Below are 72,089 nucleotides of genomic sequence, written 5' to 3'. Positions count from 1 at the left end.
ATGTTGCATCAAAACACATACACCAAGCATTCAACAAATTAAAACTAAAGTTAATTCATATCCTCCTACTAGTTGTATACTGTTGGAACCAACACAACATGTACATTGAATAATTTATTTTAGCAATGATCAGAGCCTCCAAAATACCTTCCTAGTACCCATTCAAAATCAAAGAATGCATATCAACTAAAACACATATATTAGAAATTAGTTGTCAACTTGCTAGCTCTTGAAACGTATTTATAGCTACCTATAGCTATACTTATATTAGTTAGCATTTTAAAAATAGGAAAAAGAGAGTTGTCTATGTCTTGTTCCAATTTATTCATTAAGAGCTAAAATTGCAACTAATTTAGAATTTCAAGCCAAACATGTTAAACTTGAAAGAGGAAAATCATCAGTTAGGAATTTCTTTTCGGTAAGAAAAAAAAACTTCGTTGCAAGTATAGTTCCAAACTGACAAATAACACTCAATAAAAGTTTAATTTTATTTGTCACGAGTGCAAACTAATAATAATAACTGAGAGTATTAGATCTCGGGTCGTCTTTCAAAGGAATTGCAGTGAGGTATGCATGTTATTGGTTATGAGGTTCAAGGGGGTTTGCGGATAAAGAGACTAGAAATTAAATGGAAAGAAATTAAAGCAAACAACTAAAGATAACAAATGCCAAAAAGAGGCATTCATGGCAAGGATTGAGAATCAATGCTTTCTATCCTAGTCATTAATCGTAACACAATAGTTAACAAGAGCTAATCCTATTTCGTCATCTCCAACATCGGAAGAAGGTATAATGTTATCTTCACATTGAGAGAAAGTCAAATTGGACTAGTTAATCCCAATCCATAGGTAATGTTAATGGATACAAGACTAACTAATCACTCTAGATTACCAATCTAAATTGGGTATTAATGACTCAAGGTTGCCCAATTTCTCTTTCCAAGGTAAGAATGCTCAAAAACTACTCTAAAATTCAATCAAGCATTTCGTCAAATACTTGGAAGGCATAAAATAAAAACATGGTAAATTGCAAGAAATAGTAAATTCTATAACTACCCAATGCAAGAAAATAACACTAACAACTCAGTCAAGCAACAATAAACAAAGAAACATCAAATTACATTAAATAAAATAGAAATTAACAAGAATTCATCAACATAGAAGAGTAGCTCAAAAGAGAAATTAACAATGTAAACGAAGAAAATAAAGGTGTAGGGACAAGAAATTGCAAAGAAAACAAGAATTAAACCCTAGATCTAACAGAAATTAACCTAATTCTACCATAATTCTAGAGAGAAGAGGGAGTTTCTCTCTCTAGAAAACTACCTAAAGCATGATCCTAAGCTAATCTAATTGCTCCCCCTTGTTTTCTCTTGAATTCTGCATCAAATAGCCTCAGAAATCGCCCCCAGCATATTGCCTTTAATGAGGTCACGTGACCAACGTCACGCGTGCGCGTGGTCGACACGTGCGCGTCACCTTGCAAATTCCCTCCTCACGCGTACGCGTGGGTGACGCATGCATGTGGCCATGAGTCCTCCAAATGCTCATTTCTTCATGAATTCTTCACTTTGTATGCTTTTCTCTTAACTTCTTTCACCTAATCCTTGTCTTATGAACCTGAAATCACTGAACAAATATATCAAGGCATCGAATGGAATTAAAGTGAATTAAATTTAGCAATTTAAAGGCCCAAAATACATGTTTTTAACAATTAAGCACAATTAGGAGAAATTCATGAAACCATGCTATTTCATTGAATAAATGTGAGATAAATTGATAAAATCTCCTAAATTCAACACAAGATAAACCACAAAATTGAGGTTTATCAAACCTCCCCATACTTAAACTAAGCATGTCCTCTTTCTAAACCAAGAGAGAGACAAAGGGTATCAACATTTATTCAATGCTAATAAACTATCTAAATGCATTCTATCTAAATGCAACCTATCTACATGAATGCAATTACTTAGTCAAAATAAATCATTTCCCAAGAATACATATATGAATACAAGGGCTAAAGCAATCATATCAATCAAATCCACAATTGAATTGAGTTATTGAAAAGATTCTAAAACTTGCAAGAAAAGGGATGATAACCGGTGAAAATATGTAATTGAGCAATCGAACCTTCACCAGATGTGTATCCGCTCTAGTTGCTCAAGTGTATAGGGTTGATTCACTCAATTCTCCTCTAACCATGCTTTCTAAGATTTATTTTTCATCTAACAATCAACAATTATTCAATGCATGCATACTGATAAACCACTATTTTATGGTTTATCTTGTGCTCAATTGAGTGGATTTTATCAATCTTTCATACACTTGTTCATACAAAATGCATGTTTTACATTCTCCTTCCTGATTTTGTGCTATGATTGAAAACATACTTCTTTGGCCTTATATTTGCTAATATTAATCTTCTCTTATTACCATTCGATGCCTTGATATGTGTGTTAAGTGATTTCAGAGATTACAGGACAGGAATGACTCAGAGGATGGAAAGGAAGCATGCAAAAGTGGAAGGAATACAAGAAACTGAAGGAACTGCTAAAACTGTCCAGCCTGACCTCCTGGTACTAAATTGACCATAATTTGAGCTACAGAGGTCCAAATGACGCGGTTCTAGTTGCGTTGGAAAGCTAACATTCGGGGCTTCACAACGATATATAATTTGCCATATCTGCCCCAAAGACAGGCGATGCGAACGCGTGGGTCACGCAGACGCATGACCTGGCGAAAATGCAATCCGCGCGAACGCGTGGACGACGCTTCCGCGTCACTTTTCCGCGACCTGTACGTACCAGAAATCGCTGGGAGAGATTTCTGGGCTATTTTTGACCCAATTTTCGGCCCAAAAAACACAGATTAGAGGCTACAGAGTGGGGGAATGCATCAATTCAATCATCATACTTTACACATTCAAAAATTTTAGGATTAGATGTAGTTTTAGAGAGAGAGGCTCTCTCCTCTCTCTTAGGATTAGGATTTAGGATTTCTATTCGGATTAGGATTTCATTTTCTTCATTCCAGGTTTAATATTCCTTTACTTTACTTTATGTTTTCTTCTACTTCCATTTATTCTATTACTTTAGTTGATTACTTGATGTTGCCAATTTAGTTTATGGATTCCTATGTTCAATCTAACTTTTTATTTAATATAAATTGAGGTGTTTCAGATTTAATTTTGCTTTATTTTATTTATGAATGCTTTTAATTCAAATTATATTTATTTTTCCCTTTTTGCTTTGGTTAAGTAATTTATAACACTTGAGTTATCAACTCAGCTGTTGATTGAAATTATAATTCTTTGCTGGTTAATTTGCACTCCAATAACTCTAGTCTCTCCATAGGAGTTGACTAGGACATGAGGATCAAATTAATTTTTTCACTTGACTTTCTTTTATTTAGTAAGGGTTAATTAAAAGTGGGAGCAGAATTCAATTCTCATCACACCTGATAAGGATAACTAGGATAGGACTTCAATTTCCTATACCTTGCCAAGAGATTTTATTAATTATTAATTTATTTTTCTAGTTATTTAAATTACTTGTTTCTTATTTCAAAAACCCAAAAAATATTCTGTTTTATATAACCAATAATAAATCATACCTCCTTGCAATTCCTTGAGAAGACGACCCGAGGTTTCAATACTTCGGTTATCAATTTATTGGATTTTGTTACTTGTGACAACCAAACTTTTGTATGAAAGGTTGATTGCTTGGTTCAGAAACTATACTTGCAAGTTGCCGGGGAGTTGCAACTGTGTGCCTTATTATTGGTTATTGTAAATATTTTCTTTTGCTTGTTTATTTCTTTTTATTTTAGTTTTTAATTTTTTTTACTATTTACTATGAATTCTCTCCCCTATCGCTTTGAGTTTGGTTCTAATAATATTGAAAGGAATGGAAGCTATAACAGGAACATGCATCAAGGTCAAAACAATCAAAGATGGACGGAGCCACGAGGATCTGATCAACCCTTTAGGCAACAACACCTTCCAAACTACCATGGACGACGACCATTCAACAATGCATGTCAGAACAATAGTTATGATGGACCCTCTTGTAATTACCGACAAGCCCATCATACACCTATGAACCACCTTCTCAACACAACTATGAACCACCACACTCACAAGCCAACTACCACCATTCACCTCTATATAACCCTACCCCATATCCACCCTAATTCCAACCTAATTACTCCCGAGAACCACCACCTTCATATACACCACATCCATATCCATCAATCCAAGAGCCTTATGATCCTACTTATGATATCCGAGCAGAACAAGAGTCAAGGGATCATCTCAAGGAAACAATGGATCAATTTCAAGCAACCCTGCGTCAATTGGACTAAGCGATAAACCAAACAGCACCCGAAGCTTTCATGGCTAAGGAATCTCAATTTGAGAGCAAGGAATTGAAGTGTGCTGTGCAACAAGTGGAAAAGATGGAGAGTGATGAACCACCACATTCTTATGATGAACCACCCTCTTATCATGAACCTTTTCTCCCAAATAATGAGCCTTCACGTCCACCCCAACCTTCAATGCATGATACTATTGGTGTTCTTCTTCAAAGGCAAATAGAGATGAAATGGGAAGTACTAGAATTCACGACTGCCTTTACTGAGGTAATAAATCGATTAGCTTCCCAACATCTGAGCACTCAAAGTACTCCCATGGCTACATGTGGAGAATCAAAAGAAGAGTGTAGCATGAAAGAGACACTAGAAACTCCGGTGGACAATGAGAAACATGGCTTTGTATTGGAACAAGTGGAGGAAGCCATAATAATTGTAGAGGAAGAAGTGGTTGAAGATTTAAGAGATGCTGAACCTCCATGGGAATCTAGAATTGTAGAGTATCCCTCCAATAAGATTGAAATTGATGTCAAGAAGGCCAGTGCACAACCTCCATGGCATATTCCTTACGAAGACTTGGATGGGATAGATCAAGAAGTAAGTTCCCTTAGTGATGAGAATCATGCATCAAGTCCTCCTTGTGATAAATCTACATCCGCAAACGAACTCCTTGAGTATGAAGACTCTTCTCTGATTGAGTTAGCAAATGATGTGGAAGTAGAAGCCCTTCGAAAAGGATGGACGGGAGTTGAGTACGCTTTGTCAAGAACGTTGGAGACTTCTCCACCTAGGTTGTCGTCTACTCCTTCACTTGAGTGGGTAAAATTTATCTCTGTTCATCTTCCTATCCCACTTGAGTACGGTATTCTTGAAATGGACGGCCAACTTAGGAACCTTTGTGGCATTAAGCATAAGATAAGAATATTTAGTGGTTGGATTTGCAAATCAAGGCTTATCAAGGTTGATACTTCAAGAGAAAAATATAAGGACTCAACTGGTGATAATTTGGTTAGATCTAAAAGAAGAGTTTGGTACTCTGTAGAGAATTCAGAGTACTTGCCACCCAGATGGAACCATGATGATCAACTTGAAGACGGGTGCAGAAACAAGATTTGGGATCCAGGCATATCTGAGGATCAAATTTGGGAGCTCAAAACTTGTGACAAACTCCATCAAAGCTCGAGAAATTTACTTGGTATTGATAGAGCTTATTGGAAGTCCAAGCATTGGTGGAAGTTTCAGGATGAGTTTAAGCACAAGCCGCCATGACAAGGAGCTCACCAAATGTCCAACTTAAGGACTTTAACTAAAAGTGCTAGGTGGGAGACAACCCACATTGGTATGATCGTTCTTTTCTTTCAGTTTTAATTTTATTTTGTTTCGTTTGTTTTTAAGTTTTATTTTATTCTATTTTATTGAACCTGGAATTATTCATAACATCAACATCCTGCATACTGCATACTGCATAAAAAAAAGCACGCACGCAACGCGGCAGCGACGCTGACGCGTCCGCATCACCAGTGCATTTTGAAGAAAAGAGAATTGGACAGAAAGTCACGTGAAAAGCGTGGCTGGAGGCGTGCCTTAGGCACAACTATGATCACGTGACCGCGTCGCGGACGCGTTCGCGTTGTTTGCGAAATAGCCTCCCTACGCGTCCACGTCATCCACGCGAACGCGTGGCCCTGCATATTCGACGTAAATGGATATATGGCAGAGAGTTATGATGGAGCTGGGCTGGAATGGTGCTAGATGCACCAGCTTTACCACGCGACCGCGTGCCCCACGCGATCGCGTCACCCTAAATTTTGGCAAAATGAGTTTGAGACAGAGAGTCGCGCGAACGCGCGGCTGCTCTCGCGCCATTCGCACAATTCAAGTCACGCGACTCCGTGCTCCACGCGTCCGCGTCACTTGACACATTCACATGCCACGCGACCGCGCAACCCATGCATTCGCGTCGCATGCAGCGCACAGATTATCCCCATCAACCAAAATATCTTATCTTTTCTTCTCCAAATCCTTATTTTTTTCCCTTATTATTATTTCTTTCTTCTCTCTTCTTCCTTATCTACTCTTTCTCACTTCTTACTTTTCCCTTTTTCTTTTCTTTTTACATCCATTATCAAGGTTCTTTTTTTCTTCCCTCTTTACTTCTTCATTATTATTCCTTTTCTTTTGTTCATGTTTTCTTATTACTTTCATTATGCATATCATCTTTTTTCCTTCTTTTTATTCCTTTAATTGGTGTTGAAAATTTTTTTGGGTCATTATTTATTTCTATATTCTGCTTATGGATTTATATTTTGTTTGACAATTAATATTACTTCCTTAAAGGGTTGCTTGCATGTTCTATCTTATATTTTCCACAACATATTTACCATGCATGCTAAGTATTTGTGAAAAAGCCCATATGGTATTGTGCATTATTTTAAATTACTCAATTCTACTACGTTAATGCCTATTTTTCACAAAACCTATTTTATATTTTATTTATTTAATTTAATTATCAATACAAACAGATTATTAGTTTGAAATACTTGGTAATCTAACTTGGACATTGAATGCTTGATCTATGCTACTCATGCCTTTGCCAGCATGCCAATAAACATCTTGCATTTAATTGCCATCACATGCACTTGCTATATTACCTTTGATGAACTTTTCACATGCAGTCTAGACCATGTGTTAACGACATCTTCCTTACAGTGCATTGATTACCACCCATAATGTTCGCTCCTTTGCTCGAACCCTTAGCTTTACATGTTACTTTCTTTTTCCCTTTTTAGGATGGCCACCAAGAAAGGTAAAGAGAAAGCTACTCTCAAACCACCAGTAAGGAGAGGAACAAAAAGAGCACTAGCTGCGGAACCACCCGTCCACTTGTACATCTTAGCATGCCCCGAAGACGGTGCAATCTTTAAGTGTGGGGAGGTCGATACCGATCTTCGTGGGTTAGTACCTTCCTATCCCAACACCAATGTTTAAATTTTCTTTGTAGTTAGTTGTTGCATTCACATGTTTGTTTGATTTTGTGCATATTTTACCACCACTTGGTTAAAGAAATATTTTATTTTCCAAGAAATTATTTTATAATATTTCACTAATTTGAATTAAAATTTTTTGTTAAACTTGTTTGAAGAAATATTATACTGGAACATGGTTTAGAGCTCGAACACAAAACCAGTGAGATTTTGAGCCTATTTGGATTGGTTGCATTTTATCAACCAATATTTTATTTTTAGTGTCTTGATCTCTCTAAAATTGTGATCTTTATCTTGCTTAATTCTATATTTCCATGGTTTGATGTATACACGCACTTATATGATTGAGGCCTTTATTTCACTGAGCTTACATACCCATATGGCCTTACCCTTTCATTATCCTTTGCAAACCAATTTGAGCCTATTTTATCCCTTTGTTCTTTACTTTAGCACATCATTAACTCTAAGCGGAAAACAATAATATCCTTAATTTGAATCCTTGGTTAGTTTAGACTAGTGAGAGTGCTCACGAATTAAGTGTGGGAAAAAGTGAGTTTGGAAATGTTTGGTTAAAGAATTGGGTGTTATATATCTTTATTAAAATGTGAAAAAAATGTTTAGGACATGTTCATGCATTCAATAACTTAATCATATGCATTGAAAAAAAAAGAAAAATAAATAAAAAAAGAGAGAAAAAAAGAACAAAAGAGCAAATAATAAAAAGGAGACAAAATGCCCCAAAGTAAATGGTGAAAGCAATACATATGTACTGTACTCGAAATTAGGATGCATGAATATGTGGAAAACATGGTTAATGGATAGTTAGATGTGGTATTATGATTACATGGATTGTCTAAAGCTAGGTGGGAAAAGTTTAAGTTAATTAAGGATTCAGATTTTAGTCCACTTGACCAAATACAATCCTACCTTGACCCTAACCCCATTACAACCCTCAAAAAGACCTCTTGATTTGTGTATTTGTGCATTAATTTTTTGTTGATTGTTAGATGAAGAGCAAGCCTTAGAAAGCAAGGTTAGTAGAGAATTGAGAGAATCGAACCTTAAACACTTGAGCGATTAGAGTGCATACACTTCCAGTGAGGGTTCGATGCTCGATTCTTTGTTCCCGGCTTTCACGAGCTATTTTCTTTTGAAAGTTCACTTGTACTTTATTTTGTGATTTGAATTAGTGAAATCTAGTTCATATTTATTCTTGAAAGATTTGTTTACTTTTAACCAAGTAGGTAGAAACATTTTGCATGTAGTTGTATTCACATAGATAGGTTGCATTTCATACAATTTACCATTCCTCTTCACTCTTATAGTTTCTCTTGAGCTTAGCATGAGGACATGCTAATGTTTATGTGTGGGGAGGTTGATAAACTACTATTTTATGGTTTATCTTGTGCTCAATTGAGTGGATTTTATCAATCTTTCATACACTTGTTCATACAAAATGCATGTTTTATATTCTCCTTCCTGATTTTGTGCTATGATTGAAAACATGCTTCTTTGGCCTTATATTTGCTAATATTAATCTTCTCTTATTACCATTTGATGCCTTGATATGTGTGTTAAGTGATTTCAGAGATTACAGGGCAGGAATGACTCAGAGGATGGAAAGGAAGCATGCAAAAGTAGAAGGAATACAAGAACCTGAAGGAACTGCTAAATCTGTCCAGCCTGACCTACTGGTACTAAATCGACCATAACTTGAGCTACAAAGGTCCAAATGATGCAGTTCTAGTTGTGTTGAAAAGCTAATGTCTGGGGCTTCGCAATGATATATAATTTGCCATAGCTGCCCCTAAGCCAGGCAACGCAAACGCGTGGGTCACGCGGACGCGTGACCTGGCAAAAATGCAATCCGTGCGAATGCGTGGACGACGCTTCCGCATCACTTTTTCGCGACCTGTACAGAAATCATTGGAGGCGATTTTTGGGCTATTTTGACCCAATTTTTAGCCCAGAAAACACAGATTAGAGGCTACAAAGTTGGGGAATGCATCAATTCAATCATCATACTTTACACATTAAAAAAATTTAGGATTAGATGTAGTTTTAGAGAGAGAGGCTCTCTCCTCTCTCTTAGGATTAGGATTTAGGATTTCTATTAGGATTAGGATTTCATCTTCTTCATTCCAGGTTTAATATTCCTTTACTTTACTTTATGTTTTCTTCTACTTCCATTTATTCTATTACTTTAGTTGATTACTTGATGTTGCCAATTTGGTTTATGGATTCCTATGTTCAATCTAACTTTTTATTTAATATAAATTAAGGTATTTCAGATTTGATTTTGCTTTATTTTATTTATGAATGCCTTTAATTCAAATTAGATTTATTTTCCCCTTTTGGCTTTGGTTAAGTAATTTATAACACTTGAGTTATCAACTCAGCTGTTGATTTAAATTGAAATTCTTTGCTGGTTAATTTGCACTCCAATAAATCTAGTCTCTCCATAGGAGTTGACTAGGACATGAGGATCAAATTAATTTGTCCACTTGACTTTCCTTTATTTAGTAACGGTTAATTAAAAGTGGGAGTAGAATCCAATTCTCATCACACCTGATAAGGATAACTAGGATAGGACTTCAATTTCTTATACCTTGCCAAGAGATTTTATTAATTATTAATTTATTTTTCTAGTTATTTAAATTACTTGTTTGCTATTTCAAAAACCCAAAAAATATTCTGTTTTACATAACCAATAATAAATCATACCTCCCTGCAATTCCTTTAGAAGACGACCCGAGGTTTCAATACTTTGGTTATCAATTTATTGGGTTTTGTTACTTGTGACAACCAAACTTTTGTAAGAAAGGAATTCTTGTCGGTCTAGAAGCTATACTTACAACGCGAATTTATTTGTGAAAATTCTAGATCGCACGAGAGTTTCGTTCTTCACATACAAATATCATGAGGACTTTTCAAAGGTTGTAATGAGGCTAGCGTCAAGGTAGGATTGTATATGGTCAAGTGAGCTTGAAATTTGAATCTTTGATTAACTTGAGCTCTCATCTAACCTATAACAATCTATACAATTCTAATACAAACCTAACTACCCATTCTTCACTTTTACACACACTCATGTATTCTCTTTTTGATCACAACACATATGCATTGATTATTATTGAACTTTTCTTTGGGGCATTTTGTCCATTTTTTATTGGTTCCTTTTTCTTTTTTCTACATTTTTTTATTTTTTATTTTTCTTTTATTTTTTTATTTTTCTTTTGATGAATTATATACAAAGGTACCAATGCATGTGGTTTAAACATTTAATGCATGAGTATGTACCCAATTCCCAAGATTTTCACAAAACTATAAAGTACACTTTTATCTCACCCAATGTTCTCAATTTTCCTACAATTGAATGATAAACACTCTTACTAGCCTAAGCTAATCAAAGATCCAAACAAGGGACATTTATTATTTTTCGCTTTAAGGTATGTAACTCCCTACCACACAGAGCCTTATGCTTAAGTCGTAAAGCAGAGGTGGCAAGATATTACGACCTTTAAAAGAAAAGGATATGTACATAAATATAGTTGGATGAAATCATATATAGGAGCCTTGAAGGATAAGCTAAACAAAATGATAAACAGAAAATTGTGTCACACTCGCATGAATATTCGTAAAACGGATAGGTAAGATCAAAAGAAAGCTAAAAGAAAGGAAACATATATACATATCAGAGTTCTAAAACTCAGATAGCAAGCTCCAGACTCGACCTGCGAAGCTAAGGCCGACTAGAGTATATATATATATATATATACAACCCAAAATAAAACTCAAACTACAAAATAAACACCTGTATCTCCAAGTCAACCTCTAGGAGGGACAAAACAAAATGTACATACGGAGATTCTATAAACATATATACATAGCCCAAAATCAAAATATGACAGTCCAAAAGGTAGTTCTTCGCTTGTAAGGAGGGTCTCCAGACGCTCAACGAGGTGTCTCTCGACCTGCATCTGAAAAATAATAAAATATATATGGAATGAGAACCGGAGGTTCTCAGCATAGTAAAGGTGCCCGCATAGTTAATATAAAGGGTCCCGGGAGAGTCAGAGGCATTCCTAGAACTTCGACACTCAGATTTCAGCTTAAGGATTCAACTAAACCAGAAATTAGGTAAGTTATCTAAGGTATTAAAGTTCTAAAAATCTAACTTTAACTTAACACTTCACTTTCTGACTCCTCCAATCCTCCGAGACCCTGGTGGAACAACCCCCTTCATACCTCTGCCAAGAGGGGTTTCTCAGAAAACATACACATACAATTCAAGCAATGAAAATACAGATAGAGAAGCATTTACAGCAAGTAGAACAAGTAGCAGATAAGCAGAATTAAACAGTTAAGTAAACCAAAACAATGCACACTCAAGCAAACAAACAAGTGCATATGATGTATGCCTGTCCTATGGCTGATGAGTCTCATCTGTCGGTTATGCAGCCAACCCGACATGTCCTGGTAGTTAACCATCGGACAGTCCCTCTGTGCATACATCCCCAAGCTCAATAATATAGTATTCCATGGAGTCAAACTCTAAGATCAATAACATAGTATTCCATGGAGTCAAACTCCAAGCTCAATAATATTCCATGTATATATGCATACCCATGGGGAAATCCGGGAAGTTAAAGTGCCCGATCACATCTTGCAACAGAGGGTCAACAAATAGTCTCAAATACACAAGCCACATAATAATCTCTTTCCTTTCTAAAATAACACTTCAAATCAAAACTCCAATGCTTATAGAAAGTTTGGCAGTATCTCTTCTAAAACTCGAATTTCTGCCACCTTTCAAGGGTTCCAACTACCAAACCAAACACCTCTCAGTCATTCAAATCGTTTCCAATAACAAATTATTTCAAAATAAAACAAATACTAATATTAAATATTTTTCCAAAACCAACCAACTTCAACAGCAAATTATTAACAACAGCTAAACCACACATTTTATACCATATACACAATCCATCAATTATTCATTCAGTTCATTCCTATCTTAAGGTCTTCTAGCCTAAGTTTTCATGTGATATTAAACGTTAACTATGAGAAACCAAAACCATACCTTCATACGGAATCAAAATATTCAAAGCTCCGAAGAAGCTTTCTGACCGAGCTATCGAAGAAGAAAACGTCCAGAATCGTCTGTGCCTCCTAAAACTCCTGTTGGCCGAACTCAAAGGGTAGAGGAACTACGTTACCGTCAATTTTTACCGATCAAAAGCGGTGTCAACGTGTCGAGGAGGATGATACGAACACTTTTACCAGATTAGATTTTTGATTGAGGTTACGGATCACAAAAAATCGAAGTCGAAAGGTTGGAGGATGTTTACGTTCTCACGCTTCTCTCTCTCGGTCACTCTTCTCTCTCGCCACTCATTCTTTCGTATACTATATATATATATATGGATCCCGCTAGGAAGACAATGAAATATCTATACAATGCCTACAATGGGCTTTTTTATTAAGCCCAATTGAAATTAAAGCATGAAATTAGCCCTAATCCTATTATGGCTGTTTACTTTAACACACCACCATATTTTTGCTATTTCTACTTTTACCCCAAATCCACAATCCCTTTAGTTTCGCCGTTTCTCCTCCCCTACTCAAACCCTCTCAATTCGTTCCAGAGACCCGTGACGGCGCTAGAACCCTGAACCCCTGCAACCTGCAACACAGGAAGGTCACAGGTAAACGTAAGCGACCTGTTTGTTGCCCTCAAGCACGGCGCCGTCGCTGAACATCCGGCATTCGCTGCAACCCAGCCACCGATCAGAACTGCAGCCAGGGAGAACTCACCGCCGAACTGAACATCTTTCGAGTATTCTGAGATCGAGTCCCGTTGTCTAGGTTGTTCAGTTTTTGATTGGTAATCGCAGTTGCATGTTTGATTGTAGAAAGATCTTGTTGATGAAATGCATGATTAGCCATGGTGAAATAGCAGTAGGAGCCATCTTTGTAGTTAGTTTAGGTTGTTGAAGTTCTTCATGATTTTATTTTAGCGCGGGAAAGGTCGGAAATGTTTGGGATCGTGTTTATATATGAGTTAAGTTTGAAAATTTTTTTGTCTTTTTTGTGTGGACCATGTGCATGCAGCGTGACCGATAATGGCTGACCATGGTTGAAAATTGGGTGAAAATTTTTGGATGGTTACTTTAGTAGGATATTGGATGGTCAGTTTTGCGAATTTTCTCAATTCTGAACAATTTATAATTCCTTCTATGTTGCTCTTACCACTGCAGCCAAATAGTTACATGAACTAGTTGTTATTGGTTTGTAATAAATTAAAAATTATTTTTATCTCAGGGCTGGACCGTTATGATTTTTAAACCCGGACGGCAAAATTGCATTTGGAATAAAAAATATTTGTGATGAATGATACAAATTCTCTCTACTGATTAGATGGTAGTGGTGTTCATAGATTAGTTAGTTTTGTTTTAATTGATTTAATTGGGGGTGCTTTTCTTTTTATTTTTAATTTTGTGTTTCCTTGCAGATTAGTGAGTGTTCTTGTTTTTCAGATGGAGTGATTATTATGGTTACAAAGAGCAGTATTTTGGCTTTCAAAAATTGGATCCCAATTTGTTAGATGTAACCCAATTAGTGAGTGTTCTTGCTGTTACAAATTGTCTCTACTGATAGATGGTAGTGGTGTTCATGGATTAGTTAGTTTTGTTTTAAATGATTTAATTGGGGGTGTTTTTCTTTTTATTTTTAATTTTGTGTTTCCTTGCAGATTAGTGAGTGTTCTTATTTTTCAGATGGAGTGATTATTATGTTTACAAAGAGCAAAATTTTGGCTTTCAAAAATTGGATCCCAATTTGTTAGATGTAACTCAATTAGTGAGTGTTCTTGCTGTTATGTTTTAGCTTCATATCCAGGCTTTCAAAAATTGGATCCCAATTTGTTAGTTGTAACCCACTTTGATTATTTTGCCCCTTTTGTTCTTTATCTCGCTGATTTTTATCATTTTCTCTCTAGTTTCTAAATACATAAAATGGTGTGCCATATACTAGTCTTGTATATAGATAATCCAGCAATAGAGAATCATTCATTAGTGTTTAGGATTTTTTGCTTTTCTTTTTTAAGGTTTTATGAATTGTGAGTGCTTTGTGACGAAGATAGTCTTGTATCTACATAATTGTGTGTGTGTGTGTGTTCGGAGTTAGGGAATGATATATAAGGTCATTAATTTTTGGTTGCTCATGATTCATCACCAGCACTATATACCAGTACTGCCACTTCTTGAGAGTCATTATTTGATCCTATGACTGACTGTTGAGAAATCTGTGGTGTATATGTGACAAACCCCAATTTGAGGGTTTATCTTGTGCTGATTTCAGGGGTTTTATCAATGATTCCATACACTTTCTATATGAAAACACAAGATTTTGCATTCCTTTCCTAGTTTTGCCTCATGAATGAAAACATGCTTATTTCGCACTAAAATAGATACATTTCTAATCTTCTTTTGATGCCATTCGATGCCGTGACTTGTGTGTTACGAGGTTTCAGGATATAGAGTAGGAATGGACTGAAAGAGAGAAGGAAGACGGGTACAAAGGAAGGAAGCATGAGGATTAAGCTTTGGAAATTTCCGCATGGACGCGTGCGCGCACTTGGCGCGCCCGCGCGGATAGGGCAATGTGAAGCCAAAGCCAAGAGCCGGCTTGAGAAGCGGCTAAGCCAGGATCTTCATGGGTGCGCACGCGTACATCACGCCTCCGCGCACATTACAAGACGTCTCGACGGCGCGTGCGCGTTTGCTTTCATTTGACCTCCCTCTAGATAACTAAGATAACTAAATGAAGCAAGGCCTAATTGTTGTCAACATTGAATGGACTATAAGGATAGAATTTCTAATGCCAACCCTAAGCCAAGTCTTTTGATAATTGATTGTTTGTTTCTCATTACTTTGCTAAAACCTTCAAAGAATCCCAACAATGCTTACTAAATCAATAAGATGCACACTTTGGCAATTCCAAGGGAGAACGACTCGGGAGACTAGTACTCTCGGATATAGATTGTAGATTTGTTTGATGAAGGATTTTGCGTCGGTTTAGACTATACTACGATTGATCATTTGATAATTTCTATACCGGCAAAAATTCGTTTGTCAAAATGGCGCCGTTGCCGGGGATTTTGCTTAGTGTGCCATGTTGTTGTTTTAGATTAAGCGTGTATATATGTACATAGTTGCACTTCATTGTAAACTGCTCAATTGACTAACTCCTCATCGTTACAATGAATTCCATTCCCCCTTCATTGCATGACGCGTTCACAACCGAATCCAAGCTTAGCCCCTTTTGATCCGGAAATAGAACGAACTTTGTTTCATATTAGACAAGCTCGGAGGCGGCTAAGATTTGGAAAGGGTGAAGAGGTTTTCACCACCTCAACCACCTTACTAGAAGTGAACATTGAACCGTCACTCAAAGAAGGCATTAATCATACTCCCATCAATCTCACTAACAATTCTTCTTTTGTTTTAGGTACTAATACCATGGACGCTCCAAGGAGAGTTACCATCAAGGAAGCGGGTGCACCGGATTATGTCCTTCAACCCCTTCATGTAACTCACCCCAATTTGAATGCGAACTTTGAATTGAAGACCGCTTTGATCAACCTCCTACCCAAGTTTCACGGGCTTCCCGCACAAGACCCTATTCGACATCTCAAGGACTTCCATCGCATATGCTCGACTACTAGACAGGAAGGGTCCGATGAAGTTGCTATATGGTTGTTTGCTTTCCCTTTCTCTCTTGAGGACAAGGCCAAAGAATGGTTCTACACCCTCTCTAGTGAAGTTACCTCTGATTGGGACCTACTTAGAAGGGGGTTCTTGGATAAATTCTTGCCCCCGGAAAAGATGGATAGGCTAAGGAAGGAAATGTCTTGTATTGTGTAAGGTGAGACGGAACCACTCTATGAGTATTGGGAAGGGTTTCGCAAACTACTAGATGCATGCCCTAATCACATGATCGACACTCAAGTATTGCTTGGATACATATGTCAAGGGATGCGAGAGCAAGATAGAACCCTCTTGGACACTTCTAGCAATGGTTCTTTGTCCAAATATAAAACCGCGGAGGAGGCATGGCAACTTATTATTGAATTAGCCGAATCCAATCAACATATGAGGCGAAGAGTCAACCGTCCAAGGACCGTGAACGAGGTATCAACTAGTAGTGAAGCCACCGCTCTAACTCAATCCTTGAATGAGATGACATCCGTCTTGAGGCAACTCCAATTGAACCAACAACAACCACAACAACCTCAATCATATCAACAACACCCTCCACCACCTCAACAACACAACCAACAATTGGTCCCTCAAAGAGTATGTGGCATTTGCTCTTGCTACTCTCACCATACGGATGAGTGCCCAAGCCTTCAAGAAGACAACACCTTGGCGGCTACCCATAATTTCTATGACCGCCCTAATCAAGGGTACTACCAAGGAGGCAGAGGTAGTGGAAGAGGAGACACCACAAACCATAGTTGAGGATGAAGCCCAACCAACAAGGGAGACACCCAAGACCAAAAGAACCTTGGAAGAAGGAATTGCTCAACCACTTCCATTTCCAACACTTGCAAAGAAAGCCAAAAAGCGCATGGAACTCGACCCCAAAATGGTAGAAATGTTCAAGAAAGTTGAGGTAACCATCCCCCTCTTTGATGCCATCCATCAAGTTCCTAGATATGCCAAATTCCTCAAAGATTTATGCATACACAAGGATAGAATTCTTGAATTGGAAACCATCCCATTGGGGAGTTCTATTTCTTTGGCGGATCTAGTGGGAATAAGCCCCCAAGTATGTGAGCACCGCATATTTCTTGAAGAAGGAGCAAGACCGGTCCGACAACCTCAAAGGAGACTTAACCCAACCATTCTTGAGGTGGTGAAGAAAGAAGTCATTAAGCTACTTGAAGCGGACATCATCTATTCTATCTCGGATAGCGAATGGGTAAGCCCGGTCCAAGTAGTTTCAAAGAAGTCCGGAGTGACAACAATAAAAAATGAAAGTGGTGAACTTATAGCAACAAGAGTGCAGAATTCTTGGAGAGTATGCATAGACTACCGAAGATTGAATGCGGCCACAAGAAAATATCACTTTCCACTACCATTTATCGATCAAATGCTTGATCGGTTATTAGGTTTGGAGATATTTCCAAGAAGGACGAAATTCCCCAACAAAATATGCTTTTTTGCGAAATCTTTGACGTATAGGGAATCGACTTCATGGGACCATTTCCAAATTCCAATGGCTTTCTCTACATCTTGTTAGCCGTCGATTATGTGTCAAAATGGGTGGAGGCAATCCCCACCCGAACGGATGACGCTAATGTTGTGTATTCTTTTGTGAGGAACAATATCATTTGTTGCTTTGGCGCCCCAAGAGCAATCATAAGTGACCAAGGATCCCACTTTTGCAACAAAAGAATAGACGGCCTCATGAGAAAATATGGCATCATCCACAAAGTCGCCACGGCTTACCACCCTCAGGCAAACGGCCAAGCCGAAGTCTCTAACCGGGAAATCAAGCATGTGCTAGAAAGGATTGTAAAGCCGAATAGGAAAGATTGGAGCACTAAACTCTCCGATGCACTGTGGGCCTATCGAACGGCTTACAAGACACCCATCGGCATGAGCCCCTTCCGGCTTGTATACGGTAAAGCATGTCACTTACCGGTGGAGATTGAACACAAAGCTTATTGGGCCGTAAAGGAGTGTAATATGAGCTTGGGTGGAGCCGGAGTAGAGAGAAAGCTTCAATTGGCAGAACTAGAATGTTTGAGATTGGAAGCTTACGACAACTCTAGACTTTATAAGGAAAAGTTGAAAGCCATCCATGACAAGAACATTAGGAGAAGAGAATTCCGACCCGGTGACCTAGTCCTTCTCTACAATTCAAGGTTGAGATTACTACCCGGAAAGCTTAGATCAAGGTGGGATGGGCCCTACCAAGTGGAGAAAGTAGAACCTTATGGAGTCTACCACTTGCGCCACCCATCAAGCCCGGACATCTTCAAGGTAAACGAGCACCGTCTCAAATTGTATCATGGTGAGCAAAGAAAGAACGCCAAGGAATTTGAAGTGTTCCTCTTGAGGGATGCAACTCTTGAACAAACACTATAAGTTACTGAAAGTCCAACTTAAGGACGTTAAACAAAAGTGCTAGGTGGGAGACACCCCACCATGGTAAGATCTTCCTTTGAGATTTGTACATAGACACTTGACTTCATGTTTGTTAGCTAGATTTTAATGATAACTCCCCTTCATTTGTTGACTTCATTTGCTATAGTGCTTAAGTGGCTGTATGGGGGGGGGGGGTTTTGAAATGTCAAAATTTGTGTAAACACTTGCAAATTTAGAAAAACCACCCCTCTGCGCATGCGCGCACATGGCGCGTCCGCGCACATGGGCGAAATCTGCCAATCGACGCGCAAGCGCACTATGCGCGTCCGTGCCAATTGCCTTGCTGCCCTTCTAGTACATCCTACAGAGAGTTAAGCCACTCTCAAGCCTACACTAAGCCACCGGCCCAGCACCTTTGCCGCGTGCGCGCACCTGGCGCGCACGCGTCCATACAAGGCGAGCACGAAATGCGCGCGCGCGCCGCAGCCGCGCACGCGCCCTTTTATTCTGCACTCCTCTCTGGGCCACTTCACAGAGAGTTGAGCCCCCTCCAGGCCCTTCTCAGGCCTGGGGCACAACCACAAGGACGCGTGCGCGCACTGTGCGCGCGCGCGCCAAAAAGCGCTGAAGCAATCTCTGGTACTTCGTCCAGAGAGTTATGCCACCCCTGTGCCTCTCCTATGCCGCCAGCCCAAGCGCATGGACGCGCACGCGAAATGTGCGCGCGCGCGCCCCTAGTCTACCTCACTCCCTGCGCGAGCGCGCACCGCGCCGGTGATCGACGCCATCTTTAAAAAGGGCACACTTACCCCTTCATTCTCATTCCACTTCTCTTCTTCTTCCATATCCTTCTCCATCTCACAAGGTATTATACTAGGCCCCCCTCTTAGTCCAATAATCTCTTGTGGTTCTTATTCATTTAGTTGCACCATCTTTTAGGTAGCTTCTTTCTTCTTTTTTTTCACCTCATCTCACATCCATATTTGTGCGCCGAAAACAAGTGTCGGTCACAGTGGAAGCCATCCGAGAAGTCCTTGGGATTGCACCGTCAACGGATGCATATGACGCCTACCAAGAAGTCTTGGCTACATGCGTTGACCGCGCATTCGATTGGAGCGCGATCCTCCGCGTCATTGCTTTACTCGACGCATATTGGATTTGGGGGACCATAAAGCGAAGACCCAAGGGTTTAGATGTCTGCCACCTCACTCAAGAAGCCACGGCATGGGCCCAAATTCTAGCTCACTACGTGCTCCCAAGCACACATGGGTCATCCATCACCGCCGAGCTTGCCTTATTGATATGGTGCATCTTGACCGAGAAACCGGTCGACGTTCCGCATGCCATCCGCCAATCCATGGGGCGCATTCATGCCAAGGGAAATCTACCATTCCCCGCTTTAGTGACGGCATTAGTTGCGAAAGCCGGCGTCAACCGGGAGGCTAAAGATAGGCGAACTTCAATACCGGTCGATGGTGATATCATTCCGACCAAGAGATGCCTCAAGCCTCCGGAAGTCACCAAGGACATTGAACTGCCCACACCAACTGGCCACGCTACCACTTCATCTACATCACAAAAATCGGCTTTGGAAAGTATGATTAGGGGAGAATTGAGAGAATAGACCCCAAACACCGAGTGATTAGAGTGTAAACACCTCCGGTGAGGGTTCGAAGCTCAATCCTTTGATTCCCGGTTCTCGCGAGCATTCCTCATGCAAGGTGCACATATTGCATTTGATGCTTAGAAAGTGGCAAGTCCTATGCTTTGACCACCATCGTATCCCATGTGCTCGCATATGTCCAAAGAAGGCTAATTTGCTCCCAACCAAGTGGATAGTGGCAATAGTCATAGTTGCATGCATATAAGTAGGTTGCACTTCATGAGTCTTATACTTTTGCAATCCCTCGGTCTTCTGTGTTTCTTTGCATTTCTCTAAGCATGAGGACATGCTAGAATCTAAGTGTGGGGAGGTTGACAAACCCCAATTTGAGGGTTTATCTTGTGCTGATTTCAGGGGTTTTATCAATGATTCCACACACTTTCTATATGAAAACACAAGATTTTGCATTCCTTTCCTAGTTTTGCCTCATGAATGAAAACATGCTTATTTCGCACTAAAATAGATACATTTCTAATCTTCTTTTGATGCCATTCGATGCCGTGACTTGTGTGTTACGAGGTTTCAGGATATAGAGTAGGAATGGACCGAAAGAGAGAAGGAAGACGGGTACAAAGGAAGGAAGCATGAGGATTAAGCTTTTGAAATTTCCGCATGGGCGCGTGCGCGCACTTGGCGCGCCCGCGCGGATAGGGCAACGTGAAGCCAAAGCCAAGAGCCGGCTTGAGAAGCGGCTAAGCCAGGATCTTCATGGGTGCGCACGCGTACATCACGCCTCCGCGCACATTACAAGACGTCTCGACGGCGCGTGCGCGTACCTTGCGCGTGCGCGCCGATTTGCGAATATGATTTTTTTAAGAAGTCACGTGACTTAGGCGTGGAGGCAGCTAAGGATCCCACTTTTGGGGAAACACCTTGGCGGGAAAAGCTTAAGAAGACCAAAGGAGCAAGGGTTAAGGACAATTGTTAGTTCATTTTCTAGATCTAGATATTTTTGGGATAATAAGATGCACACTTTGGCAATTCCAAGGGAGAACGACTCGGGAGACTAGTACTCTCGGATATAGATTGTAGATTTGTTTGATGAAGGATTTTGCGTCGGTTTAGACTATACTACGATTGATCATTTGATAATTTCTATACCGGCAAAAATTCGTTTGTCAATATGTTCAGTGTATAGTTGCTCCTTCATATTAACTATTTTTATTCCTATGATCATTTTGTCTGCTGGAGCTCTTATTATTTATTTATTTATTTTTTCATCTTCATTGGTCCTGCTTATTAGAACAGTGTACGGAATATATGTATAAGGCCTCCACATCATTTTCAAGATTTGTTTCTGCTTGTCTTTTTTTAAGAAGAAACATTTATTTGTATCAGACCATTTTTTATTGTTATGTGCCCCTGGAATTAATTTTGAGACCATCTTGGACTGTTGCTGAGATTTTATTTAAGTAATTAGTACTTGCAATAATGCAGCTAGTTGAAAACAGCAACTACACCAGACTAAGTAAAAGACAAACCTATCTCTAAACCGGCCGAAGACAAAACCAGATGGGTAAAAAGGTATCCCATTGATTACATGAGTAAATGAACATATCTGGGTATTTTTTACCACCTTCTGCTGATCCATACTTGTTTTGCTCAACAGAAACTAGTCGAGACGCGTTGCTCACCTTGCTATATTAACAACTTATTTACCCACTTGGAACGACATAATAAGCAAGGTAAGTTGGCCGAGATTGAGGCCATTGGATTTGATTTCCTGCGCCGGGTACCTCAATGGCATGTGAAGCAGAGCATCATGCTCCAACTAGCAAGGGCCTATAATATGGAGACAAATACTCTCAGGGTCGACGCCGGGGACATTCGCATTACTGCAGAACTTATCGGCAATGTATTCGGCATACCTTCGCAAGGTAAGTGTAAATTATGTAAGATGTAAACATTTTGCTGTGTGGTAATGCTTATTCCAATGTTGACACGTACTGATAGTGGTAAATTGTTTTGTTTCGCGCAGGGGACCCAATTCCCGAACTGTAGAAAAAAATGAATCGCATTTGGCAATTAAGAGAGAATTTCAGAAGAAAACTACAACCCAACTACGAGACTTTGTATTTGCATGTCCAATGGAGACTGAGCAACAGAGGATGACCTTTAGAATGTATTTTATCATGGTTGTTTTGAAGATGTTTCTGAACCCTACAAGCCAGCAGACTATTTCTCCGTGGCACCTCCCTCCAATATTGGATGTCTCGAACCCTAGAAGGTTTCATTGGCCGTATCATATATTAAAGTGGCTGCGAGACGTGATAAGGAAATTCCAAGACGAGAACCGGGAAACATGCGGGGGGTGCCTGTTCGTGTTGCTGGTAATGGCAATAAATTACTTAAATTTAAAACCAATGTACGGCTATAGGTGTAATTCCTAAAATCTAACATATTTCTGTATAGGTTTTGTACTTTCACCGATTAAAGCATGGTCCGTTGGATGCATGTCGAGTACCCGAGTCTTGGATTATGGAATGGACCACTAATGAACTTGATAAGAAGGCCGACCATGTTATCTCACAGGTTCAAACTCTAATAATATATTTTTCATAATCTAGTTGAACAAAAATGCAATTGGCGGTTCACGTTGATTTTTTTCATCTCTATATTGCCCAATGTTGAACACACAGGGCTGCATAGTCAACAATGCAAGGAACCGGGAAAAAAAAGAAGAAACAGTCTTCGAGTGAAGCAGTTAACGAGAGAGGACGGTGTAAAAGGACTCGCAAGGACACTGACCAATCACCGTCTACCCAAGGGGCGACTACACCTCATCCAAGCTACAAGAAGGCGAAAAAGGTGATTTGCCTTACTTATAATAGCTCGTGAGCTCATTTAATTGGTTCCTTACTTGTGTGGTATGATGATTGATCCTTATCATAGAATTTGCGGTTACAAAATTCTAAAGTTACTTCCTTATGTGGCTGCATGGCTTGTTTTGATACATGGTGGTTGTAAATGAACGTTAGGCAGAGCTGAATTCAATGCCCGTGAATGATATTTACATGTTCTTATGTTGAAAGCTTGTTTGAATATAGTTGCTATGTCTTATTTTTAATAAGGGTTAATTTGAGTTGAGTTTGTTAATTAAATATATGGATTTAGGATTATCAAATTAGGTTATAATCTGAGCTTGATAGATAATTTATGATTGCTTTATTTGGCTGGCTTCTTATGTACAAAACAGTTGCTTTATGGGGCTGCCTAATTGGTTGATTGTAGTTGAGGATATTCACTCGAGTAGGGTTTTGGATGTTCACTATAGTATGGCTTTAGATGGTTAATTTTGATGAACGATTGTCTGTTTGTTCTGTTTCCTTAGCACTTTAAAGTTCACATTAGTTTTTTCCATCTATTTGTTGTCCCATATTGAACACACATGGTTGCCTAGTAAACAATGCAATGAAAGAGAAAAAACATAAGAAACAGTCTTCGAGTAAAGCAGTTAACGAGAAAGCAGGGTGTAAGAGGCCTTTCAAGGACACTGACCAATCTCCGTCTATCCAAGGCAAGACTACATCTCAACCGAGCTATAAGGAGGCAGATAAGGTGATATGCTTTCTTTATGATAGCTCATGTTATAAATTCACTTGGATGTTCACTTCCTAATTTCTTATTTACTTTTGATAATATTTTCATGCATCCTTCTTAGTCTTTGGACATTCCTTCATTGGCTGGTGTGCAACATGATGTGATGTGCATGTAGTTGTAAATTCGAATTACCTGCGTCATTATCATGTTTGTTTATTTTTGCATTCAAATGACAATATCTATGATGAAGAGTTTCATTGTTTTTGATGCAAATGACGATATACATGAATTTACCCCACAGGAATCCAAGACAGGCACGAGGAGAAAGTTGCCTGTCTGCAAAAGCCGTTCTAGACACGGCACCAAAAAAGCAGTTGCAAGAGAAAATTTAGCAGGAAGCAATGCTGCACTATTGGTTGTCCCAGATTATGATGATGATGACGACGTGTCGCTTGTTAGAAGGATACGGTTATTCCAACAGCAGCCTCCGCCACATGATTTGAAACAAGCAGATCCCGTGTTCAAGGGCAATCATAATAGTCATCAAGAAGCAAACACTGACCTAAAAAAAGGATCTCCACAAACACCGCCAGCAGCACTTGTATAGCTCAGTGACTATGATTTTGATCGGTTAGCGGTTTTTAGATTACCTTGTTGTATGCTTCTCTTCTTTATATTTCATACCCATGCCATGTGATTAACCATCTAGCTATGCATAAATTGTAATTTTAGCTAACTACATTTCGCATTCATTTGCAGTGAGTTCGACATCTTGATCGTTTAGTGTCCTGAATTTGAGCAAGTACTCAATAGTGTTGAACAGGGGTGCGAAACCAATGCCATCATCATGCATCCCCTGCAAACGGTCTTGCCAAACAAATCAAGCTACCATACACCGAGTCCAGGGAGACCGAGCTTTTCACTCAGTTTAACTCAATTTGAAAAGACTCCAACCCCTTCCCCGTTACATTCAATTCATCCAACCCTGAAAAAAATAAAGTTGGGGGAGAATAAGGAGGAACAAATCAGAACATGGATAGTTATCTCGTCCTTGGACAAAGATCAAGATTTAGCTAAGTATGAAGGGCGGGACTACATGGTATTACAAAGAAAGGACTTCTGGACCTTGAAACCCCGCAGTTGGGTCAATAGCTGCGTAAGTATAGGAACTTAATAATGTGTTTTTATTCACTATCTTTATATCGGGGTTTAGCTTTCACTTGTTAAGTAAACTGTGTAGGTAATTCAATGGATGTGCTACTCTTTAAACGACACCGACTCATCTAGATTCAAGCGAGACTTCTATTGCGTGTGTCTAGGCATATTGGTAATTACATTCTTCTCATTAAAATTTGGAGAAGATTTTATCGGGATTCTTACTATGTTTGTGGGTTTGCAGGAATCCGTCACATGAAATGATAGCCTTGCTTCATTTATTGACGGTGAGAGACCAATTTATGATGGTCTTAGTCCAAGCTTTGGTGAGGATACTAGGTTCTTTGACAAGGCAGTAGCAGCAAAGAGAAACAGGGTGAGTTGCTATTTTGTTTTGAACTGTTTATATCCACCTTGAACCCGTTATTGGTTTATGCGGCTTGTTTATTAGTTTACCGTGATTTTTTTCCAATCCCTAACCCGGGCTTCTGATTCAACTAATAATTACATGGTTAAATTTGGGACGGGGGGTTGATGAGAGGACTTTTGTGTGGCTTAGAAATTCACAAATGAAGTCTCGTTGCAAGTATAGTTTCTAAACTAACAATAATCCTTTCATATAAAAGATTGTTTGTCACAAGCAACAAACCCCTAAATTTATAAACCAAAATATTGAACCTCAAGTCTTTCTCCCTAGGAATTGCAATAAAGTGTCTTGTTATTGGTTATGAGTTATATTTGGGGTTTTAGAGCTTTTAGACAAGAAATATAAATGGCAATGAAAATAAACTAACTAACAAGCTCTTGACAAGGAATGAGAACTAGAAGTCCTATCCTAGTTATCCTGCTCAATTGTGACCACAAATTGTCCATTGCTATCACTTAGTTAACCTCTAACCATAGAGGAAAGTCAAGTGGATGAATCAACTTGATTCCACAAGTCCTAGCCAACTCCCAAGGGAAAGACTAGCGTTAGTGGTATCCAAATTAATTAGCAACTTCTAATTATCGATCAACAAAGGAATTAGATAACTCAAGCGTCACTAATTACTCTACCTAGGCCAAGAGGAATAAAAATATATACTAAAATCTAACCAAGCATTTCATCAAACACTTGGGAGGGACAAAAGAAAAGCATAGTAAATTGATAACAAGAATAGAATCTAGCAACAATTGAATGTAGGAAATTGACAACAACAATCAAAGAAAACAAGATCTACATGAATCACCTCAAATTGCATTAAAGGAGAATAGAATGAACAAGAGTGGATCTACAAACAAAATAGAAGAAATTAATAACAATAATGGAAGAATAATGAATGTAACAACAAGGAATTAAGAAGAAGAAGTAGAAGAGAGCATGAATTAAAACCTAGATCTAAGAACTAAACCTGATCCTAATCCTAATTCTAGAGAGAAGTGAGAGCTTCTCTCTCTAAAACTAAAACTAAAACTAGCCTAATGTGTGTTATGATAGACCATCCCCCTCCCCCTTCAATCCTTGGTCCTTTTGAGTGTTTTGGCGCCAAAGTTGGCTTGAATTGGGCCCTATAGGCCTTGAGAATTCGCTGGCCACGTTTTCATTAAAAAATCATAAATCAGCACCGACGCGTATGCGCACAGCACGGGTACGCGTCCATGGGTGAATGGCCTAATTAAAAGAGAAGTGCAGTCATTGATGATGAAATATGAAATTGCAAAAGAGGCAATTAAGTGAAAACGAGTCATCAGTCAATTCGTTGGCCATTGGGTTGGGAATAATTGATGTTGCAAGTTTGAATTGCATGTTGTGTAACACAAATCAAGAGAGAAACAAATTTGAGTGAAAATGAGTTACACAAGTAAAATTCACCAATTGTTGCCAATGCACGAATCATTTGCAACAAAATTGTAAGTTAGATCGAATGAGGAGTGAAGCACAAGATAAAGGCATTCGACTATCTTGAAAAGTGTAAACATAGAATGGTTCAAAGCAAGTCACAGGAAATGTAGGAAAACGAAAAAACCGACCCAAGGGTACCTAAGAATTGAACTTGGTGCAACTGGTGAAAACGCAATTCCAAAGCCAACAAGTTCAATTGTAGGTGATATGTTTAAAAGCAAAGCAATTTCTAGAAAATTGGACAGCATTCTGGCAGCAATTCAGACGTTCCTGGATAGGCAAAAACAACAAGATAGGCATATGAATCCAAAAAGCAAGAAGCATAGCCAAATAGTAGCAAAAAGTAATATTCATGATGATTAGTGGAATGCACAAAACCAGGCAGCAGCAACAGAATCACAGAATGAGAAATGCATCAGGCAACAAGGTATGAAGAATGCATCATAGCAGAATATGATCAATATCACTCAGCAATTAATCAACATGAGCTCAGTTAGGTAAACAAATACGGCGTAATTATCAGGCCTAGAATCCTCTATCCAGAACCTAACTACCTAACAGCAGATATCTCTATCTATCCTAACATGCAAAAATCAAATTCTAACTAACAAAGATTAAAAGACCAACAGTAAACTAGTGAAAGTAAAATAAAATGAAAGGAGCAGAACAGGGGAGTAACCTGGAAGCAGACCAGGGATGGAGTGGAGGGGGAATGAGAAAGGGACGGAGGAGGGTGCAGATAGTAGCACTCGCCGGCGGTGGAGGGTGGCGGCGCTTGGTTGAGGTCGTGGTGGTGAGGACAGAGAAGGCACGGGAGTGAGAGAGGAGGGAAGAGTGAGAAAGAAAGAGAGAGAAAACAGGGGTGAGAGAGGGAGAGAGAGGAGCGACGGCGGCGGCACGTCCGGCGTGGTGGTCGGAGGTGCGATGGGATGAAGAAGGGGGTAGGAGAGGCGTTAGAGAAGAGGGGGTGTGAAGGGGGTGCGTCTGCGCGAGTGTTCGTCACGCCCTAGGGTTATCCTAATTTTAGAACCGACACGGGCGCGCACAGCGCGCGTCCGCGTGCATTGATGAATTTAGGGATGGACACGGAAGCGTCTAATGCGCTTACGCGTGACTGAGAGAATTAGTAAGGACGCGCACGCGTACTGTACGTGTCCGCGTGCTACGAGTTGGGCTGAAGGCTTAGTGCTGGCCCAGCGCCAGCATAACTCTCTGAAAAAATATATGGGCTGGTGCCAGCCGCTCAGGGACGCGTACGCGTAAAGTGTGCGTCCGCGTGCATGGCCATCAAGTCTAGGGGCGCGCAAGCGCGATGTGCGCGCACGCGTGCCTCCCCTCAGCGCTGCATGGACGCGCACGCGTACTATGCGCGTCCACGTGGGACGAGTTGGACTAAAAGCTCAACGTTTGCACAAGAGAGGCCCAACTCTCTGGAAAATATATGGGGCTGCATCCGCTCATGAACGCGTGCGCGTACAGCGTGCGCGCGTGTCCTCCCCCTTTTTTTATATTTTTTTAGAAGCATAGAAATAGAATTTGACACTCTCCTAACCTATAAACACTCTAAAGCAACCAAAATTCAAATTTAACAAGAATCTTTAAGTTTTTGAAGAAATTTTCAAAGTCAAAATAAACACAACTTGCACTTCAAGTAACCTACTTTAACAATAATCTAAACTAATCGAAACACACTATAACAACCTATCAATCAAAACAAAATGTATAAGAGTATATAAAAGATAAAACTACCTACGATGGCAACTCAAATCATTTATTAAGTATACATACAAGAGAATGGAAAGAGTTTACCATGATGGGGTGTCTCCCACCTAGCACTTTTATTTATTGTCCTTAAGTTGGACTTATGGGGAGCTTCTTATCAAGGAGGCTTATGCTTGTACTCATCCTTGATTCTCCAAGGATTTATGCACCTCAAATGGTTGATAGAAATCCCAACCTTCTTCATCAAGTTTGGATGGAGTTCCACCCAAGATATGAGCTTCTTTAGTTGGTCTTCATACTTCGATTCGGGATCCCATATCTTATTTTTGCACCCATCTTCTAGTTGATTGTCAATTCTTCCATCTGCGTGGTTGACTAGTAGAACAAGCAGAATTCTCTCTAGCATACCAAGCCTTCCTCCTAGACCAACACAAAATAGCATGCTTCCAATCATAGTTCCCACATTTTGAAGCTTTGACCTCAATGAGCCTAATTCCAAACTTCCAACCACTACACAACTCCTTTCTACTCTTGCTCTCACAAAGAGCCCTAAGTTTTCCATCCATTTCAAGCAAGCCATATTCAAGTGAGAAAGTGAGGCCTAAGGGTAAGGGTGTTACCCACTTGAATGGTGTGTTGGATGGTGATTTAGGGAGGTAAGCCTCCCCACACTTAGACAATGCAAGGTCGACTTCCTTATGCTCTTCTTTGGATATTTCCACCTCTTGACAAATCCCTTCAATTTCTTCTTGTTTGTTGACCTCTTCCATTTCTTCCTCACCATCGATCAAGTCAAACTCGGGAGGTTGTGTGAGATCTTTTTTCGTATCAACTTCACACTCATTGAGAGAGTCTTCGACAAGGTTACTAATAGCACTTGGTGTGGAGTTGTCTTCAATAGCTACATTTTCATGTCCCAAAGGAGAGGATTCCACTTTGATAAAAATTTATTAATGATTGAATCCATCTCTTGATCAACCTTTTCATATTCTTCAATTTTGATATGCTCCGGAGGTTGTTGGGATTCACATGGTGGCTCCGCATCTCCTAAATCTTCAACCACTTCTCCCCTTTCTTCAATAACCATAGGTTTCTCCAATTGTTCTAACACAAAGTGGCTTCCCTCATCACCTACCGGGGTTTCCAATCTCTTCTTCATGCTATGCTCTTCAATTGATTCTTCACATGTGGCTATAGAAGCACCTTGAGTGTTCAAGCATTGGTAGGATAAAGTATGCACTACCTTGGTCAAGTTAGTCACAAATTCTGGGGTGTTCCTTTGCATGTCCGCTTGGCCTTGAAGTAGCAAGGTGAGAGAGTCATATATTGGGGCTTGGAGTGGATGGAGAGGTTCATCAATTTGGAGAGAGGGTTCATAGTAGGAAGGTGGTTCTTCTTGGTAAGGGTATGGAGATGGTGTGCATTGAGGTGGTTCTTGGTAATAATCATGATAAGGTTGTGGTGGTTCTTGAGGTTCTTGCTCATAATGGTCATAAGAATATGGTATGGGTGATTGGTCATATGGTGGATATGGGTCATAGGAAGGTGTTTGGTAATGAGAGGCTTGTGAGAATGGTTGAGGTTCATGTTGAGGATAAGAATCATAGGCATATGATGGTGGTAATTAATTGCCATAAAAAGATTCACCATAGCCATTGAATTGACATGCATTAGGATGTGAATTATACCTATAAGTATCCGGAGGTTGTTGCCAATAGGAGTGATCAATTCCTTGATGCTCCTCCCATCTTTGTTGGTTCCATCTATAATGAATGTCATCATTGAAGTTCACATTTCCTACAACACAATTAGGTCCACACTCATAGCCACAGTGAGAATTCATAGTGGAAAAGCAAAATAAATCTAACAAAAAAACTAGAAACAAGCAAAAGACAAACCTATTCACAATATTCACATATATACAATAACCAATAACATAACACCATTGCAAATTCTCCGGCAACGGTGCCATTTTGATGAGAGGACTTTTGTGTGGCTTAGAAATTCACAAATGAAGTCTCGTTGCAATTATAATTTCTAAACCAACAATAATCCTTTTATACAAAAGATTGTTTGTCACAAGTAACAAACCCCTAAATTTATAAACCGAAGTATTGAACCTCGAGTCTTTCTCCCTAGGAATTGCAATAAAGTGTCTTGTTATTCATTATGAGTTATATTTGGGGTTTTAGAGATTTTAGACAAGAAATATAAATGGCAATGAAAATAAACTAACAACTAACAAGCTCTTGACAAGGAATGAGAACTAGAAGTCCTATCCTAGTTATCCTCCTCAATTGTGACCACAAATTATCCATTGCTACCACTTAGTTAACCTCTAACCATGGATGAAAGTCAAGTGGGTGAATCAACTTGATTCCACAAGTCCTAGCCAACTCCCAAGGGAAAGACTAGCGTTAGTGGTATCCAAATTAATTAACAACTTCTAATTATCGATCAATAAAGGAATTAGATAACTCAAGCGTCACTAATTACTCCACCTAGGCCAAGAGGAATAAAAATCTATACTAAAATCCAACCAAGCATTTCATCAAACACTTGGGACGCACAAAAGAAAAGCATAGTAAATTGATAACAAGAATAGAATCTAGCAACAATTGAATGTAGGAAATTGACAACAACAATCAAAGAAAACAAGATCTACATGAATCACCTCAAATTGCATTAAAGGAGAATAGAATGAACAAGAGTAGATCTACAAACAAAATAGAAGAAAGTAATAACAACAATGGAAGAATAATGAATGTAACAACAATGAATTAAGAAGAAGAAGTAGAAGAGAGCATGAATTAAAACCTAGATCTAAGAACTAAACCTGATCCTAATCCTAATTCTAGAGAGAAGTGAGAGTTTCTCTCTCTAAAACTAAAACTAAAACTAGCCTAATGTGTGTTATGATAGACCATCCCCCTCCCCCTTCAATCCTTGGTCCTTTTGAGTGTTTTGGCGCCAAAGTTGGCTTGAATTGGGCCCCTTAGGCCTTAAGAATTCGCTAGCCACGTTTTCATTAAAAAATCATAAATCAGCACCGACGCGTACGTGCATAGCACACGTACGCGTCCATGGGTGACTTCGCAAGGTGCGCGTAAGCGCCTGGTGCACGCGCGCGTCCATGGCCGAGTTCAACTTTTTGGCTTTTCATGATCTTCTCCACTTACATGCTTCCTTCCTTGCTCCCTTGATTCATCCTTAGCCCTTTTTCAACCTGAGATTACTAACAAACACATCAAGGCATCTTATGGAATCAAGAAGAGATTAAAGTTGTCTAATAAAAGACCAAAAAGCATACTTTTTACACTTAGACACAAATAAGGGAGAGATCACAAAAATCATGCTAAATCATTGGCTAAATGTGAGAAAAGGTTAGCAAAATACTCTAAATCCAACACAAGATAAACCCTGCAAATGGGGTTTATCAAGGTTCATTGTGGCCAATTTTTCTTATGGGTGTTTTTATTTCCATACTTTGGTATTGGGTTTTCCCATGTTATTATGTTGAATGACTTTAGCATACTATGCTGTTGGAATTAGGTTGTCATATAATTCAAGGATGTTTGGTTATTGAATGCTCGAGGGAGATTAATAAGTTTTTTTTTTTGGGTTTTCTTTTTGTTTACTCACGAGACAAACTGAGTCATATGTACTGTTTGCTGAAGTGGTTATTTTCTTATTGTTGGAGGGGCCATTGGTGGGTATATGCATTTGAGGTGAATGCGAAGCGCATAGTTATACTCGACAGTTTGCATTCTGCACCAGAAGATAACAAACGAGATAAACTCGATGCATATGTGGTAAGATACTGTACTTCATTTATTCAATATACAGCTATGTTATTTAATTCAATAGGATGTTGTTCCACTATGTTCATTCTATGGTTTTCAGGAGAGACTGTGTGAGGATATGGCAAGCATTGCTATTCCTGGATTCGTTCGGACTCCGTACGGCCCAGCTCGTTTCTACGCTAGGGTTCCAAAGCAACCGAACAAGTGAGCTGAATATATAACCCAAATTTGAGGCTTCTTTAGATTTCTTTCAATAATTGGGCATAGCATGTTAAAAGTTGTTCTCATCCTAATTGCAAAAGTAATTTATTTTCCTGTAGCTTTGACTGTGGCATGTACATTATTAAATTCATTGAAAGTTGGATAGAAGATCATGAACTTTACGAATGGGATGTGATTTGTTAAATAAACATTTTCGCAATTCTCATTATTCATGCTGTAAAAATATCACTGTAACGATTCTTAACACTAGATCTCCTGATAAATCTACGTACAGGATTCACTCAGTTCATACAGGATGGAGTTGATGCTAGACATAATTTGTGGCCCACATAATGCATTGATTCATCAGCTTGTTTCATTATTGAATGAAAGGGTTAAACCTGTTCGTCGCAATGCACCACGGAACAAGAAGAAGGACGTTAGTTCACCATACACTGCACCTAGCACACGATCATTGATTGAACGTGCGGAGGGATTACTGAAGGGGGAATGCGCAAAGGGAGGAAGAAGTTGCTTACTTAGGATTAGTTACAATAAATTGAACTACCAGATTCTACTGAGTTTACTTACTGATGACATGCTTAGGGATTTGTTTTTGTCACATTAGAAAGACTTGATTCCATGACATATTTTATTTTTCTACATTACAATGATTAATCGGTTATGTTACCTAAAAATTATCTATGTTAGTTTATATGTTAGAATCCCGGATTTATCAAGGTTGTTTGGTAAAGTTGCCATATTTGTGCACGCTAAAATAGGTGACCAGTAGCCATCCACCAATATAGCTAAACTGAACATCCTATACCTTACTATAACGAACATCCACTTTAACTAGGTCAAAATCAAAATATAACAACCAAGTGCTACACACACGAATACTAACGGCTAACCATCCATGATGAGAGTAAAAATGAACATCTGATCACCTATGGAAATGAACATCCACTTTAGTACATTAAAAATACGTGAAAACAATGTCTATAACGACTAGCTACATACCGAAAAACTATACATTAAAGCATGTAGAAATCAGGTACAACTTTATTAAACTATCTCGTAAATTATAGAATAACCATCAAATATACTCTTTATGCATTAAGTCTACACAAAATAAAAATAGTAAAATGGTTCGTTCTAACAAATGCAAAAAGAGTTCTTGCAATTAATAACATGTGGACGTTTGCAACAGCTGTCTTAGAACCTTGAAACAAACGTGAATCCATACGAAGACAGAAATGAGAAAATATACATCATCACAACCTTGTCCAACTAATCCTACTTTTTGTTGAAGGAGCTTGACAAAGACATGAAACCACCGGCTTGGTCGGGAACATTCAGGCCAGCAACAGCACCATGGTTTATATCTTGAAATACGTGCGGACGAACCACCAACCAAAAAAAAAAAGAATAAGTCCAACAGTTATGTTCTAGGATAGTAATATACTAAATAAACATACAAAGTTGAGATTAAGCCAAACATCTACCGGTGATGAATTCTTTTATTTTCTCCGTCTTGAATTCTTGAAGGACTTCTCAAGGGCATAGCCGAGCCTCTTACTCTTTGGCCTGCCCTTTGTGGTGACCTTCGATGGACCTTGGATGTCATCAACACCAACATCGTTCGAACTCTGTGAGCCAATGTTGGTCTGGATATCTGACACGCTCTCGGACCTCATTTTGGGATGGTGCGCAGCCAACTTGGCCCTTGTTTCTTCCAAAGTAACATGCAGCAATGCTGTTTCATCATCGTCACCGACGAACTCTTGAGCAACATTATAGAAGTGTGCACACAGTCCCCTGAATGCAACATGACTCTCATCCGACCGACTGACATCATGGATACTTTTGACATACGTATGCTTGCGCTTTATCTTCTTGCTCCATCGAGGGAGAACATAACTGGAAGGTACTTTGTACACTTTATACGAATGGAAAACTTCAAGGCAGTGACAGCACAATACACCTGAACTCTCAAAAAGATTGCACTCACAACGAAGCTCCTGTGTGGAACGGTCAAAGTGAACATCGTACGGAACGCATAGAATAGTATCGTTGACTAGTTTTTCCTCTTCCACCTTCACGCAGACCAATGGACCCTGTTCATCAACTGCAGAAACTCTGCAGTTAGCCTTCTTCACAAACTCAATTTGAACATCCCTAAAAATGCTTGTGGTATACTCTTGCTGAAACTGTTTCTCCATAGGCGAGGTCGTTGCACAAGGAATTACCCCCCTCGAGTCTGCAGCATCATCCTCCAGTTCCTTCTGCTCCTTGACTCTAAGCACATTGTCATATTCGTGAACAAATTAAACCAAGCTAGTTTTACTGTGTAAGTATCCACCGTAGAATGCGTGCATGCTCTTACTCCTTTGCGTACTCCGCATTGCTGCCCAAAATTCACCCTTGAAGTATATTGGGACCCACATGCGTCGGTCATCATATAGATCTACAAGAAATAAATAATCCCAAATTAAGTATAGAAAGCTAGCACCAAAAATATCACTACACCTGAGAAATGACTATCCACAATCACTGATATATTAAACATCCAAATGTATACTATAATGAACATCCATATAATTCTCATCCAAAATTACTGATAACACTAAACATTCAAATGCCAACTAATTGCAATTAAAGCGTGTGAAGTAATCGTATAGTAACAAACCTGATAGCCATGTGTTGTCATATAAGTTGTACTCATCTATAAAATCAGCCCACTTATCTTCAAATGACTCCTCGGTCTGAGAGTTCCACACAATGTCGTTTAGGTCACCATACAAAGCTCCGTACCGGCGATAACCCCCAAGCTTGGAAGGTAACTTATTCATAATATGCTAGATGCACCACCGGTGGCGTGTGTCGGGTAAAGTATTTTTGATCCCACAGTAAATGGATCGACATTGATCAGTTATGATACACTGTGGAGCAGTTCCCATGCACTTCACCCATTGGCTAAAAACCCACTCATAACTTGCGATTTTCTCATTACCCAACAAAGCACAACCGAGGAGGGTCGACTTACCATGGTGGTTGACCCCAACAAACGACATAAACGGTAATCCATGCCTACTAGAAAAACAAACCAAAAGTAAGAAATGCCAATCACGATCGAATAGCGTTTTATCAAGAAAAGGAAAAAACACCAACTTAACTACTACGTACCTATTTGTACTGTACGTGCTATCAACTGACACGACGTCTCCATAGTATTCATACGACGCCCTACACCTTGCATCAATCCATACTGCGCTCTTAAATTTACACTCCTCGTCCAACTTCACCGCGTAAAAGAAGTTTGGATTGATGTCCTTCATTCTCATGAAGTAGCTCATCATCTCCCTGACATCTGCATTCACGTTGCTAGTTTGGAGCCTTGCTGTTATATAGTTTCTTAAATCCTTCTCTAAGAATCCCAAGTTAGAGGGGCCACTAGCCTCATTTGACAAAGCAAGGAATGTCTTATTTGGTCGAATCCCAGCCTCATCATTATCTTCGATCACGTACTTCGTATGCATGGTCAGCTTCCTATACTCATGGTAGTGCACTGCCTTTCTCGGTGAACAAGGATGTGAGTACGTCAAGTCAACCTTGAACAAAACCCAGTCTTGCAAATCTTTATCAAACTTTACATATATCCTTGCCTTGCACCCAGCAGCTGAAATCGTATTCTTCTGCATTGGTGATTTAACACAAGACTCGCGGATCCTGTCGTGATTACAGTGTATAACTTGGTTAACGGGAGCCTTGGTGTTCTTGTCAAATGTTGTTGTCCTTATCTTAGTTGCAAATCCAGCTTTCTTTGCATATGTAACATAAAAGTCATGAGCCATCTGTAACTGAGCAAACCGCATTCCAACTCTTGATATCTCGTCTTCTTGTAGGCAACCATGATCTGGTAACTGTATTTTATATTAATCTGAGAGTCCCAAAAATTAATTACCATTAGTTATCAAATCAAACATGAACATTATGACTACACAAAAGTAAGCTTGACTCTAATACCTCATCACCAAGCTCCATATTTTCACTTCCAACATCCGTAACATCCGACAACTGCATGACCTATAGCTCCAAAACAAACAGAGTACCAAAAGGAGGAAGATCCTTATCAAAACTCATTTAAATAAAATCTCTAAAATAATCACCGAAAATATAACAACAGCTACAAATCAAGCCAAGAGAATTGTTTTTATATAATTGGTTAATTTATGCAAATGTAGGATACACATAACCATATAATCTCATAAGAATGAAAAATATTAAAATAATATGAAGGACGCATATCAGCATATAACTAAAAAATATGCAGTGAGCATATAAGCATAAAATTAAATCATTAAAACACTCATATAAGCATTCCATGGTTAGCATGTTGCAAATACAAGTAGCATTCACTTCAATTCAGTAAACAAATTCAGCCACTGCATCACCCTATGGTTATCTATTTTACATACTTGCATGATCATCATGTACGGATAATATACGCACACCATAGATAAAAATGCATTCATATTAGCATACCAAAAAATTAAATTATGTTATCCCATCATCCATATAAGCACATGTAAGATACACATAACCATATAATCCCATAAGCATGAAAAATATTAAAATAATATGCAGGAAGCATATGAGCATATAACTAAAAAATATGCAGTGAGCATATAAGCATAAAATTACATCATTAAAACACTCATATAAGCATTCCATGATTAGCATGTTGTAAATACAAGTAGCATTCACTTCAATTCAGTAAACAAATTCAGCTATTGCATCACCCTATGGTTATCTATTTTACATACTTGCATGATCATCATGTACGGATAATATACGCAGATAAAAATGCATTCATATTAGCATACCAAAAAATTAAATTATGCTATTCCATCATCCATATAAGCACATAAGTCCATAATAGGATGATTAGCAAATAAAGATGCCATTATACAAAAACACGTACGAAAATATGCTTCCTAGATATAATCATATAAGCATGAAATGATTAATTAATTTCACCTAATCCTCAATGCATATAATCATACCATTAAATATAAAACAAACGTAAATTTAGTTGCATCTCAACTGATCGATTACAATTGCATGTTTCAATAAACATACAATTAAAGAACTCATTTACATTGTGACTAAACATAAAAATTAAGCGCAAAATAAACATCCATGGCAGAATTTGAGGATCCTAATTGCTCACCTTGTTCGACTTGTGACCGTGGCCAGCGACATCGCCGGGTAAGTTTTCTTGTTCGTATGATAAATTTTCTGAAACGTTAGAGGCTACACATACTAACGGTTCAACTATATCTACCTCCATTAATGAATTTCGGGTAGGTGATGTGCATAAAGGAGGACCCTTGCTTGAAACACGCTCTTCTTGCAATTCTGCCATTTTGAAGGAGTCAAAACCGGCTGCGTTCTGTGCGGACGAGAGGGCGGCGCTGGTTGGTTAATTGTTATTGGTGGTTGACTGTTCGATCGTAGATGAAGGAGGAAACCGATCAACAGGAGGCAGTGCTGGGGAGTGGACTGCTTTGGGAGGTGGAAAGATATGCATAGGGCAGCCGTGTGATCGTGGAGGAGACCACGCGGGGAGATTCTCGTTTTGACCTAATCAGTTGATTTGAATCTATAATTAAGATTAATCCTAAATGGTTTTAAATTTCAAATTAGAAATAATACAAAATTAATTAATAACCCATTATTTATTTTAAATTTCAATTAAACCCCCATTATATGCATTGTACAATAAGCCTATTGTTTCCTCATACTTGCGCAAGTATAATAATGATAATAAAGTAAATGTTACTTATTCCTTCGGATGATACTATTATATAAAAAGCTAATGATATAATAAGACTAATGATACTCATAACTATATATGTATACGTATACAACGGCTTTCCATTAGATAAATGGCTGATATATATATGTGTGTGTGTGTGTGCGCGCGCGCGCAACGTAATGCATAATCGAAGCCGCTTTTGTTTTCATGCTTTATGATTAATAATAATAATAATCATATAAAGTTGAATGTATATGAGTTACTAATATAAATGATATTAGTAACTTAAGCATGAAAGATATTTAGTGAAGCATTAGCAAAGCTAAGCTCACCAAAGAGTACCGATATTTACTTATATCGGCGGATATCGAACTCAATAATAATATTATTAACTAAACTCTATTTTTAAATTAAAATATCAATTACTCAAATTAAGATATACATATAAGTGAATTATAGTTTTAATTATGTAAAATATTTCATCATAATATATATATATATATATATATAAAAGAATATGAATTTGATTGAATTCAAATTGTTATAAAATTAGTTCAATTACTGATAGTAAAATAATTTTCTAAAAATAAGGAACTCTAATTTTATAAAATAAATTATAACTTATTTGTATTTATATTTTTTTTAAATTGAGGGTCGCTACATTCTACCTACCTTACAAAATTTTCACCCTCGAAAATTCCGGTTACCAAAGAGATACTCCTATCAGCCTAAACTCCTAGTCCGTATCCAAGTCTAAAACTACGTCCAGTCTTTCCAGTCCTAAATTTCCCAACTTGGTTATGTAACCTAAACGAAAGCGGGGTCCTAGCTCTACACAGAACAAATCCGTCCTACGCATCCGGTATCATACTTACCTCGATCCTGTTGTGGCCAACCCGCGTCTGTGGCTCTCCCACACGAACAATCCCTAGACATGTGTCCTGGTGCTCCACATCGAAAGCACATTCCCAGTCCAGCCCTGTGCGGCTCCTCTGGAGCAGTCTCACCAAAGCCTTCCTATAGCAGCGCCCACTTCATGGAGCAAAAGAGGTAAGGTTTTATAAACTAATCAATGATTGGCTGTGTTCTTGAAGTGTGAAATCATATCTTGTTGCTTGAGGCTTGATTTTGAGTGCTTGTGTGATGGTTTGATCATGAGATCTTGTTGTTTAATGCTTCAAAATCAAGTTTTTGATGGTTCTGAAGTTGTTGTTGTTGCTGCTGGAAAACGTGATTTTCCAGCCATAAAATTCATGACATTTGATGTGTTTTTTATGTGTATTTGATGGCTGAAACGTTGCTCTTTGGTTTGGTTTAAATCAGGTAAAAATCGATTATCGAAAAGATTGAAAAACTAGCTGAAAATCAAGTAGAAATCTGATGAACTTTTGGAAAAATGTTTTGGGTTTTTAGAAGGATGTGAAAACGTTATTTTGATGATTTTGAGGTCAAAATATAATTATTAAAAATTTTAGGGTTGAAAGTTAATTAATAGAAAGTTGAGGAGCCAAAGTGCAAATATTAAAAGTTAAGGGATCAAAATACAATTTTCAAAAAGTTCAGGGGTTAAAATGCAGTTTTTAAAAGTTGAATAAAATATTATTATTTTAATATTTTTATAATGTGCTAAAATTAAAAACAAAATAGGATTAAAATAGGTTCAAAGTTGGCTAACAATGGTAGATAAAAGATAGTCTATTTGGGTAGGTGAGCTCAATGAAATGAAGACCTCAATCATATAAAAGCATTCATACACAGAATAATGGACATAAAGAATTAAACAAACCAAAGATTACAATCATAGAAAAAGAATAATACACACAAGAATGAAAATAGTGGTTATATGATGTAACCACACAATCAGGCTCAAAACTCATATGCTTATGTGTTCTTAGCTCAAAACATGTTCCACAATATATATAATTCAAGCAAGTTCAATGAAAAAATTTTTCTCAAATCAATGGGGATACCCTATAGATAAATTTCTTGGAAAATTTCATTATTTTGACTAAGATTATTGTATTATATATGCAAAACAAGAGAATGCAACTAAAAATTCTAAATGAACTAAAAATGAAATGTGAAAATGTTGGGATTAGAAATTTGTCACCCAAAAATGGCCGATCAGTCGGACCACCTCCTCATACTTAAAAGTTTGCACTGTCCTTGATAAACTCCATTTGTAGGGTTTATCTTGTAGTGATTTTAGGGGATTTTATGATCTTTTTCCCATATTTATTCAATGAAATAGCATGGATTCATGATTGTCTCCTAATTTGTGCTTAAGTGTGAAAACATGCTTTTTAGGCCTTTAATTGGTTGATCTTAACTCACCTTTGATTCCACTAGATGCATTGATGTGTGTGTTAGTGATTTCAGGTTGAAAAGGCTAGGAATGGGTCAAAGGAATGGAGAGAAAAGCATGCAAAGTGGAGAAATCATGGAAAAATAAGGATTGGGAGAAATTCACTACACGCGCACGCGCAGCAGACGTGCACGCGTGAATTGTGACGTCGAATGGCGACGTGTATGCGTACATGGCGCGTACGCGTGGATATGAAATTGTCAAGTGACGCGTACACGTGACCCACGCGTACGCGTCGATGCTCGCACGTGATTCACTTAAAGGCAATCCGTTGGGGGCGATTTTTGGGCTTCCCAGGCCCAAATCCAACTCATCTCTGATGCTATTTAACCCAAGGACTGAAGAGGAATCATATGTCTAGGGTCTTAGTTAGTTTTAGTTTAACTTTTGGAGGGAAAGTTAGTTTTAGAGAGAGAAGCTCTCACTTCTCTCTAGAATTAGGATTATGTTAGATCTAGAATAGAATTTCTTAGATCTAGTTAATTTCATGCTTTGATTCACTTTTCCTTTTGTAATTCTTCTTCTTCTACTTCTCCTCTCTCTAGTTTAGCATTTAATTCTTGTAATTCTCTACTTTTATGTTGATGCACTTTTGTTTCTTCTATTTCTCTTTTAATGCAATTTATGATTCATTTGTTGTTGTTTAATTCCTTGCAATTGAGTAGTATAGATTTACTTTCCTTTTATGCGTTCCAAGTGTTTGATGAAATGCTTGGTTGGATTTTAGTATAGACTTTTCTCCTCTTGGCCTAGGTAGAGTAATCAGTGACTCTTGAGTTATCTAATTCCTTTATTGATTGATAATTAGAAGTTGCTAATTGATTTGAATGCCACTAAAGCTAGTCTTTCATCTAGATTTGGCTAATACTTGTGGACTCGAGTTAATTCATCCACTTGACTTTCCTCCATGGTTAGAGGTTAACTAAGTGGGAGCAATGGACAATTCTCATCACAATTGAGGAGGATAACTAGGATAGGACTTCTGGTTCTCATACCTTGTCAAGAGCTTTGTTAGTTGTTTGTTTATTTTCATTGCCATTTACATTTCATGTTTCTTATCTCAAAAATCCCAAAACATACCTCAAGGCCAATAACAAGACACTTTATCGCAATTCCTAGGGAGAACGACCCGAGGTTTGAATACTTCAGTTATTAATTTTAGGAGTTTGTTACTTGTGACAAACAAATATTTGCATGAAAGGATTATTGTTGGTTTAGAAACTATATTGCAACGAGATTTTATTTGTGAATTCTTTACCATCAAAATTCCATTCATCAGTCCTCGGTGTATTCAAAGACGAGCAAGAGGGTACGACGACTTTCCGGATTGACACCTTCAGCTGGTGGATCAACCGGTTGCTGCGTTTCTTTCTTCCACTTCTGTTTTTGTTTATGACAAATTATCCTGAGCAATAGGAAACAGGATATAATAAGACAAGTAAATGCACAAGCAAGGAAGCATGGATCGTTAGAATGAGGTAAGAATCACTATAATGAAGTGAGTGAATTAGTGTGACATTGATAAAAAATAGTGTGTGAGTTCTAAGTTGCATGCGATTTAGAATACACACACTAATTTTTAAAAGCTATGTCACATTGTACAAAAGAGGTGTGCATTTCACTCATTCTAGTGTACTTGAGATACTCTAAAGATAACTTGTAGGTCAAATCAACCAAACAAGTAGTGAAGAAGCATGAAAGCATTCAAGCAAGAGTTAAGCGATTATGAAATGGATGATGAATGGACATTGATTAATGTGCAAGGAAGCTTAATGAATAAAATGAAATATGAAACTTACACATCAATCGATGACACACTTTGAATTTTGGTTTACATCACCTAGTAGACATAGAATGGGAAACATGGTTGCTATGCAATGTAGTAAAAGAGAACTAAAGGTGAGAATCAATCACATAACAAGCATGGTCCATATAGCTTGAGAATTTCAAAAGGATGTCCCTAGGTGAGCTTACAATCCAATTTCACAATTGAAGCATTATGACAAAATGACTAGTGTTAAGTATGTGTAGAGCACATAAGTAAACAATTAATGGTCAACATGTCATTAAGGCATAAGCATAACATATGGATGCATATGATCAAGCAACACAATGCATTAAGGTAAATACATAACATCCAACAAGAATTTGCCTAGTCAAAGTAGAGAATTCAAATCACATGGTGGCCAAATCATGCAATTCAAAAAGATTTAAAACGCTTTAAAGGCAATGTCATAAGTACTTGGTATTCACAAATGTTCAACATGAAAACTTAAAACCAAGTAACAAAATATAACCTCAACAATGAAATCCAATAATGAATGTCAACAACAATGATGCCAAAATAGCAACATGTCAGTGATCAGCAGCAATAAACGGTAAACAAGATTAATAATCCACCACTTATCATGAAAAACAGAAGATTAAACATAAATTAAACTAACTAATAACTAACAAACAAACTAACTAAAAGAAATGGTGATAAATGGTGATTGGTAGTGTTGGATGATGGTTGAAGAAGGGAAAAAAAAGAGGAGAAGGAAAAAGAAGAAAAGAAATGGAGAGAAGAGAAGAGAAGAAGTGAGTGAAACAGGGCAGGGGATCACGCGTACGGGTGCCTGGCAGAATTAGGGTGTGATGCGTACGCGTCGAGCTGGCACGCGCGGGATATGCAAAATCAAACAGTGATGCGTATGCATGGGTCACGCGTAGGCGTGAGAGAAGAGAAGAGGGTGTGACGCATATGCATCGTCGACGTGCACACGTGAGTAAAGAGAGAGGAAGGTGACGCGTACGCATAAAGCACGCGTACGCGTGAAGTGAAATTGTGATAGACGCACAATTTTATCACGCTTGTCGCACAACTCTTTGGATTTTGTACTGCACCTGCAAAATTTTAGAGGTCACGCGTACGCCTGGGTGACGCGTACACGTGGGATGTTGGAAACTTGGGATCACGTGTACGCGTGGGAGATGCATACGCATAGATGGCTGCTCTATTTTTCAAAATTTTCCAATTTCTAGCACCAAACCAAGCATTCCAAACATCCAAACAACTACTAAAATACCATCAAACTTTATTTAACATACTAGACTCCCAAATAAACTAAACAAACAAAACTAAACATGAAATAAACCTATTTACCAATATGTACAAAAGAAAAAAAATGAAAAGAGTTTACCGTGGTGGGGTGTCTCCCACTTAGTACTTTTATTTATTGTCCTTAGTTGGACTTATGGGGAGCTCTCATCAAGGTGGCTTGTGCTTGAATTTATCTATGAACTTCCACCAATGCTTGGACATCCATTGATTGTTAGAATTTCCAACCAAGTGCACTAAACCTTGGTGAAGTTCTTCACAAATCATGAGCTCCCAAAATTGATCCACAACTTGTAATCCGGGATCCCAAATCTTATTTTCACACCCATCTTCAAGTTGATCATCATGATTCCATCTGGGTGGTTTAGCTTTGAAATTCTCATTTAGGCATCCAAACACCTTCCTAGACCCATTCAATGGAGCACTACACCAACCATTGCACTTAGATTTTGGTGATTCAACCATAGTGAACCTTGAATTGTGGTGCCTACCACTAACTAACTCTTTCTTGCTTTTCATTCCACAAAGATTCCAAAGTTGACCATCTGTCTCAAGCAAACCATATTCAAGTGGAATAAGAAAGTTAAGGGATATGAATTTTACCCACTTGAATGGTGTAAAGGATGATGGTGACTTAGGAAGAGAGGCCTCCTTACACTTTGACAATGTGAGGTCCACTCCCTTGTGTTCTTCTTTGGTTACCTCCACCTCTTGACAAGCATCTTCCATGTTCACCTCTTGACAAGGTTCTTCACATTCAATCACTTCCTCACCAACCTCTTCTAGCTCTTCTCCATCCTTCATGTCACAACTTCGAGGTAATGTGGAACTTATCTCAACATCAACCTCAATTTTAATGAAAGAAGACTCCTCAAATACCAAAGGACCATGTGTTGGTGTGGAATCATCATCAAGAGGAAGATTTGTTACTTGCTCAACTTCTTCCAATTCTTCATCATTCATTCTATGCTTTGGAGGTTTTGCACCCTCCTTGACATTGCTTTCAAGATCAATGGAAGAAGGTTCAATGGGATCTTCGAGGTGATTTGTTAGTGAGGACAAGAACTCATCAATAATTGAGTCCAATTCTTAATCAACCTCTCCTAATTCTTTAACCACTCCTTCCGGATCAATTGTCTCAACTTCCTCCTCTTGTTGTAATTCTTGCTTTAACTCATCTTCTTCACCTTGAAGCTCCAAATTCACTCCCTCACTATGCTCTTTGGTCAATCCTCCACATTCATCAATGGGAGTGTCTTGAATGTATGAGCTTAAGTGGGAGGCCATGCAGTTAGCACTTCAGTCATGGTAGCCACCATGATTTCTATTTTCTTTAGCTCCTTTTAATGTTCTTCTTGCTTTTGGTTTTAAGAGCTAATATCTCTTTGTTGTTCTTACAAGAAGGTGTGGAGAGCTTCATCCATTGAAGGAGGTGGTGGAAGAAAGGGTTCATTGTTTGGGGGAAAGGGTTCATAATTAGAAGGTGGTTCATCTTGGTAAGGATATGGAGGTGGTGTATCTGGAATTGATGGTTCTTGAGAGTATTGATGTTGGAATGGTGGTGGCTCTAAGTATGGCTCATATAGTTGTTGGTATGGTGGATATGGGTTAGGATCATATGGAGGTGAATGGTGGTATGAGGCTTGTGAGTAAGATTGTTGAAAGCTATGTTGAGGAGGAGGGTCATAGGTATATGGTGGTTATGGTTAACAACCACAATGAGGGTCACTACATCCATTAGGTTGGTATGCATTACGAGTTGGATTATACCTATAAGAAACCGGAGAAGGTTGTTGCTAAGAAGGTCGTCTATATGCTTGAGGCTCCTCCCATCTTTGATTTCCAAATCTTTGATGCAAACTTCCAATGAAGCTTTCATTTCAATTTTCTACAACATAGTTTGAACCAAACTCATAGCCAAAGTAATGAGAATTCATAGTAGAAAGAGAAAATAAAAACAAAAGCTAACAAGAAACAAAGAAACCAAATCTTAAAATAAGCAAAAACTAGCAAACAAACCAAAAATCAAGTTATTCACAATATTCACATATGAACAATAATCAATAACAAGCACACATTGCAACTCCCTGGCAACGGCGCCAAAAACTTGAAAGAGCGTAATCGTCGGTAATGGAATTTCTTCTCAGTAAGAGGAAATAACTTCGTTACAAGTATAGCTCCAAACCGACAAATAACACTCAATCAAAGTTTAATTTTGTTTGACACAAGTGCAAACTAATAATAATAACCGAGAGTATTAGATCTCGGGTCGTCTCTCAAAGGAATTGCAGTGAGGTATGCATGTTATTGGTTATGAGGTTCAAGGGGTTTGAGGATAAAGAGACTAGAAATTAAATGGCAAGAAATTAAAGCAAACAACTAAAGATAACAAATGCCAAAAAGAGGCATTCATGGCAAGGATTGAGAATCAAGGCTTTCTATCCTAGTCATTAATCGTAACACAATAGTTAACAAGAGCTAATCCTATTTCGTCATCTCTAACATTGGAAGAAGGTATAATGTTATCTTCACATTGAGAGAAAGTCAAATATGACTAGTTAATCCCAATTCATAGGTAATGTTAATGGATACAAGACTAACTAATCACTCTAGATCACCAATCTAAATTGGATATTAATGACTCAAGATTGTCCAATTTCTCTTTCCAAGCCAAGAATGCTAAAAAAAGTACTCTAACATCTAACCAAACATTTTGTCAAACACTTGAAAGGCATAAAATAAAAGCATGGTAAATTGCAAGAAATAGTAAATTCTATAACTACCCAATGCAAGAAAATAACACTAATAACTCAATCGAGCAACAATAAACAAAGAAACATCAAATTGCATTAAATGAAATTGAAATTAACAAGAGTTCATCAACATAGAAGAGTATCTCAAAAGAGAAATTAACAATGTAAACTAAGAGAATAAAGATGTAGAAACAAGAAATTTCAAAGAAAACAAGATGAAAACAATAATTAAACCCTAGATCTAAGAGGAATTAACCTAATTCTACCCTAATTCTAGAGAGAAGAGGGAGCTTCTCTCTCTAGAAAACTACCTAAAGCATGATCCTAAGCTAATCTAATTGCCCCCTTATTCCCTCTTGAATTCTGTATCAAATAGCCTCAGAAATGAGTTGGATTTGGGCCTAGATGGCTCAGAAATCGCCCCCAGCGTATTGCCTTTAATGAGGTCATGTGACCAACGTCACGCGTGCGTGTCGCCTTGCAAATTCCCTGCTCACGCGTATGCGTGGGTGACACGTGCACGTCGCTTGGCAAAATCCTATCTCATGCCTATGCGTGAATGACGCGCGCGCGTGGTCATGAGTCCTCCAAATGCTCATTTCTTCATGAATTCTCCACTTTACATGCTTTTCTCTTTACTTCTTTCACCCAATCCTTGCCTTATGAACCTGAAATCACTCAACAAACATATCAAGGCATCAAATAGAATTAAAGTGAATTAAATTTAGCAATTTAAAGGCCCAAAAAGCATGTTTTTAACCATTAAGCACAATTAGGAGAAATTCATGAAACTATGCTATTTCATTGAATAAATGTGAGATAAATTGATAAAATTCCCTAAATTCAACACAAGATAAACTACAAAATTGGGGTTTATCACATTGTCTCACCAAAATTCTTAAATAGTGACTATGACTATCATTTTAATCATGAAATTATCAACAGTTAACTTAAATTTTAATCAATTGCTCTTATTAAAAATTTATCATCTCAATTCCACATGATGGTAGATTTTTAATCTGTTTCAGTGTGACGAACTTAGGTAGATGTATTATGACTTTGACAGAACTCATATATGTATGGTAATGACTCAAGAAAATTTTCAAAAGCATGAAAGAAGCTGTCCTCAACCACAAACATATGAATATATGATAGAGCCATAACAAAAACAAACGATAGGTAAACTGTAATCACAATTTCTTACTTAAAAAAAAACAAAAGAAAATAAAAATCTTCACTTACTGAATCACAGCCGCCGAGAGGCAGAAGAGGAGAGAGGAGCGCCGGCGGGAATCTGCGGGACATAGAACCACCGAGGCCCGAGAGGTAAAGGAGGAGAGAGGAGCAAAGGGCATAGTAGAAGCAAGACGAGATAACACCACTGGGACTTCGATTTGGTGAGGACTGACGAGATGAGACAGAGACCGACAATGGGGAGACCGATGACGATGAGTTGCTGAAGGCTGAAGCTGAGGGTTAGGGTCTCAGGGTCAGGGAAGGGTTAGGGTTGGCTGTTGTTTGTGGGAAGGAAAACCTAATTTTCTATTCAAAAAACTATTTATACCATTTGTAAATTTACAAAAATACCCTTAAAAAAACAAGATGGCATCCCGTCAGGCCAGCCCGCCCCCTCTCCCTCGCCTTGGCCCGTGATTTTGGCGGGTTTTTAAAATTTGGCGGGTTCAAAATCTCGTCCCGACCCGCCTTTTGGCAGTTTTGGTGGTTTGATTTGGCGGGTTCGACCCGTTTTTCTACCCCTAGCTGAATCCGAAGAATGCAAGAGGAGGTGTCTGTTAGAACAATGATATAAGAAGAAAATAGAGGACAAAGGCTTATAAAGAGGCTCTTGAATTGGAGCCAAATTTGAATTTTGAGATTTTAGAGAACTTTATAGTTTGATTTGTACAGTGTAGTTTGATTCTTAATTATATGAATGGTGCATTGCAAGAAAGTTAACTCACACCTACACTAATGACAATCTACCATGATTAAGGTTCTCACAAAGGCGTCATGGGAATGTGACCTCACAGAGGTCCTGAAGCTTGGCTATCTGAACCTATCATCTTCCCAACAAGGTTGAAAATGGAGGTGTAATTAAGGATTTTAATTCTCTTTTGGAGGGTTTATTTGGGTTATTTAAAATATTGCCACATCATGTATCTATTACCCTTTCACATGGCAATTTGAAACCATATGAAAACACACCTTACCCACTTAACAGTCACATCAGTGCTTTGTTAATGGAGATCACTCTAGGGGCAAACGTGAGCTACGGTTTAATATTTGGGGGTTACAATTGGGTAAATTGAAATTTTATGGTCGAAATTGAGGCCGAGTTGAAATTTCAGGGACCAAAATAGATTTTAACTCAAATTTTGTTATTAATTCTCAATATGTGTCACTCAATATAACTTAACACATACACAATAACATTGCATACATAATGTTCTCTCAAAGGAGTTAAATGCCTACTTGAATTACGCAGCTATGTTATGTATGTTTTTTATTTTATGAAGTTTGGAGTTTCGGTATTTATAGAGGTTAAAAGTTCAATTACTAAACCTACTAATTTTACCTTTAGATAATAATGCTCTACTTTACAAGGATTAATGCTTCATTAGGAAATTTAGTGCTCTAATCCCAATTAATGGTAGGACATCCAAATGTTTACAATTCTCTTTCATGGATCTCTATTAAAGATATGCCTTGTTAAAAATCTTGTCAAAAAAAATTCTATGGAATAATAAAAACCTAACTAAAGCGGGAAAAAGTACAATATCCTTTGTAATGAGAACTGTCTCGTTAAAAAACCTCATTAAAAAAAACCCAGTGGAATAAAAACCTAATTAGAAAAAAGAGTACGGTCTCTCCCCTATTGGTAACATCATACAAGATTTTAAAATCAATGCATTTCAATTTTATATACCAGATTTTAAATCATTCGATCACTTTGATTTTGAATCTCATTTTCATTAAATATTTTGTAAGACAGTTATACGATATCTGTCCAAATTGCTTTAAACCATATATATAGCGTTGCATCTTAACCGAGAATAAGCCTTGAGAACTTCCTTTGGATGATTTAGATATCTTTAATCATTCAGGGAATCTTATATAGATATCACAATCTAAAGATCCATATAGATAGCCATGATCAAATCCATTAGATGCATATTTAGGTTATGATATGCAGATAAGTTAATCAAATATCTCAAAATAATTCCATCAACATGAGAGTATGTCTCCTTGTAGTCTATACCAGTTTTTGTGAGAAACCTTGTGCTACAAGTCGAGCTTTGTAGCGTACAATTACATTATTCTCATTTTGTTTTCTCACAAATACCAATTTGTATCCAACAGGTTTCACACCTTTTGGTGTTCAGACTACAGTCTAAAGATTTCACATTTTTTAAGTGAGTCTAACTCATTTTTCAAGACTTCTTTCTATTTTTGCTAATCAATCTCTTCGTCGACATTATTCTATAGTGTTTTGTTCAGGATCTTCATTTCATGCATAATATTTAGTGGTACATTATATGCAAATATATCGTTGACAGTTATTTCTCTTCAGTTCTACTTTTCTCACGTAAAGACATAGTTTATTTAAATCTCATCATTTTGACAATTTTCATGTACCCAAACATCTTTTGATGTTTCAATTATGTCATGACTTTGGACAACTTCAGATATCCCAACTATATCTTTGTCCTTCTCAACAAGAAGAGTATTTGCCTCATTACCATAGTTTGCCCTTCTTCTTTTGAGTATTTTTATTTTTAGAACTAACTAATCTACCATACTTTTGGCATGTGTTTACATTATTGACCATTTGTTCAATAGAAATATCAATTTGAATTGATTTATTTTTAGCTAGTATATTGAATTTTGTTATTCTTTTTGTATTAGAAAATTCATCAAGCAATTCTGCAAAATGTATAATCTTTTGAACTTCTAGTTCACATTGCCTTGATCGAGGATTCAAATGTATCAATGATAATGCACTCAACTTAGCTCCTTTAATTTACTGGATGTTTATTCTCTTTCCTACTGTTAGAAATATTGTCTCATTAAAGTGACAATATGCAATTTGAGCTTTAAATACACTTCCATTTGTATCTCTAGATATCTTATAATAGAAGGAGAATCATGTAAGAACCAAAAATTTATTAGTATTTTTTATTAGAATAAAATAATAATTTAAATGTCCAGAATAGGTTGAAAAATTTAGAAATATTAATTTAAAAATTTAAAGGTGATATTTGAATTCAACGGATTTTTTTTAGTAGGAAAATATAATTTTCAGCAAAAAATACGTAAAAATGCGTACTGATAATTTAGCCAGCAGTACCAACCTAAGTCTGTCCGATACTACGTATGAGAAAATAAAAACAATAGAAATACTTAGAGAAATAATTTAGATTTGAAAATCGGACACTTATTCTAAAGGTTTGGCTTGAGGTTGGGCCAAACGAACCAAAAATGCAACCTGATTGGATCATGCCCACGTTGGGCCCAAGCCCAACATATATAAGCACTTTAATGAGGCATGTCGGCCTCATTCCATCAGTTGAGAGGGAGAGTGCAACTGAGATTGGAGAGGAAGAATCTTAGAGAGAGCACTATTTACTTTCATCTTCTTTGGATCATAAATTTTGATTTGGTGCTCCGTTTGGCATGCCATTTATGACCACGCATTTGTCTCGGCGAGCTCTTCAATTCTATCCAAACAAATTAGTAAGAAACTTTGTATTTGTTGTCCAGTTATTCTCTCTATACATTTTTGCAATTTTGGATTTGGTTATTGAGAAAATTTTGTGATTTTGGTTGTTGAGATGTTATCTAGTATTGAATTATTGTTAGGCTTTACTCTAATCACCAGTAGTTAAGATAAGAAGACTCAAAAATTTTGTGGTTTATTGATTTTGTGAATTCTAGTATTGATTGTGGTAATTTGTATGATCTAGCTTGAAATTGATGTTGTTTGGAGCTTAAAATTGGCAATTTTAGAGTGGTTGAAGTTGAGTTTTTGGTGGCTGAGTTTGTGATTTCGGTTTGAAGGATTGGAAGCTTTTGTGTAAGGTTTTTTATGGTGTTCCAAGCTTGGAAGAAAATCGGCTAAGATATGGTTTCAGTTTTCTTTAGTTAATATGTAATGTTGTGTGAGACTTAAGCTAGTTGCCTTAAAATAGGTTGAATTTGTATGAATGATTGAATTATTATTGAGAATTGTAAATGTGTGTGATATGAGAATGTTTGAAACGGAGATTGAATGAGTTTGCATGATGTTATAGATTGATGACGAATATTGATGAGTATGTGAATGAAATTGGTGTATAATGAATATGATGATGTTATTGATGTTGATGAGAATTGATGAGTATTGGTGTGATTTAGTTTGGATTGGAAATTGTTGAATGAGTTGATGAGGTGAGAGTTGAATGATTTAGGTGTTTAATTGAATTCTTGAGAAATGATTGAGGAATGTTTTGAGTATGGTTAGTTTGGCTTTGGGTTGAGTGTTTTGAAAACTATAGGATTTTGCAAGTTTTGGTAAAAACTTATTTTTGACAAATTTCAATGGGCTATAACTTGGTTTTCAGACCCCTAAATTGTGTGAAATTTGTTTTGAATGAAAATTGGGTTCGTGTAGTTTATGCCGTTCAAAGAATGGATGAAAAATGGTTTTTAATGAAAAAGTTATGCGCATTTGAAGTTTGATGTAAAAAACTAAATTCTGCAGTAAAATAGTTTTTTCTAAAAATTTGGAGACATGCGTACGCGAACAGGCCATGCGTACGTGAAAATTTTATTTTTACATGCATGCGTACGTGACGGAAGGCGTGCATACACGACAACCATTTCCTATACCTAAGCTCGCGTACACGGATGATACTACAGAAGCCGCCTCCGTAATTCTTTTTTCATCAGAAGAGTTTCATTCAATCCTATTAGAGATACAGAAGGATTTGGTTGAAGAAAATTAAAGAACTAAACTCTTTCAATTATACTGACGAATTCAGGTACGCTTCTACTTTTAGACATCTTTTTCAATGGTTTAATGTGGATGGTCTTTGAATTAAGGAAATTTAAGAATTTTCAACAAAGCTAACATGCTATAAGAAAGAAACAATTAAAGATAACTACACTAATAAGCAATTAGATCAAACTATAAAATATTAAAGAAAATGAGTAATAAAAGGGATGAAATTCAACTATTTAAAGCATCTTGGCTAGGGTTGAAAGTTTAGGATTCCTATCCTTGTCATCAACCACAAACATGATAATTATGAAGAGTTAACATGATAATTAGGAAGAGTTAGTCCCACTTCATCAACCTCTAAACGTGAAAAAAAGTTAAGTAGGCATAATTAATTTTAATTCATAAATCCTCAGCAACTTACCAACTGAATTTAGTAAAAAGTTAGCAATAGTGAGAACAAAATCAACTAACAACCTTAAATTACCAATCTCTGTTGGACATTAATAACTCAAGGTCACTCAAGTACTTAACCCCAAGCCAAGAATTAGAAAATCTACTCCATAATCAAAGCAAACATTTTATGAAACACTTGGTATTCTAAAAAAATCATAAATTACAAGAATTAATAAAATCTATAACTATCCACTACAAGTATTCAATATCAACAACTTCAACAAATATAAATAAAGCATAAAAACATCAATTCATTAATAGAAATTGAAATTCACAAAGTTCATATAAAATGAAGTAAAGTAACTCAACAAGAAACTCTAAACAAAACTAGTGTAGAAGAACAAGAAATTAAGGACAAAACTACAACTAAACAAGATTAAAATCTAAAACGAGATAAAATTGAGAAGAAAATTAGAAAACCTAAAGAGAAGTTAGAGTTTCTCTCACTAAAACTATTAACTAAAAACTTAGAAAATGTAAAATGGATGAAGTGTGTATGAGTGTGGCTTGCCCCCTTCATTCCTTGCTTCAATAGCTTCAGAAATGTGTTAGATTTGGCCAAGAATGGGCAAAAAATCGCGAGTCACGTGCTATTTTAATTGAGACACACATTGGATTTAGTGCGTACGTACGCACCATGCGTACGCATTCTTGCAGCTTCTTCCAATCTTCATTTGTTCATGAAATCTCCACTTTTGCATGGTTTTCTTTCATTTGTTTTAAGTCATCCTTTCCTCTTAAACCTTAAACAACTTAAACAAACATATCAAGGCATTGAATAGAATAAAAGTAAAATTAATTAAACAATTTTAAAGGCCTAAAAGCCATATTTTAATAAATTAAGAACAATTAGGAAAAAATTCAAAAAGGTATGCATTTTTAATGAATAAGTGTAAGTTAGGTTATTAAATTCCACTATTTTCATTAAAAAAATTATCATAAAATATGAATTTATCAACTATAATATCGCTGTAATCAAAGGGTAACTGTTTCTATTTCGCTAGTTGACAAGATTTACAAAGCAATTTTTTATCATTGCATTGTATGTATGGATGATCCTTTTTCAGGATGCTAAACGTATGCATGGTAAATAACCTAACCTAAGATACCAAATGTTGATGTTATTGGTGCTAGTAATGGATGATGTTATATGTTGATTTACTTCTACTAGGTGAGCCTCTTTTATTGAATTTTGTTGAAAATTTTCTACCTCTCTATTCATTGTATATAACCCTTCTCCACATTTACTAATTCCAGTAATCTTTAATGTAGATTGATCCTATATCTCATAATGCTCATCATTGATCACCAATGGACGGTGTAAATTAGAGGTTAATTTTAAAACTGAAAATTAGTTTGTAGTCAAAGCTTAGAATATATAAAATATTTGAAGAAAAAATATGTTAAAAATGTAATGGTGCTAATAGTGTTGCTAACTGTTGTGGTTCTATTTGGCAGCTTTACATTTATTGGATCAATTCATTGAAAATTTTGAAAATCATTTAAATTAAAAGTAACATGATCAGTTGCACACGGGTCAATAACCCACATCGCAAATTTTGGAGCTAAAATGTTCGTTAGTTTGCATTTAATTATAGTAAAATCACTTTATCTAAAGTGGAAGTTTGAATTAAATCGGTGAGGACCTGATTTGTATTATGAGGTTGCTATTGGCTCTTTTTACTTTTGAGAAGTTCCAACAAAAGGTTGATCTCTACTCAAGAGTTAGTTTAGAGCTTGTGATTCCATTGTTCTCTTGAAAATAATTGAGGTTGTTTGTTACTGGTGTTTTCATCAATTTTCTAAGTGAACAAATGGTTAATTGTTGTGCCATGTTGCTGTTTTTGCCTTAAATAGGGGGAGGGTAGGAAACACATGCTTTTTGTAGCACACACTTCAATGTGACCTTATTTGTTACAGTAGGAGCACATCGTCTTGACTCCTCTATCTTTGCCACCTTGAAAAGCTATGCCACACCCTCTTCCTGGGTTAGTGAATTTAGGAGCTATTTATCCTAATCCTACACTGCTTTGTTGGATTCCGACGGCTATTAATCTGCCTTTGTGGCTCTTTGGTAATGGAAAAATATCCTTCCCATTCCTTGCCCCGCCGATGAATTACCCCTAGTGAAGACACTCTGGTTTGAAAGGGGCCACTCTCTAGCTCTAGCTATGATCTAATTTCTTGGATGTAACTAAGAAATCTTCGGCCGTTGGATAGATTCGAGGCCTGTGATGGACCCTATCTACCCGAGAGGGTAGGCTTCCTGTACCAGGTTCTTGGTTGTCTCGGTTGCTCACTAGAAGGGGCTTCAACCTGAGTGGACCGAACTCTTTAGTAAGGGCTCGTGATTGGGCTTGGAATGCTTATTCTAGACTCATGTGGTTTTGAATCTAGATTAAGGTCCTTGTAAGTGCTTTGACCTGAAAGTGCGAACATGAAAGAGCCCATAGGTTAACATCAGTTAGCCGTGAAGAACGCAGGTAACAGCAGAGACCCTTTAGCCCCATTCAAGCAACTCTTTGCTCGTATTGAACTATCACCTCAATGAAGCATAAGCAGTCCTCGGCCTTTATTGCTTGAAAAATTCGGTAGTCGTGAGGACTTGATTTGAGACAAATTGAACAACATTCGTGCATTGTCTATTGTAAGTTGTCTTTCTTGTTGAATCAACATAGAAAAGACTTTTGCCATGAACATAATCTGCGACCTTAATGTGGAATATTACTCGTTTAAGCCTCTTAGAAACCTTATCACTTGATCTTCATCTCTATACTCTCTCATCTTTGGCAAACCACAGTAGCATGATGCTGCACATCCTATACAATTTGGGATTGACCTGAAGTTGTTCAATTCCTCGGATATTTGCTCAAATCTTGTGAAATAACTTATGACATTCAAGCCATCTTACTTTATGGAAAAAGTTCATCTTGTAATTCTACAATTCTAAAATGTCCCCCTGATAATATCTGTGTTTTAAATCCTCCCACAGAACAACAACAATGTTATTTTATATTACACTCATCAATTCTAGGACTGAGAAATGTTGATCCAAGAAACAATAAAATCATTACATCTTTCTAATGCTTCAAATTCCACTTCATTTTTCTCAAGTTTTCTTATAGTTCCATCAATGAATTTAAGTTTATTTTTCTATTTTAGGGCAAATAACATGACATAACTCCAATTATTGTATTTATCAGGTGTAAGGATCTCTAAGGTGATAGGTGTACCTAAATTTTCTCCAAGATAAATGAAATAGGGGCTTCATGGATCTTGCATATGGCTCATGTTATTCTTCGCCAATTGAGATTGGAGATTCATCAATTGATTCAGAAGGTTTGCTAATGTGTGCACGTCCATCTGATCTATGTTGCTCTGATTATTGGAGCTTCCATCCAAAAATTTGTTCATCATTTTTGTCATTACTGAAAGATCAATGAATCCAGAATAATGAGTGATTCAAAACTTCTTACTCAACACTCATTGATTGGAACAGTTGTATTATTCATCAATATTAATTTCACAAATTAACTTCTCATCAAACACTGTGGTATGAATTTAAAGGAAGAGGAATATAGATTGAGATTTGGAGAAGATTGAGATTCGACGAAGGAGATGTGAGAGAGGAAGGATTGTGAAGTGAAAGAAGGTAGTGGAAATTCATGGAACTGGTTGACAGCTGCTTCGAATTGATTTTCTAAGCTTAATGCTCTCTATGCTCACCGTACCACGTACAAAATCTATGTTCTGAGTTTGTTCAAGTTTTAGCTATGATGATGGGAGAGAGTGAGAACAATGGAAAGGAGAGAGTAAATGTAAATTTCTAAATTCTTATTGTACAATGTACATTGCAAATAAATTGGAAAAAATCTACAATTGAGTAAGTACTAGCACTTTATATTATCATGTTACAATCAATCTCAACTACTAATTAAATAATAGAATAACAAACTTAATACACTGCCCGTGTCTTTAACTAATAACTAACTCCTACTATAACGAGTAAATACCAATAAACTAATATGTTTGTGAAAACTGAAACTAGGTAACACCGTACCAAAATATATCAACTCACTGTAACAATGAGACCCGATTTCACTATCAAGATGCCACATTCTTAAGCTTTACCAAAACCACCTGCCCACAATTTTCAGATTCAATTATAAGCAGTTTCAACTTTGAATTAATACTTGGTACCTTGGTGGTGCTTCTCATAAAACCCATCGTTTTAAATATATTAAGTCGTTATTGACTAAACCTGACTCTTGTATCGTGCTCTATACTATACCTTGTTATTGGGGGTGCTTCTTCTTCGAATGATTCACATAATAATTCTTTCTTTCAACAGTAAAATAAAATACTAATATCAATTATTTATTTGACAAATAGACAATAAGCATATGGCAATTATAACAATTACTTTTTGGCCAGTTTTTGCATTGATAATTTTCGTTCCAATCAACGAGTTTGACTCTTTTTTTATTACATAGCAATGAAAGGCCGTTATCGTAAGACCCATAATTTTAGAAAATCTTATTAAGAGTTAATTTTGATTTATTTATTCATTAAGTATTTTAATCTTAGAAATTATTTTATTAAAGATAATTAAAGTAAAATTTGACTAATTGAGTTTAAAGTAATTTAAGGTTTTATCTGATTTTATAATTATTGAATTGAGTATTTTGATACAATAAATAATATTTTAGAGTAATTTTAGAGATTTAATTATATTTCAGATTAACTTAAAATCTCCAATTTCATACACAAAACCCTAATTCCCAAATTAAAACCCTAAATCCCCAAAACACAACCCTAATTTTCCTAAACCTAGTTGCCATCCCCCCCCCTTTTCCCTTCTTCCTTAGCCACACACTTCCCTGCACTCATAGACATGACACACACAGAGAATAGATGTAAAAGGGAAGAAACGGCTGTGACGTGAACAGAGGAAGAGGAACTAGCTGCGCCGCCATGCCCTGCTGCCAAGCTTGCTTTGCTATCGTCGTTGTTCATCCATGTCTCGCCATCGCCATTTATGGAGTCGCCAGACACTGTCGAACCCATGCTATTGCCGCCGTCACACGAACCAGAGGAGGGGAGATGTCATGTTGCGTAGGAAAGGGAGGCCGAATCAGAATCGCACAGAGGAAAGGACATGCACCGCCGTCGAGCTACTGTGCGCCACCAGGTTTGTCGCCGTCGTCGTTCGTTTCAGCCACCGCCGCCGTGGAGTTCATTGTAGTCGGACCAAAGAAGGAAGGAGAGAACTCGTCGAGGACGCGCGAATGGGAGCCGCCGTGTTACTGGGCTTGTCGTTGCCGCGTCTGTGTGCCGATGCGTCACCGAAGTTCCACGCCGCCGTTCTGGCCATCGGAAACCACCGCTAGGGCTCCTGTATTGGTAAGAATTTTTCATTTCCGAAACCGTTGAAATCGATATTCTGTTATGTTTGGTTAGAGTTTCTGAGGTTTCAGTAATGTAGGATCGATTCCTGGTTGTTGCATGTCGCGCTTGCGGCTGCCGCCGTAGTGGGCCGAGAGAAAACGGAGTTTGGTCGCATAGTTAAATTGCAAACGAGGTAGGGGTGTTTTCTTAAATTCATTTTACTTTCAAGAGTTGTTATAAGTCGATAAGAGTAAGGAAAATGTATTTTTATAAATACGTGAGTCTTATGAATTGAATTGAACTATTTGGATGGCTGTGATTATTTATTTGATTTATTTATTGAATTATTGAGGAAGCTAGTTATTTTGATTTGCTGTTTTGGTTTGTTAAGTTGGTCATTGTTGAATTGATTTTTCTTAAATTACTGAAAGAGGTTTAATGTTTTAATTTAGTTTAATTTTGGAAATGTTTGATTTTAGAAAAAATTCAAAACCAGAATTTTGTTTGATTTTGGAAAAGATTGATATTTGAAGTTAGTTGGAAACGGGTTGGAAAATGTGGTTTTGATGGGACCCGTAAGGGTGGTATAATCTGAATTTTAGAGGAGATGCTGCCTATATTTTTATAAAAATGGAAGATTTCATTTGAAATGGTTATTTAAAAAAGATTTATATTTTTAAGGATTTCATAATTTGATTTTTGCAGTTATTAAGAAAAGGATTATGTTTTGAAGTTTGAATTATTTAGAAATGAATGAATTATGTTTGAATCTGAATTATTGAAGAGAGTAATAAGAGGTATGACGAGAACGAGTGTGAGAATGAAGATTGATTTTGAACATGATTTTTAAATAATTGAATGAAAATGAGAATGAATGTGAAAGTGAAATTGAATTTGATTGAGATACCTGGGCAGTAGTAAGGATGGTAGTTCGTCCCGTTTGCTCCAGGTTAAGGCTTGAGGTTTGATAATAATGATGATTGTTTTAGATTGAATGAATGTATGTTTGAGGTACCTAGACAATAGCAATGTTTGTGGTTCGTCCTGCTTGCTCCAGGTCAGTGATTGTGAAGCTTGGGTAGTAGCAGCAGTAGTGGATTATTTCATCTGCTCCATGTTGAGCTTTCAAACACCCGCCTGGGTAGTAGTCACAGTAGTGGTTATTCCACTGGCTCTGGGTTAAGCGGGTAGTAGCAAGGGGGTTGTAGCTCAAACCTACTTACTCTGCATGGATGTTTCTGTCCATGGTTAGCTACCATGACATGTTGGGTTGGCTATATAACTGACAGATGATATCATCAGTCATAGAACAGGCATGCATCATATGCACTTGTATGCTTTGCTTGAGTTTAAATTTGTTTGGGTTTACCTAATTGCTTAACTATTGTTAACTGCTATATGAGCTATTCTATATCTGTATTTTCCTTGTCTGTTTTGCCTGTGTTTGTTTCTGTTGTGGTAACTTTGAGATTGGATATTGATCATGAGATGATGCTTTGGCTGTTGAATTGTTGAATTGCTCGAGCTGAAGGTTGTGATTGGTTTCTGATTGAGGTATTAGTAAAGTATGAAAAATCAAGCTGGTTCAGCATAGACTTAATGAACCTATACTTGGAATAGGTTGGTCATTCATACAGTCTAGGAAACTGATTGAGATTTTTCTTATAAGAAAAGGAAGGTTTTGGATTTCTAAGGAATAACCTATGGTTTCTTTAAAAAGGTTTTGGATGATTAACAATTGGATTTTTAAAAGGATTCATAAGACGAGCAATAGTCTCTGCAATCGAAAAATAGTTTTCTATTAAATATCTTCTTATAACAATTCCTAAACCCTCTATTGAGAACCCTTTCGAGGATGATGTTCTCATCCCCTACAGACTTCTCTTTTCAGGAAACGGATGAGAAAGCTTTTATGAAGAGTTGTTGAGTTTAGCTTATGCGATATGGATGTATTTGTTTGGTTATCGTTATTCTTCCTTCGCCACTAATATTATAATTTTATAGGAGGGATAGCAGTTGTATGAGTTGTAAGTATATAATATGTATAAGTTACTTGAGTAATAAGTTATGTATATTGGTATATGCTTGTTGGTTTTCAAAATAAGATAATTTTTTCTGGTTTTTCAAAGGAAATAGAGGTATGGCTTCGAGTCAAAGGCTCCTATTATATTATTAAGTATATGAAGTCATCGCAATATTTCTTACTATTAGAGTAGCGCAGCCGGAAGCGTGACATACTGATAGTGAGGGTGTTACAGCTATTATTACATATAAATAAAGTGTCTTAACCAAACTTATTGAATGTGTGTGGTAATGCCCTCCTCAAGCAAAGGAATAGAGATTTAACTGTTAAAGATGGATGCATTATAAAGTCATAAAAAATTTAAAAATAAAAATAAAAAATAAATGTAAACCAAACACATTCTAAAGTATCAAATAACGAAATTCGAAGCTTTATAAAGTCATAAAATGTGTTGATGTATCTATGCCATGAGCTAGAAGACTGTTTGTGTAGGATTATAAGTGTTCATAATACGCAGCGGAAGTAATAAAATAATTCTATTAATCTATTTTGTGTTTAAAATTTTATTGAAATAAGATGGGTTAAATTCCAATACCTGAGTACCCTAGTGAATAAAAAACTTTTTTTTTCGATAGTACGAAGGTACTATGTGTATCCAAACCGAGACTGGTCCTTGTTGTCAACTCCTTGACCAATAAATTTAACTGAAAAATTTCTTAAAACTCCTTGCACCAACAATTCTTCACTAAGAATTTGAATATTTGTGTATGTAGAGGTAAAAGAAAAAGTTGTGCCTTTTTTTTTACCACACACATCTATATATAGTATGAGATTAGTAACTGATTTTAGGATCAAATCTTATGAATCAAATTACAATATAATTTGAAACAAAATCAATTAGGAACTTAGGATTTTATCCATATTTAAAACTCATCATAAAATAAATAATTAATTATTTAATATTCTCAATTATCATATTATTATATTCATGGTGCTAACAAAGAATATAATAATATTCTATTTAAATTGATATAATTATTTATTTGATCAAATCAAAATAATAATAAAATAATTATTTACCAAGGATTAGAACACTCGTTAGTGTGTGACCCAATAGGTTAAATAATAAACGGGTAGTAAACTAGTCAACTAAATTTACTAATCAAAGTTGGCATCAAGCAACACTACTTGACGATCCGATAGTATGAAGTAATAATATTTTTACTAAGAACCCAAGATGAACAAAAAATATAACTCCTTTTATCTTTTCAGCTCTTGGATAACTTTTAGAGTACGGTTTGATTGGCCAACCCCTTAGTCAAGGCATTGTTTATTTCATTCATTATAATCGTAGAGCTCAAACTCATTACCATAATTGATGGATTCCATATTGACTAATCATTAATTTTACAAGTATTTAAATAATACCCAATCCATTCAACTAGCACCGTAGGGTATTAGGTGTCCGGAATCAAAGTATAATAAATACATAGTTAATTACTATGATAGTTGCAGATCAAAGGAAAATTCTAATATTATGTTCATCATAAGAATATCCTATTAACAAATATACAGTAGCTATAATCATTAGGAATTCTTAGAGCAAGGCAGTTCAATGGTCATATCCTATGTATACCATTTATATATATAATTTAATAAATGAGATTTATTCATCTTCATCCAATGAAGACTATATATAATAATAATAATAATAATAATAATAATAATAATAATAATAATTCATGATAGTATTTTGTTGGACATACACACTTATCTCCAATAATCTTTCACTTGCACTAGAGTCAATGACAGATTGGATTTAGGGCATACATGTATTTCTAACAAAATCTCCCGCTTGCACTAAAGTCAATCAGTCATATATTTCAATCCCAATTCCCACATGTGCTTATCAAACTCTTTTTATCCGAGCACCTTAGTGAATGGGTCTGTTGCATTATCTTTCCGAACAACTTTTTGAATATCAACGTCTCTATGTTCGACAATCTCTCTTATCAAATAATATCTTCTCAAGATATGCTTAGATTTTTTATGTGATCTTTGCTCTTTTGTTGTGCAATGGCTCCATTATTGTCGCACAGTAACGGAAGTGGTTCTTTAATTGAAGGCATCACACCAAGCTCGTTTATGAACTTCTTCATCCAAACAGCTTCCTTAGCAGCCTTACTTGTTGCTATGTACTTAGCTTCAGTCGAATCAGCTACAGTAGCTTGTTTGAACTTTTCCAACTCACTACACTACTGTTTAAGGTGAAAACATAACCTAAAGTGAATTTGTAATCATCTTTGTCTGAGGCAAAACTTGCATCAGTGGACCCTTTGGTATAAGTTCAGAATTTCCATAGATAAGGAATTAGTCTTTGGTTCTTCTTAAATATTTAAGAATGAATTTAACCACCTTCCAATGTTTCTCACCCGGATTTGCCTGATATCAACTGGCTACACCTAGCGCATATGCGACATCAGGAAGTGTACATATCATGGTATACATGATAGCTCCCACTGCACTAGCATATAGTATTCTACTCATGCATACTCTCTCTTCAAGACTTTTAGGACAATCCTTTCTATTGAGAGTAATTCCAGTGCCTATTGGTAAATAACCTTTTTTGAAATTTTCTATGTTATACATTTTCAATATGGTATCAATGTACATAGACTATGAGAGTCCGAGCAATCTTTTAGATCTATCTCTATAGATCTTTATTCTTAAAATATAGGTTGCTTCTCTCAAATCTTTCATGGAGAATTGTTGAAATAGCCAAGTTTTGGTATTTTGCAATGCTAGTACATCATTTCCTATTAGTAATATGTCATCAACATAAAGTACTAAGAAAATGACTGTACTCCCACTAAACTTTTGTAGATGCAAGGATCCACTTTACACCGGATAAAATCGAACATTTCAATCGTCTTATTAAAGCAAATGTTCCAACTTCTAGAATCTTGCTTTAGCCCATAAATAGCGCGTTGCAACGTACAGACTTTGCTATGATTAGACTAGAGTGTGAAACATTCAGGTTGTGTCATGTGCACTTCCTCTTTGAGTTCTCCATTAAAAAAAGTTATTTTCACATCTATTTTCCATATTTTATAATCATAGTATGATGTTATAGCAAGTAGAATCCGAATAGATTTGAGCATTTCCACAGAAAAAAATGTTTCTTCATAATCTATTCACTCCTTTTGACGGTATCCCTTGGCAACTAGACGGGATTTATAGGTTTCTACTTTACCATCTGCTCCAATCTTTTTCTTGTAAACCCATTTGCAATCAATAGGTTTAAGTCCAAACATTGTTGATCCTCATAGACTCTATTTCAAATTCCGTGGCACTTTATCATTTTAGACTTTCAGAACTTTGAATTACCTCTTCATAAGTCTTAGGATCATTATCATCATAGTCGATCCCATTTATCACATCATCTTGCACAATTAGGTTTAGCCTCAATGGTGGACGATGTTCTCTTGTGGACCGTCGAAGAGGTAGTTCTTGTACTAAATTTGGAGGTTGCTAAAGCGGTTCCAAAGGTAATTCAGGGATTGGTTCATTAATCTCTCTTTGAACTATTATCGGTTCTTATCCTCAACTCTTGAAGATGATAAATTTAGTGTTAGTTTGAGTACATCCAAAGTTGGTTGCTCAACTTGAATTTCATATTCTTGAGCTTGTACTATTTCATTGGTTTCTTGAACTTCATCAAGTTTTATTTCTTCACATTGTCTTCCTTCACAAAGAAATTTTTTTCTAAAAAGGTTCCACCTCTTGCCACAAACACTTTGTGGTCAGAAGAGTGATAGAAATAATAACCCATTATTTCTTTAGGGTAACCAATGAATCTATATTTATTGGATCTAGTGTCAAGTTTATTACTTTGTAATTTCTTAACATATGCTGGACATCCCCAAATTCTAATGTGTTTGAGATTTGGTTTTCATCCTTTTTATATCTTATATGGTGTTGAAAAAACTGTTTTAGTGGGTACTTTATTTAGCAAATATGCCGCTATTTCTAAAGCATAGCCCCATAAATTCAATGGAAGATCAGTAAAATCGATCATGATCGAACCATATCTAATAAAGTTCGATTTTTCCTTTCTGAAACACCATTGTGTTGTAGAGTACCAGGAGGTTTTCATTGAGAAAGAATCCCATTCTTCTTTGAGTACTCAAGAAAATTATCATTTAGATATTCTCCTCTTCTGTCAGATTTAAACACCTTAATGCTTTTACCTGTTTGATTTTTAGTTTCATTGCAAAAAAAATTTCAAATGACTCAAATATATGTTTCATAAGATACACAAAGCCATATCTAGACATATCATCAGTGAAAGTGATAAAATAAGAATCCTCTTTTGACTTGAATTGTTATTGGTCCACAAACATCTGTATGTATTGATGGGTGGAAAAATGCCGGTTAAGAATTTCTAATAAAAGCAGCATTGTCAGTACAGTCTTAAACGAAAAAATTCCCACTATCAGTTTAATTTGTGTCACAATTAAAATTAAATAACTGGGAGTAGAATTCCCAAGTTGTCTCCCAAAGAGTTGACACAAGATGCAATTTATTGGTTAGGAATTTTCTGAGTAATTTTTGAAATTGAGAATGAGAAAAATAAATAACTGGAAATGAAAGTAATGAGCAATAACAAGAGATGTTATATAATTGAAATAAAAAGACTTGGTTAGGAGAGATAATTGGAATTTCTATCCTTGTTCTCTTTTCCAAGTGTAATAGTAAAAGTTATTGCTTCCACTCAGTTATCCTCTTGCAGTTTCAAATGAAGGTCAAGTGGGTAGCATTAACTCTGATTCACAAGTCCTAGTCACTTCCTAAGGAAGGACTAGAGTCAGTGAAAATTGAGTTAGCCAACAATTCTCAATAACATATTACACTTGAGTATTACAACTCAAGGATTTCCAATTAATCAACTCCTAAGCCAAGTTGGGAGCCTACTCCATTAACATGAATGCCATTTTCACAAACATGTAAAAAGAGTAGATAGGAGACATGGTAATTAAAATAAATTTATAAAATCAAATTTGGCACTGACAATTAATTAAACGAAATTAAAAAAGTAATGGAATTAAATATAAAAATACTTCAATGTATTAATAGAACTCAAAGGTAACAATATCCAAATATGAACACGAAGCAATTAAATGGAAAATAGTAGTAGAGTTATTGGAAAAGTAAACTATAGAGATGACAACTTCAACTGAAGGTAGTAGCAGCTCTCTCAATATCCAATCCAAAGTAAAAAATAAAGAAATCTAAGAACCCTAGGAGAAGTAGCATTTTTCTCTCTAGAATTCAAAAACTAAACAAAAACTAAAGTGAAACTAAAAGTGAAGTGTGTCCTTAATCTCAGCTACACCCCCGCCTCTAGTCTGTATTTTCGGGCTTGAAACTGGGTCCAAATTGGCCCAGAAATCGCCCCCAACGAGTTCTGATCAGTGCAGCACGTGACGCTCTGTCACACGTACGCGTCGGCCACACGTACGCATCACTGGACTTCTGTGCTTGTCACGCGTACGCGTCAATCACGCGTAGGCGTCGCTGTGAGATGCGCCAATTCACGCGCACGCATCAACCATGCGTGCGCGTCGATCCTCGCTGCTCAGCTCCTTGATTTCTTGTGTTCCTTCCACTTTAACATGCTTCATCTTCATCCTTTAAGCCATTCATGCCCTGTAAACCTAAAAACACTTAACAAACACATCACGGCATCGAATGGTAATAAAGGAGAATTAAAAATTTATAATTTTAAGGCCTAGGAAGCAAGTTTTCAATCATGGGACAAAATTAGGAAGGATTTGTAAAACCATGCAGTTTGTATGAATAAGTGTGCAAAAAACTGATAAAATCCACTCAATTTAGCACAAGATAAACCATAAAATTGTGGTTTATCAATCTCCCCACACTTAAACATTAGCATGTCCTCATGCTAAGCTCAAGGAAACCAAAAGAGTGACGGGAAAAAAGGTGAGACTTATGCAATGCAACCTATTTATATGAATGCAACTATATGCTAAGATGCTTCTACCTACTTGGTTAAAAGTAAACAAATTCTCCAAGACAAATATTAATTGAATTCCACTAATTTAAATCACAAAATAAAGTATAGGTAAACTGGCAAGAAGAAAGCTCATGAAAGCCGGGAACACAGAAAAGAGCACCGAACCCTCACTGGAAGTGTATACACTCTAATCACTCTAGTGTTTGAGGGTTGAGTCTCTCGGTTTTTTACTAATCTTGCTTTGTAAAGCTTGCTCTTCTTCTACCAATCAACACAATTTAATACACAAATACACGTATCAAGAGGTCTTTTCAAGGGTTGTAATGGGGTTAGGGTCAAGGTAGGAATGTATTTGGTTAAGTGGACTAAAATCCAAATCCTTGATTAACCTATACTTCTCACCTAAACTAAGACATTCCAAGTTATTAAAATGCAAAATCTACTACCCATCAAATATTTTTATTTGTCACAAGTTCATGAACCTTAATGTCTCTTGAATACTAATCATATGCATTAATTTAGTTATTTCGCTTGGGACATTTTGTCCCCTTTTTATTGCTCTTTTTTTTTTCTTTTTTTTTTTTTTTTGATATGCATAAAGGAGGCATATGATTAAAATGTTAGATGCATGAACAAGTTCCCAACTATATTTACATTTTCACATAAGAACATGAAATACTCAATTTCCTAAATATATATTTCCCAATTCAATTTCCCCACACTTAATTCATGTACACCTCACTAGTCTAAGCTAATCAAGGATTCAAATTAAAGACATTATTTTTCGCTTAGAGTTAGTGATGTGCTAATATAAAGAATAAATGGGGTAAATTAGGCTCAACATGGGGTTGCAAGGGTAATGATAGGGTAAGTCCATATGGATATGGGAGCTATAGTAAAACAAGGCCTCAATCATATAAGTGTATGCATACATCAAACCATGGACATATAGAATCAAGCAAGATATAGATCACAATTTTAGAGAGAACAACACACACCAAAATAAAATATTGGTTGATGCTCTTGACCAAGTAGATAGAGAATTCTACCCTAAAACATGATAAAAACTAAACTATGACTACTTGGTTCATTCCTCTCTCAATCCTTGGGTTCAATAGCATCAGAAATGAGTTGGATTAGGCCCAAAATGAGCTACAAATCGATGGCCACGATTTCACTTTAGTGAATCACGCTGGTCCATCGGTGTGTACGCGTATAGTGCACATACGCATCCCTAAACCCGAAGCAACTATGGCAAATTTTATATCATTTTGAAACCCCGGATGTTAGCTTTACGACATAACTAGAACCGCCTCATTTGGACCTCTGTAGCTCAAGTTATGGTCGATTGAGTGTGAAGAGGTCAGGCTTGATAGCTTTGCGGTTCCTTCATTTCTTCATGAGTTCTCCCACTTTGTATGCTTTTCTCCTCACTTCTTCCATCCAATACTTGCCTTATGAACCTGAAATCACTCAACAAACATATCAAGGCATCAAATGGAATTAAAGTGAGTTAAATTTAGCTATTTTAAGGCCTAAAAAGCATATTTTCACACTTAAGCACAAATTCAAGGAGAATTGCAAAACCATGCTATTTCATTGAAAAAATGTGAGAAAAGGTGATAAAATTCCCCAAATTAAGCACAAGATAAACCACAAAATTGGGATTTATCAGTTGATAAAATGTAACCAATCAAGTAGGCTCAAAATTTCACTCGTTTTGTGTGTTCGAGCTCTAAAACCATGATCTAAATTAAATATCTTCAAACAAGTTTAACAAAAATTTTGATTTAAATTAGTGAAATGCTATAAAATAGTGTCGTGAAAAAGAATTTATCACTCAACGAAGTAGTACCTAAATGTAAGCAACTACTACCATGCAATCTATCTTATCTAACAAAAAAAAATAAAATATTGGTGTTGAGAGAGAGATATTACCTTCGGAAGTCAGTTACCGACCTCCCCGCACTTAAGGCTTGGCACGATCCTCCGTGCCATCAGTGATGAGCAAAGTGGGGTTGGGAGCCTCACTTCCACTGTCCGGCTCGTCATGGCTGGCATGTAAAGTGGAATCTGGGGTTATCGGTCTCTTCCGGAGGTGGGTGATTACTAACAATGAGCTCCTTCAAGTAAGTGTATCGGCGCCTGTTGCGGCGCTCTATTTGCTCAATCCATCGGGCCTGCCGGTCTAGCCTCTCAAGGATCTCAAGTAGCAACTGATTGTTGGATGGTAGTGGTGCCTGTGGTGTGGACGATGGTGGAGCGAAAGATGAAGGGGTGTCTAGGGACGGGCTTGCATACCGGCTCGAAGAAGGTGCTGGAGGTCTGATATACTTCCCATTCTGGACAAACTGATCATCTCTAGGGATCAGGGCCTTCATATCCCTAGCTCGATAGGAGACTCCCGCTGCAAAGACCAAATCTGTAACCAACGCGGGAAAAGGTAGGTTGCCTGCTGATAAACCACTATTTCATGGTTTATCTTGTGCTCAATTGAGTGGATTTTATCAACTCTTTACCCACTTATTCATAATATTTGCATGGTTTTATATTTCCTTCCTAATTATGTGCTTTGATGGAAAACATGCTTCTTTGATCTTATATTTGCTAATATTAAATCCTCTCTTATTACCATTAGATGCCTTGATATGTGTGTTAAGTGATTTCAGAGATTACAGGGTAGGAATGGCTCAGAGGATGAAAAGGAAGCATGCAAAAGTGGAAGGAATACAAGAAGTTAGAGAAATTGCTAAGCTGTCCAGCCTGACCTCTTCGCACTCAAATGGCTATAACTTTAGCTACAGAAGTCCAAACGACGCGGTTCTAGTTGCGTTGGAAAGCTAACGTCCGGGGCTTCGATTTGATATATAATATGCTATGGTTCCCCTGACGCTAGGTGACGCGACCGCATCGCAGTGACAGAAATCCAGCGTGGCAAAATTCGAAACCAGCGAATTCTGGAATGTTTTTGACCCAGTTTGCGGCCCAGAAAACACAGATTAGAGGCTATAAAGTAGGAGAATACATCCATTTATGAGGAAGCTCTCATATTCACAATTTTAGGAGTAGATGTAGTTTTTAGAGAGAGAGGTTCTCTCCTCTCTCTTAGGATTAGGATTTAGGATTTCTCTTAGTTTTAGGAGTGACTCTCAATCCCAAGTTCTTTATTTTTATTTATTTTTATTTAATTTATGAACTCTTCCGTGTTACATATAATTTTCTTAATTAATGTTATTTGAGGTAATTCAGATTTAAGATTGCTTTGCTCTGTTTAAGATTGCTTTCAATTTAATTTAGATATTTTTCTCCCTTTTGGCTTTGGTCAAGTGATTGGTAATACTTGAGTTATCAAACTCAGCAAGTGGTTGAAATTGGCAGATTTTGCTTGAGCTAGGATTGCTCTAACACTAGTCTCTCCACAGGAGTTGACTAGGACTTGAGAATCAAGCTGATCAGTCCACTTAACTTTCCTTTGTTTAATAAAGGATGACCAAGTTGGATTAAAACCCAATCTTCTTCACACCTGATAAGGATAACTAGGATAGAAATTCCAATTCTTATACCTTGCCACGAGATTTTATTATTATTATTATTTTATTTTACTTGTCATATAACATATTCCCACCTTACTTCCAAAACCCCAATTTACAAACTCATAACCAATAATAAGAACATACCTCCCTGCAATTCCTTGAGAAGACGACCCGAGGTTTGAATACTCGGTTATCAATTTCAAAGGGGTTTGTTACGTGTGACAACCAAAATGTTTGTACGAAGGGATATTTGTCGGTTTAGAAACTATATCTACAACGCGACTGTTTTTATGACATTCTTTACTGGCAAAAATCCTAACGTCAAAATGGCGCCGTTGCCGGGAAATTGCAAACGTGTGCCTTATTATTGGTTATTGTAAATATTTTATTTTTGCTTGTTTATTTGTTTTATTTTTATTTTTAATTTCTATTTACTATGAACTCTCACCCCTTTGGCTATGAGTCTGGTTACAATTATGTTGCAGAAAGAAAAAATTACAATGAGAACAGGCATCAAGGTTGGAACAATCAAAGATGGGAGGAGCCACAAGGACTTGATCAATCCTCATGGCAACAACCACCTCCAATGGACTATCAACAACCACCACCATATGCCTATGAACCCTTTCCTCAACATAACTTTGGACCACCAAACTCACAAGCCCCTTTCCGCCATTCACCTCCATATGATCCTAACCCTCAACCACCATACCAACCACCTTATGAGCCATATGAACCATATATAGAACCACCCCAATTTCAATCCAATCACTCCCAACCACCACCACTTTCTTTTGTATCATGTCCAAGTCCGGCAACCCGAGAAGCAGAGGTTCGCCTAAGGGAAACAGTAATTAAATTTCAGGCAACCGTTCAACAACTGGAGCAAGTAGTAATTCAATGGGTTTCTAGGCGCTCAAATACATAAGGATCAGCCACAGCCCCATGTGAACAGTCTAACGAAGAGCGTAGCATGAAGGAGATACCAGAAACTCCAGTGGATAAGACAGAGAATGAATTCGTGCTAGAACAAGTAGAAGAAGCTGTCATTATTCAAGAAGAAGAGTGGGTTGAAGACTTAGGAGATGCAGAACCTCCATGGGAAAGTCTAGTCATAGAACCCCCTTCCAAGACATTTGAAATTGATGCTGAGGAGGGTGTACAACCTCCAAGGCATATCATAGTTAAAGACTTGGAAGAGGTTGTTCAAGAGATGGAGATTCAAGAAGAAGAAGCACAACCTCCCATGCCCTTGGAAAGCAATGAAGAGAAGATTGAATTGGAAGAGAGCTTCCAAGAGAAAGAGGTTGAAATTGAAGAAGCTTGCAAAGAGGTGGTAATTATCAGAGAAGAGCACAAGGGAGTGGAGCTTGCAATTTCATTAAAAACACCTCCCCCTAAGTTGCCATCATCCATCACAACATTCAAGTAGGTAAAATTCATATCCTATAGCTTTCTAATCCCACTTGAATATGGGCTACTGGAGACGGATGGTCAACTTAGAGCTCTTTGTGGCATTAAGAGTAAGAGGAAGATGGTCAGTGGTAAGAATTGTCCTGCAAGGTTCATCATGGTTGGAAGCTTTAAGTTTAAGAGTAAAGGTTGGTATAGAGCTCAACTGAATGGGTCTAGGAAGTTGTTTGGCCACTTACGTGAGAATTCAGACTGCTTGCCACCCGGATGGAACAATATTGCTCAACTAAAAGACGGGTGCAAAGGCAAGGTTTGGGACCCCGGAATCCATTCTAACAATCACCACTCTTGGGGCCTGGTCACTTGCTTTAACTTACTTGAAGGCTTTCTGCGCCTAGTTTGGGATCCCGGAGGCCATTGGAATCACAAACATTGGTGGAGATTCCTGGATCAGTACAAGCACAAGCCACCATAACAGGAAGCTCATCAAATGTCCAACTTAAGGACTTTAACTAAAAGTGCTAGGTGGGAGACAACCCACCATGGTATGATCGTCCTTTTTCATTTTTTTTATTTGTTTTTGAGTTTCATTTTATTTTATTATATTGAACCTGGAGTTTTGCATCACATTCATATTAACACTGCATTCTGCATCTTTTCAGATTAAAAAAAAAAAGTGCCACGCGACGCGACCGCATCAGCGACGCGTCCGCGTCGCAAGGAGAGAAGAGAAAATAAAAATGA

General features: G+C 37.2%; 2 protein-coding genes across 2 annotated transcripts; both read right to left on the bottom strand.

The window, feature by feature from the left end:
- On the bottom strand, positions 34,000-35,331 carry LOC107620796 (protein FAR1-RELATED SEQUENCE 6-like). The gene is made up of 3 exons (XM_016322916.1): positions 35,169-35,331; positions 34,874-34,946; positions 34,000-34,777 (listed from the first exon to the last, which is right to left on the bottom strand). Exons 1-3 carry the CDS (start codon positions 35,329-35,331, stop codon positions 34,000-34,002), a joined length of 1,014 nt encoding a protein of 337 aa, XP_016178402.1.
- On the bottom strand, positions 35,338-37,907 carry LOC107620795 (protein FAR-RED IMPAIRED RESPONSE 1-like). Its single transcript, XM_016322915.1, has 4 exons — positions 37,713-37,907; positions 36,506-36,565; positions 35,666-36,402; positions 35,338-35,569 (listed from the first exon to the last, which is right to left on the bottom strand). Exons 1-4 carry the CDS (start codon positions 37,905-37,907, stop codon positions 35,338-35,340), a joined length of 1,224 nt encoding a protein of 407 aa, XP_016178401.1.

Source organism: Arachis ipaensis, chromosome B10, assembly GCF_000816755.2.
Source record: "Arachis ipaensis cultivar K30076 chromosome B10, Araip1.1, whole genome shotgun sequence".
Lineage (NCBI taxonomy): Eukaryota > Viridiplantae > Streptophyta > Magnoliopsida > Fabales > Fabaceae > Arachis > Arachis ipaensis.
The sequence above is the reverse complement of the archived record's forward strand: the minus strand, read 5'-3'. Positions and strand labels throughout refer to the sequence as shown.

Bases quoted from the DNA above. Each gene is read 5' to 3' on its own strand.
- LOC107620796 (XM_016322916.1), bottom strand. From the start codon at position 35,331: ATGAATAAGTTACCTTCCAAGCTTGGGGGTTATCGCCGGTACGGAGCT. The intron at 34,947-35,168 runs GTTTGTTACTAT...TATTTCTTGTAG, and splicing joins TGACAACACATGGCTATCAG to ATCTATATGATGACCGACGC. The intron at 34,778-34,873 runs GCAAAGGAGTAA...CAATGTGCTTAG, and splicing joins TGGGCAGCAATGCGGAGTAC to AGTCAAGGAGCAGAAGGAAC.
- LOC107620795 (XM_016322915.1), bottom strand. From the start codon at position 37,907: ATGGCAGAATTGCAAGAAGAGCGTGTTTCAAGCAAGGGTCCTCCTTTA. The intron at 36,566-37,712 runs GTGAGCAATTAG...TTGGAGCTATAG, and splicing joins ACGGTCACAAGTCGAACAAG to GTCATGCAGTTGTCGGATGT. The intron at 36,403-36,505 runs GTATTAGAGTCA...TATAAAATACAG, and splicing joins ATATGGAGCTTGGTGATGAG to TTACCAGATCATGGTTGCCT.